Raw genomic sequence first — 68633 nt, 5'->3', positions numbered from 1 at the left:
TATTATTTGGGGCAGAACCATCTGTTTAAGTATTTTGTGTCTAACAGTTCCCTTTTTGTCTTTTAGTACATTTCCCCAACTCGCTTTTGATTTGCACCCCCCTGATTCGCGAGCTAGTCCGGAGAAAACTGAAAGCGCTGCGTGCCACTGTCCCTTGCAACGAGCCCATGGAAAGGAGCGACCCCTCTCCTTCAACCTCTCTTCGGAGGCAAGCCGCAGAGGAGATGGGGGCTACCGCTCCAACATCCAGCTATTCATGGGCCGATGGACTATGTTCAGAAGACAAAGGCACTTGTCATGACCAGCCGCAAGTCACGGCCTTTTAAGTTATTTCACTTGGACTCATCAGTTTTACATGGAGTTTTCCGTTCTTTTATTTTTATTTGATAAAAAACAGGGAGATGTTGTAGTGTGTTCATTTGGTTCATTTAATTCCTCCCCCATTTTATGTATCTGCTCCCCCCCATGTTGTGTAAAATGGTTCTGCCCTCCTCAGTTTTCCCGCCACAGCCCTGTCAATCTTCTAAGTTATATAATTCCTTCTCCCCTTTTTCCCTTATATGTATGCTTTTTCTCCTCCCTGGGCCAAGCCAATCACCCCCCACTCCACCTAGCATTCCAGAAGCTTCTCCCCTTTGGGGGTTGTGATTGGCTGTGGTCCCAGGACCCCTCCCATACCTGGTACTTATTGGGCTCTCCACTATGTCATTTGTGTTAAGCTCATCCCCTCTTCTCCCCCTATTGGTCTTCTGTAAACCCCTCCCGGGTCAACTCCTTCCCTTTATAACCCTGAAGCACCCTTTGTTATGGGTCATTCGCAGATACATCGTGGGCTTTCCAATAAACCAACTTTAGCCCTCCCGGCGAGTGTCTAGCTCCTTCCTTCTTGTTGTTTAGCAGCGATCCAGTCCGCAACCAGCACAGCCCGAGGCCATACGACGCCGAGGGGTGCTGGTAGACTATGGGTGTCGGCCATAACCTCAGCTAGCCGGACTCTGACCTTCTCTGCCTTTGCAGGCCAAATACACACAGCTGCAGCTGGTCTATAGTGCAGTATAATTTTTTTGGCGGCCATTTGTCTTTTCCCCATTTTGGGGTACTCTCTCCAGCCAGTGGTGCATCAGTCAATTCCTTTTCTTTAATTAAATCATCATAGATTTTGATTCCTAAGTGATTTCCCTGAACTTGTGGTAGGAAAAAGAGTAACGGTTTAATATATCCTGTATAACATATCCCTGAGCAGTTTGGAGGTAACCTTCGATATTTGTGTTGGCCACAAATCCGAAAATGTCCTTTCAAAGCCCATGTTCTGTTAGCAAAGGGACGTTCCTACACTCTGTCATCAATTGGTGGGTCACAGCTTGTTTCCTGTCCTTAACCATCCTCCAACAATAGTTGCCCCACCATGAGAGTCACAATATTTGCAGGGTTCCCACATGGAGTTCCCATCTACATGGGCAATCTGGTTGGATTTGGAGCAGAACTCAATAAAAAGGGCTCTAACGCGGCCTCCGCTGGGGTGTCCCCAGCGGGCTGCAATCGATCCAGATAGTGCAGTCCTATTTGACACAGTCTGTCCGAGTTCCTAGGCAGCTCTTAGCCACAGGCAACCTTAGCAAGCTTAAGTGATATCAGCTTTCAGTGATTATCAGCTTATTTTGTGATTTCAGCTCTTAGCTTGCTAGGTGCTGCAGGCAGGCAGATGCAGGGAGAGAGAGGAGAAGCGCTGTATGAAGTTCCACAGGTTTGTCTTTATTGGCAGCCTCTACGAAGGTTTCAGGGACAGTGTCTTCTGCCAAGCTGGGCAAAAGTAGGGGTTTTTATAGGATACAGGGGTTTTAGAAATTGTCCAGTAGCGGGGGTCAAACGGAAAGTGACCTATAGTCTTGCAGAGAGATGAGCAAGGGTCCGAAGCAGAAAAGAGGGGCTTCTAAGATCCGGTCATCATGACTTGGCATTTCCTATCTTAGGCTGCTGACTGCCATGCAGGCATTGCAGGCTCTGGGTCTGCTACAGGGCTCAAGTTCCATTCTGGTGTTGCCATTTCCACTGATATTCACAAACAACATGTGTTCTACTTGTGAATTTTCACAGTGGCAGCTTAAACACAGGTGGCCAAAAAACCCTTGTCTCTCCCTACTGCTTTACAGCCTTCAAAATCTTTTCCTTGGTTATGGTAGGAGCACCTTATCCCTCTAGCATTAGTGAGCTAAACAGGCATTTGATTGCATTTTCCTTGGTATTTGGAACAACTGTAAGGAGGGTAATTGGAAATCCAAAGCCAATTGTTTTAATCCAAAGATAAAGTCAACACACAAACATGTTTTCTACATAGGTCCTCCCATCCTATTTAGGCTATAAGTGCCTGTTTGAGAAGAATTAAGTCACTATGGACTTCCTTCATTGTCCCCAAATCCTGTCCCATTATGGACCTCACTTAGGGTACTGACCCACCATTTAGGTTCAACTGGGTTAGGCACCCATGGCCACTGTTCAGATCCTTCTGGCTCTCCCCAGACCAAACAATTGCTAAGGTTAAAAGCTCTTGCTACTTCTTCTCCTAAAGGTGCAAATTGATTCTACCACTCCTGGCTCAAACTTCGCCGACAATATAGAAGTAGAATCAGCAAGGAAATATTCTAAATTATTTATAGTATTCTAATGACCTAGTCAAATTTTCACCTTTTCTTCTGCACCACCTGTGGCCAGTGCATGCACAGAAAATACCGAAGATAAAGAAAACAATGACAGCAAGTAGTAGCTCCCCAGTGAATGGAGATTCTAAAGGAGGGATGCCCATAGAGACTATTTCAGCAGACAGTCTGTGGGTAGGTACACATGGCTTGCCCAGATGTTGATTCACTGGCTGCTGCTCCAGACCACTCCTGCAGAGTGTCAGTCCGAGCCTGCTGTCCTTCTTTTCCTGCTGAGATGTCCAAACCTCCAGGGCCTTAGAGACCTTGACCAGAGTGTGATGGGTCCACCTATGTTCAGCTGTCTTGATGGCTGTTTCTGTGGTCAGTTACACTTGGAAAGGTCCACTTCACCACTTCACCAGCAGTGGTGCTTCTTTCTAATCCTTAACCGGGACTAAATCCCCTGGTTGGATGTTATGAACAGCAAAGTCCAAAGGCAGGGGCTGTGCCAGCTGAGTTGCCTGTTGAAGGAGGTTTCACAAGAGACCGTATCCTGGAAACATATTGTTTTAAATATACATTACATATCTCCACCCCCCACTAGGCTTATAATTACCTGGGTAAGAACTCCAGAACACTATTCAAAAGATTACTGATTCTCTCTTCTGGGTCTGGCCTTCATTCTTGCCAGAGTCAATGGCAAAATTCCCACCTGTGGCATCTTGGTTTCTATTACCAGCTCCAAAAGTGGTTTTTCTTTTTTTCCTATTCATTTTTTATACCCAATACAAGCTCTGGCAGTGCCAGGAGTATGGAGGATCCATTGTTTTCCTAAAGTAGCCATAACCCCTTGAAGGATCTTTCCTGTAAAATGAGTTCCCCTCTTTGAGTCTATCGCTTGTACAGTCCTGTGTCCTGGAATAATTTGTTCCAAAACTACCTTACCCACTTGGGGCATCTCAGTAAAATCCACTTGGCATCTTTGCAAGGGACATACAGCCCAAGGCCTCCCTCCCCTGGAAGCTTTCTTTGTAACCCTGTTATTGGCTTAAGCACAAATGAGGCAAACTTCAACAGCTGGTTTTGCCAGACTAAAAAGACCCACAGCAACACACATCTTGAGGAAAGCTTCTGCCAGTCCTTGAGAATTCCAATTACTCCTTTCATGGAGATGTTCTACTACTTGTAGGGCTAAAGCTTCTGGTTATGTATTCTTTGCCATCCCTTGTTAACTAATTATTCCCTTTTTTTCTTTGCCCTACCATTTTTAACTATCTCCAGCTCCTTTGGTGGAAACAACAGTGAGACTTTCATAATAAAACAGTCTCCTGTTATCAGTTTTCAGGCTTCAGTTACCATGAAAGCACATGGTTACCATGGTTGCACAATTTTGCAGACAATGAGGCCAGCCAGCTGGCCTCTGGGTTTAACATCTTAGAAGAGTAAGCAAGAGGTTGCAGTGTTCCCCAGTTTTGCCATACTAAAATACTTTTAGTATGGTGCTGTTTAACAACAACAAAGATATTATTCAAATTCTTTTTCCCTTTCTGGAAGGGCTATTGCAGGAGCTTCACTTAATTTGCCTTTTGGTTTTTTCTAACACTTTAAAATTCTGGATTCCTTCTGGTGTCCATTCACGCACTTTCTTAATTGGCAGGACAGGAGTATTATATGTAGGCGTGCATGGCTCTAAAACACCTGCCTTTAACAGGGACTCAGTAACAGATTGTAAGCCCTTCTTTCCCTGCCTTGGAAAGAGGGTATTGCTTTTTAGACATCACTTATCATGGTCGCTTCAAACTAGCTTGGAGAGGCTCTAGAGTTCATTTTCCAGAATTCCCTGGGACTGCCCACACTTGTGGGTTTACTGCAGCATAGACCTTCTCAGACACTTGACACAAAGATCCAATACCATTAGTTTTTGCATCACTTTTTACAATGTAAGTTGGCATTCCTGGTGTAGCCCTTCTCAGTAACTTACAATTACAAATAAGAACAAACAGAAACTAATGCATTTCAAACTTAACCCCCACATGTACTAACCATGGTAGAATGAAACACATTCCCACCTCTTTTCCACTTACCCCCTGAAGAGTTAAAGAAATTTTTGACAAATTTTTCCTATTAAGGGATAAAATGCAAAGTGGATTGAGCAGCCTCTGTGTCTACCAGGAAAACATCTCCTCCTGTTCCGGACCCACCCTAAATGTTATCAAGGGCTGCAATGTGGCCAGTCCCTGGTATAACGGGAACCCCTGGCACCCCTAACAATCCATGTCATTAATCACTGGACTTGATCCTCCTGAGGATCCAGTTGCTTCTGCGAGCAGTCTTGCTTTCAGTGTCCTTGCAGATAGTACACTGATTCCTTCCAAGATGCTTTTTGGGTGGGCTCTCCTCTGCAGAGGAGGGAATGCCTCTGGCCCATCCCTTCTGTCCCGGAGGACCCCTTGGGCACTGCAGTTTATCCCTCCGCAGCAGAAGGAACACTGCCATCACTACTGCCTTCACCTTTTCCTCATCTCTTCTTACATACACCTGCTGTATCTTTCTAACCAATTCATCCAGGAGCTTTATTCTGTCCTTTCTTTAGCCCCCGCTCCTGCTACTGCCTGTGGGTGCTCATTCTTGCATAGCTCAAAATCATTTGTTTCACCAGTGACCCAAACAAAATCCTTAAAAGGAAGGATTTGGTTATTGGCTTAAGCACAAATGAGGCAAACTTCAACAGCTGGTTTTGCCAGACTAAAAAGACCCACAGCAACACACATCTTGAGGAAGGCTTCTGCCAGTCCTTGAGAAAATCTTGAGAAATCTTATTCTTTCCACATATAATCCTCATTTCCCAGATATTCCATCTCAGGTTTACTCCCTGAAAATCCTTTTGACTGGTGAGATTTTCAGTGCTCCTTCCCTATGGACTCTTCCCGCATCCCCTGGTCTGCCACTCCTCGACTGGTCACTATCAGGTACCTAATCAATTGCCCAGTGCCAGCCTCCACCAAAAGAAGCTGATCATCAAAACTGATGAGGGGTGCTTTCAGCTCCACTCGCAGCCCCTGGATGGTCAAAGGATCCTGGACAAGTTCCCATTTTGTTAGGAAAATTAATCTTCAATATCTCAGTTTTATGTCCAAATAGGAGACAGAGGACTCCTGCAACTTTATTGGGATAAAGGGAGATTTCCCATGGGGAATTTCCCATATGGTCTCTGAAATGGTTTGGTGATACAGCCTCCTTATTATTTTAAGTTCTCCACTGCATCACCCTTTTCCTTTCCCCATTGGCCGAGGTAATCAGAAGGTACTGAATTCCCAAATTGCCTACTGTATGTCCCGCTCTGTTGTCATCTTATTGTAAAAGTTCTATACCTTCTTGGTGATTTCTCATGGGTATCCCCTCATAGACTAACTCCTTCTTCACAGCACAGCTAACAAACTCTAGCTCTTTTCTCAAATAGCTAACCCACTCTTTTATAGCACTCATCCTTATTGGACACAGCTGTGGCCTACTAAGGGCAGGCTTGTTCCTAATCTTTGGTTATTAGTACAGCTGCAACTCTTCAGGGGTGCGATTGCCTTCTGCACTATCTCTGTTCTCTTATATTCTATCCCCCCCACACCGCTCTAATATGCACCCTCCTTTTGTTATACAAAAGAAAGAAAAATAAACTCTTCCTAATTCTATAACATCTGTCTTGTCTTGCTCTAGGTTCAGGAGATTAACATAGCTTTTGCTGAGCAACAGTCTGTGCTGCTTAGTAACCGTTTCTAGAACTAAGAGTTTCTTCTGTTGCTTCATTGTCTGTAAGTTCCTGGCCTTATCTAGAAGCAGATTCACATGGTCTGTTTGTAAAGACACATTCACCTGACTCCTTTCTCTCCCACACAATCTTGGTGGTGGAGTGGCTGCCACTGCCACCGCCACCACACCCCACACGAGTCCCACACCACCCCCCCACTCACATAAACTTACCCCACACAACTTGCACACAACCCTCCACACATTCTCCATTGCCTTGGATTGACTTGCTCACCCATCCCCCACTTGACTTCCTGACCCATTTGTCCAGGTCTGGTCTTTGCTTCTCCTTCAAGCACTTGCATCACCTTGCCTTAGAATGCCACTACTTGTCTTGCCATGCCCTTGAACCCCTCCCTTGCTTTGCATTCCCTTCCTCCGCCCTCCCCCACCTGGAATTCAAGACCCTTTTTTAGTGACATTTCCTGGCCTTGGCCTGCTCTGTCTGCTCCCGCTAAGACTCTCAAAGCTCTCATGTGCCCTCAGTGCTTCAGGAACACATGAGAGAAAGCCTAGGGGAGGGCACATGCTGCCAGACTCAGCTGGCTTTGTCTCAGCTTTTGTCTGGCACCAATCCAAGCACATCTTAAGTTTTGGACAGGCAATTTAAATTTTGCCCTTCAGCTCCAGGACCACAATGACAGTTCTTTTGCATATGAAGGAAAGCAGGTAGCCCAAGTGTCTTAGGTGTAGATTAGAGAAGGCCCATGTGAGATCAAGGCAGGACAGAGTGGTCTGTCCTGGCCACTTTCGAGTACTAGCAATCCTTGAATGTACCTCTCACCTGCCTTGCCTTGCCTTGCCTTGGCAACCCAACAGATTCCTTGCCTTGCCCTTCTAACCCTCCCTAGCCTTGCATTCCCTTGCATGCCCATGCCCCACCCTTGACCTGCTACTGTTTTCCTCCAGGGCCTTGCCTAGCCCTTCCTGTTTCTGCCTGGCCTACCCATCACTGGCCTTACCTTCCTATCCCCAATCTTGCCTAGAACTTCTGAGTCTTCTCTCACCTACCATTCCATTTGCTTTCCCCTCTCTGCTCTGGCCTTGCCAAGCGCTCCCTTGACTTGCCTGCAACTGCCTATATGTGGTTTGCATTGCCTTGCCTGCATGGAAGGCAAGGCAAAGCATGATAGGCAAGACAAAACAAAGAAAGGAAGTTGTAGGTAGGGCCAGGCAAGGCAGACATAGGCAAGGCAAGCAAAGCAAGGGTGGACTAGGAAAAATTAGGAATGCCACTGAAGGCAAGGCAAGGCCAAGGGACTTGGTGTGCCTTTCCTTGGGAAGTAAAAGATATAGTGCCAACTGTTTTTGGAGAAAATGTTAAAGGTACTGGGGCAAGGAATAATCCAGCAAGATATTCCTAGCCCCTTCTGTGTAAGCGTATTTCTTGGATATATTCAACACTGGAAGTGAATCAGTCCCCAGATGTTTTGTATTTTGGAGGAGGGAATGCCATTTCTTTTGAGATGGGCTTCTTGTTCATCTCTCTGGCCAAGAAAGCAAGTTTGGATCCACACTCGGTGGTCTTAGCGAATTTAAAGGCTTTTCCTAATAGGCAGTTCTCTGGATTAAACTTGTTGAATTTTCAGTGGGAATGCAGACACCAACCTTTTTGTCCTTTAGTGCGCAAGCAGTCACTAGTGCCGTTCCATTTGGATCCTGACTCTGTGAAACTGAGAGCTTAGGATGATACTTAGAGCTGAGAAGGAAAGTGCGCGTAACAGGGTGCATGCTTGTAGTTTGATGAGTACAGTTGAAATTGTACGTAGCACGATCTTTCTCAGCTGGTGTCTCTTTTTTGTACTCTGTTTTTTCCAGATGTTCTCAAGTTTGTTATCAGACTCTGAGAGAATGAAAAGCTTTTGTAAGGGAAAGGATTTTGTGATTCCTTTTGAGTGTGATGCAAAGAAGAGTGCAGTCAGAAGGGGAAGATCAAGGAAATCTTTTTGTGCTGGCAAGCTCAGGGAAATCTTGTTGTCCTGGAAGAGTTCTCTGCTCAAAACATAACTGAGAATTTTACCGTTAATATCTGACAAGAGAACTAAACTAAGGAGGCACCTCTTTTTAACTGTTAAGTACATCACCCAAGTGTCCTCCAGCAGAAGCAGTTCACTGGAATGCTTCCCTGCCAGCTGAGTGTTTTGTGTGTGAAGTAGAGGACGATTCATCTTCGTGAGGATGTAAGCACGACAGGTTACAAAAGGAGAAGAACAAAGAGCCAAGCACCGGGCTACGCTGAGCATAGCCTACCAAATTGGAAAAGTCCAGCAACAGTTCATTCACAGAGTCAGCTAAGAATGCTCTTGCTGCTTGAAAAATAGTGTTGTCAGTGGAATTCATCATACGACTTGGAGATTAGTTCTTTTTTAAACTCTTAGCATAGCCAAGTCTTTGATCACCCAGTCCATAGATTACTCAAAAAGATGTGCCAAAACAGAAAGTGTTTTTGAAGCAGCCCTTTTTAAAGCAGTCATGGAACTGAGCACAAAATAGTGAGGTTTTGTACCTTCCTTCTCAGATAGACATACCCTCATATTTTCCATTCTTGCAGCTCTGTTACCAGCTTTCAGGAGATCCTTTCACAGAAGAACGCTCTAGAAGTAAAAGCAAGTGCAGGGCTGCACCATCCACTTGCCACACATAAACTGCATCAAACTCACAGATGGAGCTTATTCCTACCCTTCTCCATTGAAGGGTAGGATGATTTTTTTGCCTTGGTCTTGCTGCATAAAGTAAGCACAATTGTTCCCACAGAGGTCTGGAAGAATGGGTAGCAGCACAAGTAGTTCTCGGTGAGTTGTCCCCTTACTTCTGCCAATGTGGATTCAGAAGCCATGCTTCTCTGGCAGCCAGCAGCTGTGCCCACCAGGCTCATGTTCTGCAGCTTCTTTCTACACCTTTTGAGAACTGTGGCTCTTTCATTCTCCTGGAGGCAAACTGTCATCTACTTTAAGCACAGAACACTGGGCTAACAGTGGAGAGCTCCTACATACTGCTTCTGCTGAAGCTTGCCTGTAGCTTTCCCCTAAAATTTGTGGAAACTTCTACTGGCACCACAGTCAATCAGCAGTACTATTTCCTTTTCCATCTGCAAATTGCCACCAGGTCACCGCTTCTATAATCGATGTACTACCACTCACAATTCAGCTTCACAGGACTAAAGATCCGGAGAGACATGGCTGTGCTTCTGTCCTGTCCGGATCACATAAGTTGAAGAATAAAGCCTTAATGTGTGAGTAGTCTCTGGTGCCATTTTGTTTGGATACTCACTTGGTGAAACTGAAGGCTTAGGACAGTACCTAGTGCTGAGAAGGAAAGTGCCCATAACAGGGTGCATGCTCATAGTTTGATGGTGCAGTTGAAATTGTAGGCAGCAAGATCTTTCTTAGGTGGAACTTAATTTGTACTCTTTTTGCCAGATGTTTTCAAGTTTGTTAGTAGACTCTGAGAGAGTAAAAAGTTTTGTTAAGGCATAGGAACTCGTGTTTCCCTTTGAGTGTGGTCTGAAGATCAGGGAAATCTTTTTGTGCAGCACAGTGGATTTGAGAGCAGGGACGTTTCCAACTTGGCTCTGCGCTCGCGGGTTTCGATCAGTTTCCTTCTTTTCCCAGCCGACAGCGCCATTGTGTGGTTGTTTTGGTGAGCTCTGACAGTGCCCAGGAAAAAGACAAGCGCTCTCCTTGCTCGAACCCATTCGTATTAGGAGCAGCTCGGAGAAGAGCTCCACCGTGCTTCCTGGCTCTTGGAGACTGACAGAATGGGTTTCTGCATGTACGAGGGAAGGAAGAGGAATCGTTTCATTGTTGGCTGAGCAGTTGGAAAGCTGCAAAAATAATGCAATTGCAACATTGTGTCTTCCTTTTAGAACGTTTTCTGTGTAATCAGCTGCTCAACATGTAACTCACATGCACTGAACTACGTGGACCTCCCTGAAGATATATGCTTTCTCTAAAGCTCTATCCTACCCTCTAAAGTACCATTCTATTCTGTCAGTTTCACAGATCTCAAACCCTTTCAAAGCATCCAGCAGCTGCTTTTCAAAGAAAAAGTCCTACAACAAAAAGCCAGTGCTGGCTTTCATAGTCCCTTTGCAGTCTGTAAACTACACAAAACACACTAGTGATTCATACTTTCCTTCCCAAGTATATATATAGCATCAACATGTTTTCTCAAAGTGGCAGAGTTCATCTTTACAACAAAGCATTTCCAGCTGCAGTTCAGATTGAGAGAAGTGCCAGGACAGAAAGTACTTGTTGCCCTACCCGCCTCCCCATGAAACACAATATCTGCAGCTCAATCACTTTCACACACTTTCAAGTGTGGCTGAGTCCAGGCAGCTAGAGATTCTACAGAAGTGCTAGGACAGAAGACGCTCTTAATGTATCCCCTTCTCTTAGCAGCATTTAAGTTTAGCACAATGCACTGCTGCTGTGTATCTTATTTTCCAGCTAGATCTGTTGTCACTTTTTTCATTCTCATCTCTTTGTTGCAAACATCCAAGCATCTGTGCCTACAGATTAAGGCTTGAAAAGTAAAAGCCAATGCAGAGCTGCACCTTCCCGTTGCCACACATAAGCCACATAAATGCACTCTCTGTATCTGTTTTCAGCTGAATCCACTAAGGTGCTCTCCCTGGTCCTCTCCTATTCATTCCTCGCCTTTAGAACCTGTCTCTCTTTTATTCTCCCAGAGGAGAATCATTGTCTCCTTCTTGCAAAGAACAATCCTCCTGAAGCCGAGGGCTCCAGCAAAGTGTTTCTGCCAAAAGATGCTCGGGCCATGCTTTTACCTACTCAACCCTATGTATTCCCTACTCCCACCATTGTTCATTGTTGTGTTACAGAGAGAGGACAGTGGGTGAGGGACAGTGCTGAGGTGTCACAAATAGGAGAAAGCTGGGGCTGCTCTCTCCTGCCGAGCCTCATTAGCTCTGCAAGCACCTCATGGGGACACAGGGCCTGAGTGAAAGGGTGAGAATTGCAGAAGGGCTGAGCTGGAAGGGTGACCCAGCAGAATTGTCGCGTCCATTACGTGGCCCTGCACATCAACAAACCCAAGCAGTACATCCCTGAGAGCAGTGTCGGAGACAGGGAGGGAGACAAGGAAGGAAGGAGAGACAGAAGGAAAGGAGAGGAAAGGAAAGGAGAGGAAAGGAAAGGAAAGGAAAGGAAAGGAAAGGAAAGGAAAGGAAAGGAAAGGAAAGGAAAGGAAAGGAAAGGAAAGGAAAGGAAAGGAAAGGAAAGGAAAGGAAAGGAAAGGAAGGAAAGGAAAAGGAAAGGAAAGGAAAGGAAAGGAAAGGAAAGGAAAGGAAAGGAAAGGAAAAGGAAAGGAAAGGAAAGGAAAGGAAAGGAAAGGAAAGGAAAGGAAAGGAGAAGGAAAGGAAAGGAAAGGAAAGGAAAGGAAAGGAAAGGAAAGGAAAGAAAGGAAAGGAAAGGAAGGAAAGGAAAGGAAAGGAAAAGGAAAGGAAAGGAAAGGAAAGGAAAGGAAAGGAAAGGAAAGGAAAGGAAAGGAAAGAAAGGAAAGGAAAGGAAAGGAGGTGCAGATCGCCTGGAATCTGGTGTTTGCTGGCACCACCAGTGCCCAGATCTGATAATTTGCTGGTGTCAGGCTCCAGAGCCCAAGTCTGGCACCGGTACCACCCAGACCTGGCAAGTTCCTGATGCTGGGGCACTCAAAGGGTCTGGCTGAGCAGGAAAGGTGGTCCTGAGCCAGGAGCTTTCCTTGACTGCAGCAAAGCCTCAGCATGGAAAGACTTTCCTGGAACTCTGCCCTTGGCCAGAAGAGATTGTCCCAGCAGAGCTGACCCTAAATTTCTTCTCCCAGGCAAGCTTTAGGACATGGAACACAGAAAAGCCAGAGCTGAGTCTCAGCTTTCTGCAGTCCTCCAGAAAAATCCTGTGTGTGAAGCAGCCTTTGAGCAGGGTTTATATGCCAGGTGTGGGCAATTCAGAGCCCTTTTCTTTCCCAGGAGGCTGAGGCTCTGACCCTTGCCCTTTCCAAAGGCCCTAGAGCTGCCTGCCAAGGGGTCTTTTTCTCTGGGATGAGAAGAGTCTTGCTGCAAGGCTGTCCTCAACCTGCTTTTGCTGCATATATGCCTGAGGAGTGCTCATTGCTTTTAGTCTCAGGTCCTGTGTGTGTGCAGGTGAAATTAGGGAAGGAGGGAGCAGCTCTGCAGGGTGGAGTTGGCTTTTTTGGTGTTTTTTTCTTTTTAATGAACCCTTCCCTGTCAGCATTGGGCAGAGCTATGTAACTGTATCTGACCACTTGCCGGTGGCACTGTGGAGGTGGCCAGGGGACCTTCCTGAGCCCAGGCCAGGGTGTTCATTGGCCGGTCAGTTCATTGACTGGCCGTGGCTGTGGGCGCGTCCTTGAAGCGTCTCCAGGGAGGGAACGCTGGGGCTGTCACCGCTGGAGTGTCACACACAGGGCAATGCTGGGGCTGTCACCGCTGGAGTGTCACAGACAGGGGAATCCTGGAGCTGTCATTGCTGGCGTGTCACACACAGGGCAACGCTGGGGCTGTCACTGCTGGGGTGTCACACATAGGGCAAAGCTAGGGCTGTCACCGCTGGGGTGTCACACACAGGAACGCTGGGGCTGTCACTGCTGGGGTGTCACACACAGGGCAACGCTGGGGCTGTCACCGCTGGGGTGTCACACATAGGGCAACGCTGGGGGCTGTCACCGCTGGGGTGTCACACACAGGAACGCTGGGGCTGTCACTGCTGGGGTGTCACACACAGGGCAACGCTGGGGCTGTCACTGCTGGGGTGTCACACACAGGGCAACGCTGGGGCTGTCACCGCTGGGGTGTCACACACAGGAACGCTGGGGCTGTCACTGCTGGGGTGTCACACACAGGGCAACGCTGGGGCTGTCACTGCTGGGGTGTCACACATAGGGCAACGCTGGGGCTGTCACCGCTGGGGTGTCACACAAAGGAACGCTGGGGCTGTCACTGCTGGGGTGTCACACACAGGGCAAACGCTGGGGCTGTCACTGCTGGGGTGTCACACATAGGGCAACGCTGGGGCTGTCACCGCTGGGGTGTCACACACAGGAACGCTGGGGCTGTCACTGCTGGGGTGTCACACACACACAGGGGAACGCTGGGGGCTGCCCTGCTCCTGCCCTGTCCCCAACAGCTCTGCCAGTGCCTCGAAGGGACACAAAGGCTGAGCCAAAGGGTGAGAATTGCGGAAGGGTCTAAGCTGGGAGGGAGCCAGCAGAATCATGGAGTGTAGCCCCTGGCCCTGTACAGACAGCCCAACAAGGGCAGCCTGTGCATCCCTGGGAGCGGTGTCCAAAGGCTCCTGGAGCTCCGGCAGCTTCGGATCAATCCAAACAGAGCAAGGAGGAGAGGCGGCGGCCGGCGGGGAGGTGCCGCCGGGCCCGGGCGCGGGGCGGATTTGGCGAGGCGCCAAGAGCAGGGTCAGGCGGCCAAGGGCGGCCGGACATGCAGAGTCCCTTTCGCCTGTCGGCAGGAGCGGCCTGCAGGCACAGCAGAGCGCAGTGGTCCCAGGGCCGTAGGCAGGCGCAGCGCCGGCAGCAGGCGCGGCACGGCCGCGGAGGCGGCGCGCGAAGGCGTCGGGCAAGGCCTCGAGGGCGGCACGGGGGCGGCCGGCCCGGGGCCTGAGCCTTGTGGCACGAGTTTGTCGTATTTTATGTACTCGGCTGAGATGAAGCACACGTTTCGATTTTCAGCAATTCATCAGCAGAGATGGCCTTAAGGAGAGTTTTTAAGATTCTGCCGTCTTTTAGGAGGAAGGCTTTTGCTGCGGAGTTTACTCCAGCACACATCCCCACCTTCCGATCCGAGGCTGTTGTGGTACGGACAACCCCCAGTGGAACATTTCTGAGTAAGCTTTAGACAGAAATCTGAATGGAGAATTAACCCTCACACTAAACCTAATCCCTAACCATAATCCCCAATCCTAATCCTAACCCAAGTTTTTTTTCCACGTTGATTCTAAAGAGGTTAGTATTTGGGGAAGGCCCAATGGATAATGTGGAGGAACCTGGATGTATGATAATCATGTCTCTCCTCAGGATTTCCTGGAGCAGCAGCCTCTGGAGATGCCTTGCTGGGCCCTCCCCCCTTATAGTGGGTTCGCCCAGACAGGCAACGACCTTCCCAAACAGTCAGGCACCCCTGCAAACTGACAAGGCCTCCTCACAAAAACAAGGTGAGCTCCCCCAAACAGTTAAGGATCTTCTCCCTGCTCTTCTGCAGGAGACATACATGCAGCCTCATCTGCCCCTCCTTCCCCTTTATTTGGAGTGGTTTATTTCCATGAGCAACCCCTAACATCCGCTGGGTGAAGATGACACCCGTCGTGTCAGCCCTGCTATGGGGGGTTTCAGGGACTTTCTCCCCTCCTGTTGCTCTCCACAACAATAGGAGGCCTCTCGCACTGCCTGGTCTGAGGAGGCTCCCCGTCTTTTGGTGTGCCAGTTAGGGTCTGTGCCCCCTGGGATCTGTGCTGGTTTCCCTTGGGCTGACCTTGGCCGAGGGAAATGCAGCAATAAAGAATGGAATCTCAAAGCAGTTTGGGGATCTGGAGGGCCCCACAGCCTGAAGGGGTGCAGGAAGGGGGGAGTGAGAGCAGCTACCCCAACATGGGGTTTCTCCCCCAGTACCTGCCGACCGGTATGGTCTCAGCACTGGTACAATCCCCTTCCTTACATTGGAAAGCCACTTCTTTTGGAGAGGGACATAGGGGCCTAAAACAACCCCCACCTCCCAGCCAGGGGAAGGAAGCCTTTTCATCTCCCCATTGGAGTGGAGGGGCTTTGTGACCCCCAAGCTGGGGGATAGGCACTTTGCAACCTCACCCAGCTGGGATGTCTCTGACTCCCTCAATTTGGGTGCAGGGGTTTTATAACCCTCTCCCAAGCTGGAGTGTAGGCACTTTGTGATCCCTCCTCCCCTTCAGGATGGAGGGCTTTATGAGACCCCACAGACACAGTTGGGGTGTGCTTTGTTACCCTAAAGTAGAGTGTGAGGACTTTGTGACCCCTATAACTGAGATGTGGATACTTTGTGAACCCCCCAGTGGGATATGGGGTCTCTGCGATCTCCCAGTTGGGTTTCCAGAAGCTTTATGACCCCCTGATTGGAGTATGGGGTCTCTTGTGAGCCCCCCTGACTTCCCAAGGCCCTCTTCAAACAGTTTTGGGGTGCAGGGGAGCAGAGTCCTGTAAATAACCCAACTCTCCCCTGCCCCAGGCGGTTTCTGTGTATTTTGCAATTTTGGGGGTCATGCACTGAGGGCAATGTCACACACACGTGGTGAGGAGTTAGACCTGGGGGGCATGCCAAAGCCTGAGGGGGTTACAGCGTGTGGGGGCATCACACACAGCCAGGGGATATCAGCATCACACTGCTGGGGCTGTCAGAGCTGGGGGGTTCATACATTTGAGGGGGTTCACACAGTGTGTGGGGGATCACACAGCTGGGGAGGGTTCAGGGCTGGGCTGTCACAGCTTGGAGGGGATCACAGGTGCGGAGGGGACAGAGCTGAGGGGGTCATAGCTGGAGTGGGGGAGTCACACAGCTGAGCAGGGGGAGTTATCACAGTCCTGGGAGGTGTCCCACAGCTGGGGAGGGTCACACATTGGAGGGTTACACATACAGCCAGGGCAGGGCCACCTTTTAGGGGAGATGCTTGAGCATCCCAGGGGAGGGGGCTGTAATTAAAGCCACAATAATTTATTGCGATTTAAGGCAACTCATACAACCCACATGGACACAGGCGACACAGCAAGTGAGAACATCAAAACACTGGGGGACCCCACTGGGATCAGCCCAGGTAATGTAGGAGAACCATGGATTTAGGGAGGCTAGTGAGGTGACGAGGGGTCATGCATCATGCTACGGGGGCACTCCACATTTGGTGGAGGCTCCTGCGCACCCCAGCTTTCTGGTCAGGCTGCTGAAGACCCCCTGCTACTCTTCTGGGGGCAGGAAGGTCCTGGATGGGTAAAGGGTCAGCCCCATGGGCCAAGAATGCTCAGGCAACACCATCCCAATTCCCCCGAGAAACCCAAAAGCTGGTTTATGGGTGTGGTGGTGGGAACCTGGATTGGGGAGGGGACCCCAAGGTTGTGGAAAGGAGGAGAGGGACCTCCAGTCCCAGGTCCCTGACAGAGTATGCCTTTGATCCCTGATACAGGGTCATGGGGTAGATGAAGGGACATGGTGTGTTGGGAGTGAACAGTCAGGGTGGGAGGGTTTCAGGGGACATGGGAGGGGATGGGGGTGTGGTTTTATGCCCCGTGCCTTCATGTAAGAGAGGAGCTGGGTCGGGAATCTCAGCGAGGACTTCTCGTGCCAGCCCTGCCATGCTCAGCCCCGCACCAGGACCCCCCGTCATGTAGTCACGAAATGGAACAAACTGGGGGGGCACAGGGGGGGCAGAGCGATTGAGGGGGTCCAGGACCGGGAAGGCCCCAGTCTCAGTGTCCCTCACATCCAGGTACATACTAAGACACAGTGCCACGCCCCCCATCCTGGTAACCCCCCTCCATGTCCTAATGTACTCCCATATCCCAATGTTCCCCATTTTCCAATACAGCCCTCTTTATGTCCCAGGGCACCCCCACATCCATGTGCATCCCAAGCCCCAATGCCCCTCCATATCCTAGTGCCTCCAATTTCCCACAGCCCCTACATCCCAGTGTCTCTTCCTGTTTCCCAATACACCCCATGTCCCAGTGCTCCCCCCATCCGGGTCCATCCTGGTGCCCCAGTGCCCCCTTCCTTTGCCAGCACACCCTCCTCATGTCCCAGTGCCCCCCACATCCAGGTGCATCCCACATCCCATTACCTCCCTCCAATGTCCCAATGTTCCTGCCTGCTAATGATCTGGGCTTCCCCCCACATCCAGGAACATCCTAAGTCTCACTGCACCCTTTTTTCACAGCACAGCCCCCCCAGAATGTCTTGGTACACGCCCTTTTCATGTCCCAGTGCAACTACATATTCCAGTATATGCCCCTCCATGTCCCAGTGCTCCCCACATCCCAGTGTCCCCCCTTTTCCCAGTACCAACCCCCTTCATGCCAAAGTGCCCCCCATATCCTGATAGACCTCCATGTCCCACTGCACCCCCATTCCAAATCTCAGTGTATCCACTTTTCCCAGTGAAGGCCTCCAACATGTACCCAGTGCACCCAATGTCCCAGTGTTTCCCTCCACTGAGGTACATTCCAAACCCCAGTGCACTCCTTTTTCCCAGTGCATCCCTCCCATGTCACAGTGCACTGCTTCTGTGTCCCGGAACATGTCTGACATCCCAATTCCAACCCCCCCACTATTTCCCAGTAAACTTCCTTTCACATGCTATTGTCTCCTTCATGGCTCAGTGCTTCCCATATCCTAATACACTCCCATGTCCCAGTGCACCCTCATTCCAAGGTACATCCCAAGTCCCAGGGCACCCTCTTTTCCCAGTGAAGTGCCCCTACCATGTGCCAGTGCACCCCCAAATCCCCGTGCATCCCCCCATCTACGTACATCCCAAACCCATTGCATCCCCGTGTCCCAGTGCCCCTCCTATATCCCAGTTCACCTTATCATCCCTCCATACCAGTCCCACCAAGTGCACTCCAGGAGTGATGGGGCTGATTTGAGCTCCCCAGGGCACCTTCCCACCACCACCCTGCTGGGTGGGCTGGGAGGGGGTCCCCAAATTCCTCATTGGTGAGGTTGGTTACCTGGACAATATCACGCTCAGCCACTTTGCCACGGGAAGAGATGCGGATGTCATCCCCATCTAGCTCCACCATGGCTGGGGGCAATGTAGGGGGGAGGTCAGGAGCACCCTAGTGCCCCCCATCCCAGGATGAGATCCCATTATGTCCCTCTCAACCCCACACCCAGAACCCCCAAGCTGGGGTATGCTGAGCCCATTCATATGCTGACACATTCAACTCATAGTTCAGTGGCCAAGGGACCCCACCCCCATCCCCTCAGCCTTCCCCTAGTTCCCTCCAGCCCCCAGATCTTACCATCAAACTCGGCCTGGCCAACCCCCACGATGATAATGGACATGGGCAATTTGGCAGCCTGAGGGAGCCAGGGAGTAAAGGGAGTCCCATGAAATTTAATGATGCTGCCACCAAATGAGCCATCCCCCCGCTCCCTGCAGCACCCGGGGGTGCCAACACCCCCTCCCCCAAGGATTCCAGTCCCCTACCCACCCCTCCCCCATCACCCAAAGGTCTCAGACCTCCCCAATGGCACCGGGGGGTTCCAGGAACTTCCCAGTCCCTTTGCAGCACCCAGGGGTTCCAGACACCCCTGCACATCAAACCCTGGGGGTCCAAGCCCTTTCCCACCTCTCAATGGTCCCAGTCCCTCCTCACTACCTCCAGCACCCAGGGGTCCACATCCCCCCCAGCACCCAGGGCTCCCAGCCCCTTCCCCACCCCTCCAGTATGCAAGGGTCGCAACCCACCCCTTTCCTCTCAGCTTCAGGGTCCCAGCTCCTCTTCACCCATCCCATCACCCAAAGGGTCCCAATCACCCCAACCCCTCAGAATCCAGGAGTCCAAGCCCCCTCCTATCCCCCTTCTAGCTCCTCCTCAACCCCCCAGCACCCAGGGGTCTCCATCCTTTCCTGCCCCCTCAAGGGTCCCAGTCCCTCTCCACTGCCCCCATCACCCAAGGGTCCCTAGTTCCCAGCACCCAGGGGTGCCACCACCCACCCCAATGCCACTATGAGGGTCTCACATTGACAATGGCCTCCTTGGTCTGGGCCATGTCAGAGATGACACCATCAGTGATGATGAGGAGGACAAAGTACTGGGATCCGTCCAGCACCGTGGCTGCCGAGCTAGGGGGACCCTGCGTGACGCCGAGGACACAGGGACCCCACCCCAGGGCATGGGGCCCCTCTTACCGGGCAACATGGTTGACGACAGGGGCAAAGTTGGTGGGGCCGTAGAGCTGGACATGGCGCAGGCTGCGCTGATACGCCTCCAGCACCCCCGCAATGCCATGACATGCCGGGTTTGATGCATCCCCATTCTGCCACAGGGTGACCAGGAGCACAGTGACACCACAGCCCCCACCCATGGACAGGGTGACACCATGCACCCAACCCACAGACAAAGATGGCATTGCTGTGGCCCCCAAATGCTGACAAGGATGATGCCACTATGTCCACAATGTGGTGACAAGGGAGACACCAACATGTTCCCAACTCAGTGTCAAGGATGATACTGCCATGGCCCCAACCCAGTGACAAAATGATGATGCCACTATGTTCCCAACCCAAGACAAGGATGACACCACCACATCCCCAACCCAGTGAGAAGAATGATACCACTATGGCCCCAACACAGTGAGAATAGGTGACAAGGACAACATCATTGTATGCCCAGCACAGTGACAAAGACCACACCACCACATCCTGAACCTGGTGACAAGGATGATACTACTATGTCTCCAACCTGGTGACACTGCCATGACCCCAAACCAGTCACAAAATGATGATGCCACTATGTTCCCAGCCCAATGATAAGGATGATACCACCACATCCCCAGTCCAGATCCAACCCAAACACACCATATACCTAACTTGGTGATCAAGGATGAGACCACTATGACCCCAAACTGGTGACAACACCAAGCCCCTTCCTAACCTGATGATAAGGATGACACTGCCATGGCCCCAGACCAGTGACGAGGATCACACCACCACAGCCCCAACCCAAGGACAATGTCCCTCCATGTCCCAAACAACATGACAGGATGACTCCACCATGGCCCCAACTGCATGACAAGGACACCACCCTTCATCCGCAGTCCTGTCCTGCCTTGGCCCCTCACCAGTGGGAACTCGTGGGACACGTGCCCATCCGGGGGGACCTTGGCACCAAAGCCAAGGGCTGGGAAGATTTTGTCACTGTCGTAGTCTTGGATGATGTCCCCCACAGCCCTCAGTGCCAGGCTGTAGGCATTCAGCTGGAAGGGGCTCAGGTAGTGCAGGGACGTGGGCTGTGAGGGGTTCCCTGCACAGGCATGGGCCTCAGCACCCCCACAGCCCCCCAGCACCCCCATAACACCCCCAGCATTCCCACAACCATGGCACCACTATGGCCCCAACCCAGTGGCACGGATGATGTCATCCCCAACATTGTTACAAGGACAAGGATGATCCCACCATGTCTCCAAATGCCACCACATCCCCAACCCAGTGACAAGGGTGACACCACCATATTCCCAACTTGGTGACAAAGGTGATGCCACCATGTCCCCAACCTGGTGACAGCTGGTGACAAGGATGACACCACCATGGAACCAACAGTGACAAGGAAGACATTGCCATGACCTCAGCCAGTGACAAGAATGATACCACTGTCCCAAACTCAGTGGTGATGATGGCGCCAAATCCCCAACCCAGAGACAGCTGGTGACAAGTATGACACCACTGTAGTGCCAATACAGTGACAAAAATAACACCACCATGGCCCCAAACCCACGATAAGGACAACGCCATCATGACCCCAACCCAAGGGAGCGACAAGGGAGACGCCACTGGGTCCCCAACCCAGTGACAAGGGAGACGTGACCATGTCCCCAACACAAGGACAACAACACCATGTTCCCAAGTTGGTGACAAGGATGACACCACCATGACACCAAACTGGTTACAACTGTCCCAAATAAATCCCTCAGGGGGGACACAGTTGCCACTCACCATTGGATGCCGTGAAGTCTATGGCCACTGTGAAGTTGAGTTGGGTCCTGGGGGGTTAAAGTGGCCTTGGGGTGACATAGGGGGTGACTTGTGGGTTTGGAGTGGGGCACCCCTCTGGCCACAGGCTGGACTGGATGCACCCATATCACAATTCAGAGCACCCCCAAGTGTCCCTGCACTGAGGTGTCAGTGCTGCACCTAAAGGAGTGGCTGCGGGTTCTGAGGAGCCCCAAATGACCAATTTGGGGGTGCTGGGGAGCCCCTGCCCATGAGGGAGCATCTGGGTGGGGTGCTGAGGATTCACAATGAAGAAGATGGGAGTGGTGGGGATCCTCTTTCCCCAAAGGAGCAACTGTGGGTGCTGGGGATCCCAAAGCTGTTGGAAGTGCTGGAGACTTCTAAAGGGAGCAATTGTGGGTTCTGGGGACTACCAGTGAAGCAGCTGTGGGTGATGGGGACAGCCTACCCCTCAAGGAGGCATCTTGGTGGGAGTGCTGAGACCCCCAATGGAGGAGCTAGGTGTGCTGAGGATCCCCCAGTGGAGCAACTGGGGGTGCTGGGGATCCCCCAGGGAGGAGCTGAGGAGAGCAGGAACATCATCCACCCCTCCCCTCCATCCCCGAGGGAGCAGCAGTGGGAACTGGGGACCTCCAAGGGAGGAGATGGCAGTCCTGGGGACTGCCCTGCCAGTGAAGTAGAGGCTGGGTATGTTGGGGATTCTCTGCCCTTGAGGGAGCAGGTCAGAGTGCTGGGTACTCCCAAGGAAGGAGCTGGGGGTGTTCAGGATCCTCAAAAGTGCAGCTGGAGGTGCTGCGGACCCCCTGCTCACCCGCCCCTGATGTAGTCCAGGAAGGTGTGCTCAGCCTCCACAGTGAAGGACAGCAGTGTCACCTGTGGGGACATGGGACTCAGGGGAGGAAGCGCCCACTCCCCCTGTGTCCTCCCCCTCCGCACATCCCCATCCTCACTGTCCCAGAGTTCAGGTACTTCTTCTTCTTCATCTTCTTCCGGGGGTTCACCACCTGCAAGGATGAGAGGAGAGGGAAGGGGGCTGCTTCTCACAGGGACAGGAGGCCCCAGGGAGCAGTGTAACGGACTGTCACATCCAGGGAGACAGGGGGGCACAGAATACTCTGGGAGGCAGCAGTGGGAGCACTGTGCTGAGTTGCAGAGAGGGACCTTGAGAAGCACATGGTGGGCTGTGACACCCAGGGGTGCATGTGGGAACCCTGGTGATTGTAGATCCATGGTGGGGGCTGGGGACCCTCAAGGGAGCAGCTGTGGGTGCTGCACCCCAGGGTGCAGCAGGGGAACCATAACACCCCAGGGATGCAGTGTGGGGATCCCAACACCCTAGGCTGTAGCACAGGGAATCATGGGGACTGTAAACCTCTATGGCTGAAGCATGAGGACCCTGGGCATCACTGCAACTCAGAGTGCAGGAGAGGGACCCTTGGGTATATGGCACAGCAGGGTGCAGGGTTGGGAGGGACCCTGGCGACCATAACATCCCAGGATTGCATCACGGGAATCCTGGGGTATGTAGCACCTACACATAGACCCCGGCACACAGAGGTACAGCAGAGGGACAGACCCTGGGGACCATAACACCCAAGGGGTGCAGTGTTAAGACCCCAAGACACAGAGGTGCAGCACAGGGTCCCTGGGGACTGTGACATCTGGGGGTGCAGCAGTGGGACCTTGACCTCCATGGGGAGTGGTGCAGGACCCCCATGCCCATGTACCCATCCCCCCTCACCTCATACACGTTGAAGCGGCTCTGGCCTCGTGACAGCTCCCGATAACTGGTGGTGAACTCCCCGATGAAGTCGTGGCTGCACAGCCAGTGAATCTCCATCAGTCCGGTTAGGGAGGTTCCCATTACTCAGGGGGATCCCCACCAGTCAGTGGTGTGGGGACGGGGGGCTTCCCATTGCCCAGGAGGTTTCCCATCAGCCAGAGTCCCGAATAGCCGGGGGGGATTCCCATCAACCGAGGTGGGGGCAGGCTCCATCTCCCCAGGGATACAGCGGGGGGAGGGGATCCCTGTCACCTGAGGGGTGCAGGTCCAGGGTGTGGAGGGTCTCCAGGACCACACACAGCTCACCTGCCATCACGGTCCCAGTCATATACCTCCACCTTGATGGCTCTGCAAGGCAGAGGGGGGGGTCACTGACACCCCCAAATCCCAACCTCTCCCCCCCCCTCCCCTGGGGACCCGTCACACACAACCCCCCGCTCCCTGTGGGATTTGTTTTGACGCCTCTGTGGGCTTTTTCCTGCTTCCTTCTCCTCCTCAGGATATTTTTATCCATCGTTGCCACAGCAACGTTCAACGTGGGGCCAAAGCAGTGTGAAGAGATTTTTGCCAGGACAGTAGCTGATGACACTGGTTTGGGATTGGGGCGGGGGCGCAGGGGGGGAGGAATAGCTCGGTGACAGCTGTGATGCCCATTGCCCAGATGGGTAAACTGAGGCAAAAGGGCAAAAGTGGGTAACACGAAGGGGGCGGGGGTGTGCTACTGGTACCACAGAGAAAGGGGAAGGGGTTCTGGGAGTTGAGGTGGCCACAGAGGGTGTCTCATGGGGCCACAGAGAAGGTGGAAGCACTGCAGGGGGTCCTGAGGTACCACAGAGATGAGGAGAAGGGGGTAAAGAGGGTCCTGAGGTACCACAGACACAGGGGAAGGGATTCTGGGGGACTGCAGAGAGAGGGGAAGGGGATCCTGGGATACCATGGACATGGAGTGAGGGAGGCTCTGAGAGTCCAGAGGTACCACAGAGATAGGGACATGGGGTGCAGGGGTTCCTGGAGGACCTGGGAGATGGGGGAAAGAAGGAAAAGGGGGTCCTGAGGGCCCATAGAGATGGGAGGAAGGTGGTTCAGGGGGTCTCAGAGGACCACAAAGATGGGAGTGCAGGTGGTTCCCGGGTATGACAGAGATGGGAGAAGGGGGTTCAGGGTTAGGGTTAGTGGATCCTAGAGATGGGGGGAAGAGGGAAAAGGAGGTCTTTGGGGCCGAAGAGGGGGTGCAGGGGGTAGCAGTCCCCTGACACTCACCGGTCATGGTCCCCATTGCAGAGGGCACGCACAGGAATGGCAAAGGCTGCCCAGACGGGGTTCAGTGTGTTCCGCACCACTTCTGTCTTGTGGCAGATGGTGAAACTGGGGGAAAGACAAGGAGTAAAAGGGAGTCACTCCCCCAGCCCAACAGCCCCCAAGTCTGTCACCCCCACAGTGCAGTGAGGATTTTTAGACACCCCCGCCAATGCCAGCCCATGGGGACGTAGAGGTGTCCTGTGCTGGGGCTGAGCCCTCCCATGAGGTGTGGGAGGGTCACTGCAGTTTTGAAGGGGGGTCACTCACGTTCCGTCTTCGTTGCTGCGGTAGAAGACCATGAAGGGGTCAGATTTTCCGAAGAAATCCTTCTTATCCAGTTTGTTGGCACAGAATTGGAGTGTGGCCACGTCCTGGGGGGTGGAATCGGGGGGAGATCATCCACCCTGCACTCCCCTCAGGGGTGGGATCCTTTGGGGCAGCTGCTCCATGAGGGGAGGGATCCAGGACAGGCAGGATGGATAAACAGCCCACACTCTCATCTGCGGACTAGTGTGTCTCAGCCAACCCCGATATTGCGGGGTTCCCAAGCTACACCCCATCCCCTGCCCTGCCGCGGCTCACCCGGCAGTTTCCCAACTCTTCAGCGAGGAGTATGATGGTGCCACACTTCTTTCCCGGAATGCCACTGCCGGGATGAGATGTGAGCAGAGTGGGGGCACACATGGTGCCCTGGGGGTTCCCCCGCGCACTGAGCACCCCAAAACTTACCCATGGGAGGCAGCTGGGGCAGGTCTTCTGCCCCGGGGATGCATGGTGGCTGTTCCCATCCTGCAGGGACACATGCTGAAGGGTGATCGAGGGGATCCCCACCCAATAAAAAGCCCCCCCTCCCAAAAAAAGGAAGTCTACAAAAAAAAAAAAACACCCAGCTCCGCCCCAGATTCCAGCACCCTAAAAAGAAGCTGTTTCTCCCCTCAAAAAAGCCAGTCCCCAAAAGACATTCAGCCCCCACAAATAGTCAATTCCCGCAAAACAAACTGCCCCTGAAAAAGCCAGCCCCAAAAAGTCAGACCCTTCCAAAAGCCAGAGCCCCCCTAAAAGCCAGATCCTTCAAAAGCCAGATCCCCCAAACCCATATTCCCTCCAAAAGCCACCATCCCAAGAAAAAGCCAGACCCATCAAACCCCACCAAAAAGTCAGACCCCCAAAAATGCCTTTCCTGCCAAAATCCATCCCCAAAAGAAAAAAAAAAAAAAAAAAAAAAAAAAAGGAAGCCAGACACCCCTCCCCCCGCTTCCAATCCAAAATGCCACTGTTGGCTCTGAGGTCTGGGTCCATCCTGGACACACCAAAAGGGACCTAGGGAGACATGAGGACACTGGGACCATGGGGGTTCATGGCAAGGGCTTCTCCAGGGGGGGACATGGGGACACTGAGTTTCCCACTTTTCTCCAAAACACTGGTTTTGGAGAAACCCAAGATTTTCTTCAAAGAGGACATGGTGACCTCAGGGACCCTGGGGCACAGGCAGGACTCATGTCAGGGGCTTCTCCATGGGAGAGGTCATGGGGACATTGGGATCAGTGGGGGAGGCTGCTCACATTGGGAGCTTCCCTGGGGCAGAGACATAGGGACCATGGGACACTGGGGACAAGAGCGGCTACCATCAGGAGTTTCTCCAGTGCAGGGCATGGGGACCCTGAGGACTCTGGGGGATACTGGACCACAGTGGAGGCTCAAACAAGGGGCTTCTTGGGGAAGGGGAGGGAGGTGGGTGGGGGCAGAGACATGGGGACACTGGGGCTGGGGGGGTTCATGTCAGGGGCTTCTCTACGAAGAACATGGGCATACTGGGGCACAAGAGGGCTCACATCAGGGGCTTCACTGGGTGGGACATGGGGACACTGGGGCAAAGGGGGGGCTCACGTCAGGGGCTTCTCCAGGCGGCTGCCGGCTGAGCCCACGATCTCCCCCAGAGTGCAGAATGCCTGGCCCAGGAAATCCTGCAGGATCAGGAATACTGGGTGTCACCAAGTAGATGCCCATCCCAGGGAGGCCAGGAGAGCAGGGCTGACTGATCCTGCACTTACATGCTTGGAGAGGTCAGGGCTCTTGGAGTCCACATCATACCTGGGGGCAGAGGGAACATGTGGGCATGGAACAGGAAGGAGGGCCTTGGATGGGACAGGGATGGAGACAGGGATGGGATGGGAGGGAGACAGGGAGTAGGAGGGATGGGATGAGAGAGGGGTGGTACACAAATAGGGATGGATTAGGTGTGGGGATGGGATGGGGAAAAGAATAGGGGTAGGATGGGACAAGGATGGGTAAAGGGATGGGATGGGATGGGATGGGATGGGATGGGATGGGATGGGATGGGATGGGATGGGATGGGATGGGATGGGGACTGTAGAATGGACAGGGATGAGATGTGGATAGGGACAGAATGGGACAGGAACAGAATGGGGACTATCCAGTCCAGGATAAGCATGACAATGGGACAGGACAATGATAGGGAAAATGATGTGAACAAGGGTGGTAATGGTCCAGGAATGGGGACAGAACAAGGATGGGGACAAGGACACCCTGGGGGGCTGTGCCAGGGTGGCCAGGGGGTGACCCTGGGGGACAGAGTGTTGACACTGGGGGTGACACTGGGACCACAAGGGCCACTCACAGGTCAAAGCGCAGATTCTGCCGCTCCTCAAAGCAATAATCGAGGACAAACTTGTGCAGGAAGTCAGGATTCAGGGAATTGTCGATGACCTCGGTCCGGCCAAACTGGGGGATATGGGGACAGTGGAGATAGGGTGACAGGAAAACATGGGATGAGGACAGGGACATGGAAACACAGGGACATGGGGATGTGGTGATTTGGACACGGGGACATGGGGACATAGAGATGATGAGACATGGGGGCATAGGGATGGGAACAGGAGAACATGGGCAGGGGGGATGGGAGATACAGGGATGTGGGGACATGGAGATGCAAAGTCATGGGGGCATAGGGATGAAGACACAGGGACATGAAGACATGGGAACACAGGGATGTGTGAACAGCACCAGAAAACAGGGGTATGGGAATGAGGGTGGGGCATAGGGATGGGGGCAGTGGGACATGAGAATGTGGACATGGGGACATACAGATATGGGGACACAGTGACATAGAGACACAGGGACATGACAACACGTGGGCATGGAGCTGCGGACATGGGAACATGAGGATATGGGGACATAGAAACATGGGGACACAGGGACATGAGGACATGAGGACACATGTGGGCGGAGAAGGTGGGACAACGGTGGGCAGCAGGCCCGGGCTGGAGCACGTGTGGGAAAGGGGTGGGCAGGGGCGGGGAGGGCCTCGGGGTCGTCCCACGCCCTGCTCATTACCCCGCAATTAACACATTGTTAATTACAGGGGCCCTGGCTGCGTGCCGACAGCTGATTGGCTGGCTGCCTGGCATCTCGACCTGCTCCCCAGATCCCCAGGATGCTGGTTGGCTGATCGCTCTGCCCCCAGGCATTGATTGGATGGCTGCCGCATCCCAGAATGCTCATTGTCCAGGTGCTGCATCCGAAGATGCTGATTGCTCACTGGTGACTGGCCAACTGGTTGGCACCCCAACACACTGATTGGCCATCTGGCCATCACCCCAACATGCTGATAGGCCAGAATCTTACATGCTACTTGGCTGGCTGGCTGCCATCATGACTGATTTGCCATCTGGTTGGCACACAGACATGCTAACTATTCATTGCCCCAGCATGCTGATGATTGGTTGGCCAGCTACCACCCCAATGTCTTGATTGGCTGGCTGACATGCCAACTGGCCAGCTGAGCACAGCCCAACATGTTGATTGGCTGCCCCCCACCAATCGGGTCACTCACCTCCCGCCATTGGTGGCTGCCAGGGCGCTGCGTGTACAGCACACAGACTGCAGGGGGAGGGGTCAGGGGAGGCAGGCACCCCCAGAGACCCCCAAAACTGTTAGAGACACCACCATTCCCAGAGACTCCCAAAATCCCCCAGAGAGCCCCCAAAACACCTCAGAGACACCCCCGAACCCCCCCATAACCCCCTAAACTCCCTCAGACACCCCCAAAATACCTCAGAGGGTCCCCAAATCCCCCAGAGATCTCCAAAACCCAAAATACCACCCAAAACCCCCAGAGACCCCAACACTCCCCAGTGTTCCCAAAACCCCCAGAACCCTTCAAAATGTCCTTGAGACCTCCAAACCCTCATAGAACCACAACAATCCCAGAGACCTCCCAAAACATGTCAGAGACCCCAAAAACCCCCAGAGACCACAAGACTCCCCAGAGACACTCATGCTCCCAGAGACCCCCAGAACCCCCAGATACTCCCAAAATACCTCAGAGATCCCCCCAATCCCCTAGACACCCACAACCCCCCCACAGATATAAAAATCCCCTAAGTGCTCAACACCTTCCGGAGACCCCAAGCCCCCCAGAAACTCCCCAAAACACCTAAGAGCCAAAACACACCCCATCCCCCCTGCCTCACTCACTTGGGTCCGACTTGGAGAAGGTATCCCTGTCCAGGAGCTGCCTGGGGGGCAGGGAGGAGTGAGTGTGAGAGTGTGTGTGTGAATGTGAATGTGAATGTGAATGTGAATGTGAATGTGAATGTGAGCACCTGGCTGTGTCTGTGACTGTGTGTACCCATTGTGCAGTAAGATGTGCCCCAGAACCCATGTTGAGGTGCACAGCCACAGGTCGTGTAGGTGCACAGCCACATGTTGTGCCCTGTTGTGACAGGGTGGGTGGCAGGGTGTGCGCAGCCAGGTATGCCCCAGGACAGGGATTGGCGTGCAAAGCATGTCTGACACATGTTGGGGGGCCATGTGCTTTGGCGCTCAACCATGTGTCAGGGTGCTCCACAGAGTGTTGGTGAGGATGACCAGGTGTTGGTGAGCATGGTTGGATGTTGGGGTGCACTGCCAGATGTGCCCCACAACATACGTTGGGGTGCACAGACACATCTGCACAGGGTGCACAGCATGACACATGTTAAGAGTGCCATATGTCAGGGGTACAGTTATGTGTCAGGACACCAAAAAAAGACCTCAGGTTGCAGGGGGAGGGTACAGGGACTGCAGGGTGGGCAGGGGGTACAAGGGATGCAATGGTGCAGTGCAGCCTGGCCGGAGGATTCAGGAGTTTCAGGGTGGGCGAGGGATACAGGGGGTGCAGGGGATACAGGGTCCAACCTGACTCCCCTGCATCCCCAGAATCCCCCAAACCCGACCTTCTTGCACTCCCAGTCCGAGATCCCAAATGCCCCCTCCATGCCCCCCACTCCCCTCAGTGCCCCGCACCCTCAGCACCTTTGGCTTACCCAGTGCCTTTCTGTCCCCATACCCAACACTCCCTGTACTCCCCATGCTCCCCAACGCCCACTAGCACATTCCAATGTCTTCCAGTGAATCCCAGTGCCTCCTAATGCATTTCAGTGCCTCCAGCGCCAGCTGCCCTGCTTCCCAGTGCCTCCCAGTGCTCTTCATTGCCGACTGCACCCCGTTCCCTAGTGTCTCCCGGTGACTTCCAGAGCATCTCAGTGCATTCCAGTACATCTCAGCAATTCACACCAACTGCTCCCACTCTCCGGTGCATTCCAGTGCCTCCCAGAGCATCCCAGGGGATCTCAGTACATCACAGTGCACCCCGGCATCCTTCGACGCCAGCTGCTGTGGCACTCCAGTACCTCCCAATGTGTCTCGTTGCGTTCCAGTGCAACCCAGTGCCCTACAACGCCATCTGCTCCCAGCTCTCCAATGCTTCCCAGTGCATCCCACGAGATCTCAATCCCTCACAGTGTACCTCAGCACCCTCCAACGCCGCTCCCCAGTGCTTCCCAGTGCCTCTCTGTGCATCCCAGCACCCTCCAACGGCAGCTACCGCTACACCCCAGTGCAACCCAGTGCAACCCAGTGCCTCCCGGCACCTTCCAACGCCAGCACCAGCGCCTCCCCGCGCCCCCGCCGCCCGCTGCCGGCTCCCGCCGCGGCCCCGCTACCTGCAGGACACCGTGAGTTCCACGCGAGTGGCCGGGACGGGACTGGATCCGGTGCCCGGTTCCGAGGCGCCCAGGCCCGCCATGCCCCGGGTTCCGTCGCTGCCCCGACACTGGCACCAGCACCGCGATCGCGATCGGCTCCGCCCCGGGACCGCCCTTGGCACCGCCCGGGGCTCCCAGCACCAGCCCCGGCCCCTCACCGAGGGAGTGCCCCGGAGTCTTCTTCGGGACCACCCGCCGGGAGACCGGGACCGCCTTTGGCACCGCCCGGGGCTCCCAGCACCAGCCCCGGCCCCTCACCGAGGGGTGCCCGGAGTCTTCTTCGCGACCGCCAGTGGGGAGACCGGGACCGGCTCGGGACCGCCCCCGGGATCGTCCCCAGATCCGCGGCACCGCCTCCGGGATCGCCCCCGAGGCCGCCTCCCCTTCCCCGGTACCACCACGGACCGTCGATACTGCCCCCGGGATCGCCCCGAAATTTTCGGAATCACCCCCAGATTCCTGCGATCTACCCTCGCACCGCCTGCAGGCCTCCTTCCAAATCCCCGGTATCTCCCGGGCCCGGGAGACCCCTCCGGCTCCGCCTCGGAAACGCCCCCAGATCTCCGGGATGCCCCCCCCATCAATTCCACAGCCCGGTTCCACCCTAGAAGCCCGGTACTGCCCCCGGCATCCCCCCCAGATTCCCGGGATCGCTCCGGGATCAACGCCAAATCCCTTGTACCTCCCCTGACCACTGCCGCCTCCCCCGCATCGCCCGCCGGGCTGCCTCACCATTCCCGGGACCGCCTCGGACCACCGGTACTATCCCACAGGATAGCTCTCAGATCCTCGGCATCACCCCCAGATCTCCGGCATCAGTCCGAGGAAGTCCGGTGCCTTTCCCTGCACCGTCCCCAGTGCCACCTCCCCATCCTCAGTGCCCCCCGGACGCGGGTACCAATGATCAGCCCCGGGATCACCCCGAGACCACTGCTACTGCCCTGGGATTGCCCCGAGGCTGCCTCCAGACCCCGGTACACCACGGATCATTGGTACCATCCCCGGGATCACCCCCAGACCGGACCCCCGATGCTCCCTCCCCAGTAGCCCCAGCACCCCTCTGACACTCCCAGTGCGCCCCCCTGTGACACTCTCGATACCACCCACTCCACAGAATGAGGTCCCAATCCCCCTAGTTCCCCCTTATTCAGAACCTTCCCAGTATCCCCACAGCCCCCACAACTGCAGATGCAGAGTCCTCCAGTCCTCTGCTATCCTTCAGTAGCTCCCAGTACCTCCCCTGCACCATTCTGGTAACATCCAGCAGCTCCAAGTACTGTCCCGGGTCCTGCACTGGGAGCAAGGGGGGTGACATCGAGAGCCAGAGGGGGCACCCATTGCTGGGCGGGGGTTACCCAGTGCTGGGGGAGAACCCAGTGTGTGCTGGCTTGAGGACTCCGCTGCCAGTTTGAAGGTCCCCAGTGCTGTGTGGAGAGTCCACTCTGGGGGGACAGCACCAACCCCCCCTTTCCACCCAAAGCTCAGTGATCCAACGGGTCCATAGTAGAGGGACATTCTGGGGTGTCCCAGGAAACTTTGAGGACACACAGACACAACACAATAGGGGTAAATTTGGGTCTCTGGCATCCACTCTGCATGCCCAGGAAGTGGGGCCACTGGGAGCTCCGTGTCCCCAAAGAGAGACACCCACCCCTCCAAGGGCACCCACAAACCCTTTTCGGGGGGGCTCACAACCTCCCAGACCCCACTACACCAAAGACATTTCCCCCACCTCCCCCTAAAACCACCACTCTGTGAGTGAGCCCACCACATCCAACTTCCTTTATTACAAATAAATGAGCAGTACAATTTGGAGGGAGGGCACCCCACAACCCCTATCCCGAGGGATACGCCTTGATGACCTTTACATCATCGAGGGGTCGGTCCTGGGAGTTAGTCTCCACCATGGCTAGGCGCCCCAGCACCCCCATTCCTTGGCACACCCTCCCGAAAATGCTGTGCTTCCCATCCAGCCACTGTGCTGGGCCCAGTGTCAGGAAAAATTGGCTTCCATTGGTGTCCGGCCCTGCATTGGCCATTGCCAGGATCCCGGCGCCTGTGAGACATGGGGACATGTCACATTATGGATGGGGATACAGGGGACATGCCACCCCACAGCCAAGGTTCCAGCATGATAGGGGACATGTTATCCCATGGGAGGATGTCATCTCATGGCCAAGACCCCGGTATCATGGGAAACACGTCACTCCAAGACTGGCATCCTGGAGGGCGTCATCCTATGGCTACAATCCCTGGGACATGTCACTCCATGGACAGGCTGCAGACGAACCTGTCACCTGACAGAGGGGTCTTAATGGACATCAGTAACAACTTGCTCCCATTGGTGTCCAGCCCTATACTGGCCATCACCAGGATCCTAGTGCCTGTGGGACATGCCATGCTATGGCCAGGGTCTTGGAGGGCATGCCATTTCAGGGACAGGTTCCGGGGGATATGGAGGACATGCCACCCCATGGATGGGGTCTCAGGGACATGTCGTCCCCTGGCTGAGGTTCTGGTGTTATGGGGAAAATGCCATCCAATGGAGAGGTCTTAGGGAAACATGAGGAAGAATTGGCTCCTGTTAGTGTCCAGCCTCATGTTGGCCATTGACAGGATCCTGGTGTCTGTGGGACACAGGGACATGTCACATCAGAAATGCGGAAATAGAGGACAGGGCATCCCATGGCAAAGCTCCTTGGAGTTATGCCACTCCATGGATGGGGTTTCGGGGACACAGAGAAGTTGTCACTCTATAGACAGGATCTTGGGGGACAGGGGAGACATGCCACCTCATGGCCAGGGTCCTGGAGGACATACTCCATGACCAGCCTCCTTGAGACATGCCCACCCCATGACTGGAGTCCTGGGAGTCATGTCACTCCTGGGATGAAGACACAGGGGACATCCCATCCCATTCCACAAGTGTGTTCTCAGGGGTCCTGCCCCTCTATAGGTGGGTCCTGGGGTCCCAGGGATGTCCCTCCAGTGTTCTCCCAGTGCTGGCCCCACTCACCAGTGAACTTCAGGTCCGGGTGCAGCTCATCCTCGAACTGTTTCCCGTAGATGGAGGCACCACCACGGCCTGCAGGGGAATTTGCGGGTCAGCAGGAACCCCTGGCACCAGGGCGGGTCCCAGGAAGATTTCAGAGGCCAGTGCTCACCAGTACCCGTGGGGTCCCCTCCCTGCACCATGAAGTCCTTGATGATGCGATGGAACTTGGTGCCGTTGTAGTACCCGCGGCGGCTCAGCTCAGCAAAGTTCTTGCAGGTGCGGGGGGCGTGTTGCCAGTACAGTTCCAGCACAAGTGGGCCCATCCTGGGATGGGAACACAGAGAATGGGAACGGGAAAGGTATCAGAAATGGGGAAGTAATCCCCACATCCCAAATTGGTACCCACATCCCCAGCTTCAGACCAAAGCCGGGGCTTGTGTTGCCAGTGCAGCTCCAGCACCAGCAGGCTCATTCTGTGAATGGGAACAGCAGGAATGGGAATGGGAACTGGAGACAGGGTCATCACACTGTGATTCCCACAACCAGTTTCAGACCAAAGCTATGGGCTTTTTCTGCCAGTACAGCTCCAGCACTGGAGAGCCCATCCTGAGAATGGGAAAACCAGGAACAGGAATGACACTGAGAATGGGGAACAGCACCAGGAATGGGAACAGAAGATGGGGTGGGTCCCCCTGCTGTGAACTCTTCCACCTATAGGGTCAATTCTTGCAGCTGCAGGGCAAGAATTGTGACCCCCCCCCAACCCCAGTTTGAGACGAAAGTCAGGGGGGCTGTGCTGTTAGTACAGCTCCAGCACCAAGCAGGCCCATCCAGGGAATGGGAAATAGGAATACTGGTAATGGGAATGGAACAAGAACAAGGACGGGTAACAGGAAACACCTCAACGTGATCCCTCACTCCCCCCCCATATCCCCCAGGGCCAGTCAGGGACAGGGACCACAGGGGTGAGAGGGGATGGGGGGCAATGGGACACCAGGAGGCCATGGATGGCTCTTGGTACCAAGGGAAACAAGCTGGACTGGCTGGTTCTGTGCGGTATCGGGAGACACTGGGGCTAACGGGATACCATGGGATCACTGGGATCTGCCTGATACCGAGGGGCTTAGAGGTTACGAACACCAGGGGGGAGACCGAGGGAACCAGGGGCCCTCTAGTATCGGGGCGAAAACCAGGACTGGCTCATGCTGGGGGATAACGGAGCTGTCCCGTTCTGGAGACACTGAGAGTTTCTTAGCACCTGTGGAGTTCAGGGTCTGCCTGATACCGGGGGCTCACGGACACCGCGGACTGCCCCGTACCGGCAGGATCAGGGACTCAAGAACACCGGGGCTGCACGGAAGCCGGGGAGAGAAGGAGCGGACACCGATTTACCGCCAGTGCCGCGGAAGGGGGCGGGACAAGGGGTGGGCAGGGCCTCCCGTGCCGGTACCGGTGCCGGTACCGGGGCGATGCCCCGCCCCTTACGTGGTCTCCATGGAAACGGTGGGCGGCTGCCAGGAGTCGGGCGGGACGGCGGCCATGCTGCGGAGGCACCGATGGCAGAACGACCCTCAGGCACCGCGCTTCCGGGCCACACCCCCAGCTGTTGAAGGCGGGGCGTGGGGGAGGGGAAGAGCCAATCAGCGAGACGAAAGGCGAGGAGACTGGCCAATCAGAATGAACACCTTAAGGGAGCAGGCCAATCGGAACCCGGGGCGGGCGCGCCGCGATTGAGCCGCAAGGGGAGGGGGAATTCGAACGAGGCCGCGCCCCTTTCGTTAGGCCACGCCTCCTCGGCGCGCGCGACGAGCGGGAGCCGGGGGCGGTGAGGTGGCGGGGGAGAGGGGGACGAGGGCAGACCGGGACCCCCGGGGACAGGGGAAACCGGCGGGGAGATCGGGTGGGCCGCGGAGCGCCGGGTAAACCACGCCATGCGGAGATGGGGAGACGTGGGGTCGGGGTGAGGGGCTGGGACCGCCTGGTAGGGGCTGAGGACCCCCAGGGCTGGGGCTGCGGGGCCCGTACCCCCGGTGGGGGCTGGGACCTTCTCAGTGTGGGGCTGGGGTCACCAAGGGATTGGGGTGCGCGGCTAGGACTCGTCGGTGGGGCTGGAATCCTCTTACTCTGGAGTTGGGACCCCCCAATGTGGGACTGGGGTCTCCTGGGCTGGGGGTGAGTGGCTGGGGGATTCACCAGGTGTGGGGGAGGGATCGCCCCATTATGGGGCTGAGACCCCACAGTGTGCGGCTGGGAGGCCCAGGAATGGGAATGGGACCCCCTGGGTCGGAGTTTGGGTTTGAGACCCTCCCGGTATGGGGGCTGGGAGCTGGGAGGCCTAGGAATGTGGATGGGACTCCCTCGGGATCGAGATGCAGAGCTGGGACCCCTCAGTGTGGGGCTGGGGTCCCGAAGGAACTGGGGGTGAAGGCTGGGATCTCTAGTTACGGGAATGGGGTCCTCTTGCATGGGGATGGGACCCCCTGAGGATCAAGATGTGGGGCTGGGGATCCTCTGGAATCGGGGTGTGGGCCTGGGGGTCCCCCGGGATCGGAGTGTGGGTGTGGGGCTGGGACCCTCTGGGTGTGGAACAGGGGCTCCCCTGGGTGTGGGGCTGCGACCTCCCAGCGGGGTTGGTTCCCCTCAGTGTTGGGCTGGGGTCCCCGATAGGGGCTGGGAACCACCATTGTGGCGCTGGGGACTCGCACGGTGCGGGTCTGGGACTTTCCATCGTGGCACTGAGGACACCCGGGCTGGGGGTGCTGGCTGTGGGTTCCCCGCACGGGGGTCGCCGGTGTCACCCCCGCCTACTGGCGCTGGCGGAGCCATCCCTGTCCCCATCCCGGTGGCACCGAGCCCAGCGGCGCCTGGCACTGGCCGTGTCACCCGCGCGCTGGCTGGTGCCACCGGGCCCCTGCGGGGGGTTGGGGACACGGCGAGGGGCGGGTAGGGGCACGGGTGGGGAACACCGATAGGGTCGGTGGTGACCCCCGCCAGCTCCCACAGGTGGCCCCGGTGTCCCGAGGCGATGGCCGAGGACCGAGGTACGGCAGCACCAGTGCTGCATGTCCCCCGTGTTTCCCCCCTGGCGCGGGGGGCCGGGCCTCACCCCCAGTGTCCCCCTAGATGTTCGATTTGTCACCGAGGAGAGCTTCGACTTCGGTGTGCTGTCGCCGTCTGACAGGTACGGGAGGGTGGTGGGGAAAAGGGCACCCCATGGATGGGAACAGGGTGGACAAGACACCTTGTAGTTGGGAACGTGGGGAATAGGATGGGACGTGGAGGACAGGGTACCTCATTGTCAATGTCCTAGGGGACATGTCACCCCATGGATGGCGTTGTGGGGGATGTGCAATTCATAGCTGGGGTCCTGGGAGCCATGAGGGACATCACTCCCCAAAGATGGTGTCCTAAGGAACATGTCACCCCATGAACACAGTTCTGAGGGTCCTGTGGATATGTCCCCCTCATAGATGTAGTTCTGGGGGTCCTGGGGGATGTGTCACACAATGAATCGGGGTCCTGGGTGGCATGGGGGGGGGGGGGGGGGTTCCTGCCACTTCTTGCACTTCTTGGCAGCGGTGTTTGGGGGGCTGACACAGCCATTCCCCCTCCCCCCTTCCCATCCGCAGCCAGGAGGAAGAGGAGGATGAGGATAGCCCCGGCAGGGGGTGCCAGCACGGGGGCAGCAACGGGCGCTGGAGTCCCCTGAGTGGGGCCCGTCTGGAAGAGATGGTGCGGGAGGCCACGCGCCTGGCAGCACAGTTGGAGGGGTGTCACCTGCCCCCTCCCGCTCCCAGAGACCCCCCCGGACCCGCCTCCACGCCCCCCAGCACACCCCGCAGCCCCCGCCGCCAGACCTTCGTGGTGAAGGACAGCCCGGTGCGGGCACTCCTGCCCACCGTGGAGTCTCAGGGCCCTGCCCCCAACCCCCGCCCCCCTGCCAAGCCCCGGGGGGCCTCTGCTGCCACCAGTGTCCCCAAGGTAGGTGAGACCCAGGGGTAGGGGTCCCAGTGTGGCTGTGTCCCACCTGTGCTGAACACCCAGATCCCCCCCAAACCCATCCTAGATGGGGGCAGTGAGTGCCCTCCTGTCTCCAAGGGGCATCGTGAACCCCCCAGCCCTGTGGGTGAGGGGGCACTCACTGAATGTCTCCATGTCCCCCGCTCTATTTTCAGGCACCTCCCAGCCGTAATTCCACAGCAGCGGCAAAGGGACCCTTGGGTGGCAGGGGGCTCCCCCCCAGCCGTGCGGGCCCACCCCGGCCATGCCCTCCCCAGGGGCAGAGGGCTGGTGCCCGGGGCAGGTCAGAGCCCCCCCAGGGGGGAACAGCAGGTAGTTATGGCAAGGGAATGAGGACACCATGGCCACGGGGGCTCCTGGGCCACACCCCAACCCCCCCTCTCTCCCCAGGCCAGGCTAAGGTGAGGGGGGGCACAGTTTCCTGCCCCCCCCCAACCCGCCAGCCCCACACCAGGACCACCACCACCCCTGTGCCCTCCGGCTGTTCCCCGGCACCCACTGCCCTCCCCAAGTTGTCCCCTCGGGCTCCAGCAGCGGGTGGGAGGACCCCCACCCCCAGAGGTAAGGATGTAATGGGGTTTGGGGGGACGCAGGGGATGCCCCATCCCCCGTGCCTCAGTTTCCATGTGGCTTCTTTCTCCTTTGCAGGTGCAGGGGCAGCACGGGCAGCCCCCACAACTGGTGCCTCGGGGTGCAAACCAGGACCCCCTCCCACCCGCCTGCAGTCCTCCCGCAAGACGGCGGTGAGCAGCACCCCGAGGTGACACCCCCAAACCACCCCACACCCACCCAGAGGCCCTGGGGGCACCCAGACCCCCCCCTAGGTACCAGCTAAGGTACCTAGGCTGGGGGGGGGCAGAGCCAAGGCCACCCCAGGGATGAGTTGAGACATCCACTGGGTTTTGGAAGGAGACAGGCAGCACCAGGGGCCCCCAGGGAGCAGCCAAGGCACCCGTTGGGTTAACAGGTTGCAGGGCAGAGCTGGAACCCCCAGGGACCAGCTGAGGTTGGGGTGGCAGAGCCAGGGGTGTCCCCAGGGATGAGCCGAGACACTCATTGAGTTTTGCTTTAATTACAAAAGGTCTCATCAGCAGTAGGAAACCCTCCACATTCCCCAGCACCCAGGGGCCCCTCATCCCCCCAACACCCATCCCGGCGTTCCCCCACTTGAGCCTCACCCCTGGGCAGGGGGCGTCCCAAATTTCCCTGTAACCCCTAGCTGATACTCCCTCCACATGCTCCCCACCTGGGGGAGTTGGCACCATGGGATGGGTTGCACCTTCATGGGAGTTGGTACGTTGGGGGGCAAGGGGGGTTGGCACAACGGGGGAAGTTGGTTATAAATTCCTTTTTTTGTATTTTCATGTATTTTTTAAATAAAACACTCTGCTGGGCAAAGGGGCTGGGGGTGATCGTGGGGGGACAACAGGGGCACCCTGTGCCATCATCCCAAGGTGCCAATCCCTGCAAGGATGCAAAGTGCACTGAGGAGAGGGTTGTGGCTCCCTGCTCCTTCCTGATGTCCTCCCAGTCCTTGTGCATCCCCAGTCCTGGTGTGTTCTACCCCCCGCCCCCACCATGCTGGTGCCCTCCCTGTCCTGGTGTCCCTGGCACAGTGGGTGGGCTGCCTGCTGGGTGGGTTCCCATTAGATCGAGGTCTCGTCGCTCCTGGTGGGGGGACGGACAGATGGGGGAGGGGGGGGATGGATACAAAGTGCAGGATGGGGGGAGAATAAAAAACAAGACAGACAGATGCGTGATGGAGGAGGTGGATGCCAGGGTGCCCTCTGTGCCTCCCAGCACCCAGCGCCAACCCCTGGGGGGAGATGGTGGGGTGGGGTTTGGGGGGGAGCCCCCAGCCCCCTTGGGTTAATGGAGAAAATTAAAAAACAGAAATCTGGGGGGTAGAGGGGGAGAAAAGAGTAGAGTTAGTGCTGCTGTGCCACCTCTGCCCTAGGCATCCCTGGGTGGTCAGGGGTACCCAGTGGGCACCCCAGCACCCAGTGAACACTCCAATGGGCACCCTGACACCTAGTGAGCACCCAGTGGTCAGCGGGCACCTTTGGACAGTCAGTGGGCACCCAACATGCACTCCAACACCCAATGGGCACTGTTGGACCCGAGGGGCACCCAGTGGTCAGTGGACGCTCATGAACAGTTAATGCACACCCAACAGGTGCTATTAGACCCAAGGGGCACCCAGTGTGCACACAGAAGTCATTAGGCACCTAATGGGCAGTCAGTGGACACCAAATGGACACATAATGGTCAATGGATGCACAATGGGCATCCAATGGGCACCCACGGACAGTCAACTGGCATCCAGTGGGTGCACTTAGACCTGATGAACACCCAGTGAGTATTCAGTGGGTATCCAATGGGTATTCTGTGGGTTCCCCAACCCTCAATGGGCACCCAGTAGGAATCTAATGGAAAACCAACAGCCACCTTTGCACCCCATGGGCACCCAAGAGGAATACTGGCACTCAATGGTCACCTGTTGGTTACCCTGGCACCCTATAGACAGCCAACAAACACCCTACATGTGATGGGCACCAATGTGCACCCTGGCACCCAATATTCATTGGATCTGGCACCCGATATTCATTGGATCCAAAGGGATTGCTGGGACCTGATGAACACCCAAGAAGGAACCCTGGCACCTGATGGGCATCCAAAGGGCGCCCATCGCGCACCCTGACACCCAGTGGACACCCAAAGGGAACCCTGGAACCTGATGGATACCCGACAGGTAATGTTGTACCCAATGGGTGTTCAGTCATTACTGTGGCACCTGATGAGCAGCCAAGAAGTGTTGGATCCAATGTGTGCCCAATGGGCACCTGAGAGAAACCCTGGCACCAAATGAGAGTGCAACAGGAACCTTGGCACCCTGGTACCCAGCTATCCTTGCATCTGATAGGCACCCAAAGGGTACCCAACAAGTGGTGTTTGACTGCTTGTCCACCCAACAGGAACCCTGGCACCCCAAGGGCACCCTCAAACCCAAGAGGTGCCCAGAGGGCATCCTGGCACCCAAAGAACTCCCAGTGAGCACCCCTCAGATGTGGTGGGCACTCACTCAGAGCCAGAGGAGTCCTCGTCAGCGGTGCCTGTGCGGATGCTCATGGCAATGGGGGTGAGGCCGCTGAGCTGCTCCTGGAGGCTCTGCCGAGGCCGGGGCACGGGGAGGGGGCCCACATCACTGCCTGAGGAGGCAGCCGTGCAAGCAGGAGGCGGTGGGGGTGGCCCAGGGTGCTGGGCACTGCCCCGCTCACTGATGGGGGGCAGGCACTTCTTCTTCAGTATCCCTGCAGGAGCAGCATCACCCATGGGTGGGGAGGCCAGATTTGGAGTACCCACCCATGCCATGGCAGCCCATACCTTTGTGGGGGTGGGGCAGGGGCAGCAGCAGGGGGTTCCTGGGGAGTGCCTCGCCATTGGGCTGGGGGGGGTCATCCCAGGGGTGTCCCTGCCCCCCTGCTGGCTGCACTCGCAGCCCCTCGCTACCTCCTGGTCCCTCACTCTCGCTCGCTGTCGTCACAAACTCCCCTGGCCAGTATGGGCATCCCGGGGGCACCAGGGGGTCGCCTGTGGGGAAGGAAGGAAGCTGGGACAGGCAGGACCAGGGACCTCCTCCCATCCTCACTGGGTGCCCCCATCAGCACATAGTGTGAGAAATGCACCCAAACCCATTGCATCAGTCCCATCCACACCTCAGAGTGGACAAGGGGCCCATCTTTCCCCCCTGGGTGCCCCAATCAGCACCTCTGACTGCATGAGGAACCCCCAAACCTTTTAAGTGTCTCCCATCACCAGACTGGACAAGGGACCCTCTCTCTCATACCCACTATGTGTTTATCAGAACTACAGGCTGGACCAGGGATCCTTTGTCCACTGTGTGCCTCCTGCATCAGGACCCAGCCAAGATGCAAGACCTCCTCCCACGCCCCCAAATCTATTCAATGGCCCTATCACCACTCCAGACTGGACAAGGGAGCCCTACCCCCACCAGGTGCCCCCCATCACTGTCCTGGATAAGGCAAGGGACCTCCGCCAACCCATTGGGTGCCCCCATCAGCACCCAGCCAGGCTGAAGGTCCCCCATCTCCACGGGGTGCCCCCTGGGGGTGTTACCAGGGCCGGGGGGACCCGGCGGAGCCCCGGGCAGGGGGTCCCAGCCACGGGGGGCCTCATCCTCGCTGTCGGAGGAATGTGTGGAGCCATAGGATCCGCTCGGGTCGTCCAGGGACAGGTCACTGTCTGACTCTGTGTCATGCTCTGGGGGGGTCACAGGTCAGTAGGTGCCCAGAGACACCTCCTGCCCCCTGGGCCAAGGCTAGAGGCACTTGCCCTATGGGTGAGGCCGTACCCTCGGGCTGGTCCCGAGTGCCAAGGAAGAGCCCCCCAGGCTCGGGCAGCGGAACTGGCCCCGGGCTGCCTGCCAGACCTGAGTCCTCCCTGTGGAGACACAATACTCATCAACACCTGATCCCCACTCCCAAACACCTACCATCCATTGTCACCCACTGACTGACACCAACCCACTGACACAATATTCATCCACGGACATCCACCACCCTGATATCCATCACCCTGACACCTACCTCTGCCACCACTTCACCCCAACAGCCCCTCAACCCCCCACTCTGTGACCACCCTGCCACCTCACCACTGCATGTGCATGTCACCCTGCCACTGTAGTGCTGTGCATCCATGCCACTGCCCCACCACACAGCCATCCCAACACCCCTACAAGCACGCCACCCCACCATCCACCAATCCCAACACCCCCACAACCATGTCACCCCACCACCCACCATCCTGCTATCCCAGTATTCCCATGCCATGCAATGCCATATTGCCACCCCACCAACCCACCACTCAACCACCCCAGCACCCCGCTACCCCACCATCCCATCACCATTCCATCTTGTCATCCCAGTGCCACACCAGCCCAGGACCCCACGAAAACCCATGCCCTGGTCCCAGCTGTGCCCAGTACCGCCGCACAAAGGGGATGTAGCTGTGGTGGCTCTTGCCCGAGCGTGCAGTGCTGTGCAGGGATCCCGAGGACCCACCACCTAGGGGCGGGTACAGTCGCCCTGCCACGTATGTGCTGTCCCTGCCACCAGCCTGCCAAGGGCACAAGGATGTCATGGCCATGGCACAGGCTGCCCTTCTCTTCCTGGCACCCCCCCATGTGGCCCAGCACTCACGGGAGTGAGGGTGGCCTTGGTGGCCAGCGGTGGGTGGTGCCAGCGGGCACAGCTCAGGCAGAGGCTCCTTCGCACCTCCTTGCTCAGCACCACACAGGACAGGAAGATGAGGGGGCCCTGGGCAGAAAGGGGGCGGGGGGACAAGGAAGGGTGGGTACAGCCTGGAAGGATACCAGCAGCACCCTGGACCAGTCAAGGGATCACCATCCAGACTGGGTGCATCCCATTTGTACCTCAAAGAGAATGAGTGTGCCCGCCACTGATATCTCAAACGGAATGAGGGACCCCCATATGCACTGGGTGCCCTCCATGGGCACCATGGAGTGGTTGAGGTGCTCCCATATACACTGGATACCTCCCATTAGTGCCTTGGATATGGCAAAGGACCTCTCTGTGCCCACTGGGTGCCCTACAAATAGCTGTGGGACTCTGGAGGTGCCAAGGGTATGAGGTTCAGGGGGCTCTGGGATCTCTGGGAGTCCCAGGGGTCATGGTCACTGGGGATCCCAGGGGCAGAGGCTTTGGGGTTCTGGAGTCTTTGGGGGTCCCAGGGGTGGTGGCTCTGGAGGTTCCATGAGTGGAGTCTCAGGTGGTTCCCACTGACCTGGAGGCAGTTGGAGGCGGCGAACAGGTAGTGACAGAGCAACGTGTCACTGTTGACTGAGAGCAGGGCCAGAAGCCAGGCCAGGCTGGGCATGGCCAGTAGGACTGCAGCTGTGCACACCCCAGACCTGAGCACCCCAATGGCACCCAGTGTTACCACAATGACATCGCATGTCACAACCCTCTGCACTTCTGGCCCCCAAGGTTGCCCCAGCCTCTCATAGCCCCTTCCCCCTCCAGATGCCCCAAATTCCCCCTGACCCACTCTGCCATCCATGGGTCCTCCAGCCTCCTGAGCTCCCCTGTTCCCTGTGGGCCCAGCCTAACCCCAGCCCCCTGTGCCCCTTGCCCCAGTGCCCTTCTGCCTCCCTATGGGTGCTCTGACCCCCTAGATGCCCCAATCTCCCCTGACCCCCTCAGTCCCCCACAGGGGCCTCTGCCCTTAATGCCTCCCTGCCCTCCACAGGTGTCCCAACCTCCTGTGCCCCCCTGCCCTCAACAGATGCCCCAGACCTCTCTATCCCCCAACCCACCATGGGTGTCCTAGTCCTTCCTGTGCCCCCCTGCCCTCCACAGTTGCACCAACCTCCCGTGCTCCCATGCCCCCCATTGGCTCTAGCCCCCCGTACCCCCCTGCCCCTTGCCTCCCCACGGCTGCCCTGCGCCCATGGATGACCCAGATGCCACTGTCCCCTCCTACCCCTGCCCCATAGGCAGCCCAGTGCCCTCCTGCCCCCCATGGACGCCGCAGTCCATCCTGTGCCTCCCTGCCCTCTGCAGGTTCCCCAAAAGGCCAGCTCCCTATGCGTGCCCCCTAGCCCCCAGTGCACTGCAGCCTCTGTGGGTGCCCCAACCTCCCATGCCCCCCTTAGGCAACCCCATCCCAGCTGTGTCCCCTGTCCCCTGCGGGTGACCCCGCCTGGGTGACTCACGCTGAGCCCTTTTTCTGGAAGCCCTGAGGGGTGGCACAGGTGGCCCTGGCTGCCAGCACCAGGAAGAAGATGCCGACCTGGGGGTGCAGGGAGTGAGCAGGGTGATAGGGGGTCCCATGCCCTCCCCAGCCCCCAGCCCTGTACGCACAGCAAGAGCGGCAGCACAGGGCCCAGCCAGGCTCCACACCAGGCTGTCGTGCAGGGCCAGCCAGCAGAAGTCGGGGTTCCCGTAGCCCTCAGGGTCCAGCCCCACCGCCAGTCCTGCAAAGGAGAGATCAGGAGTGGGGCCAATTCAGTGGATGGGGCTATAAGAGGAAACTGGGCTAAGGTGGGAGGAGCAGGGCTAAACAGTGTGAAGCTATGGCAGGATGGGGCTCGTGGAGTGGCAGGGAATGGCTCATGGGTGGCACAGGGCTGGTGCTGCTCTTGGGGCTGTGGCTACACTGGGTAGAGACAGCGCTATGCAAATGAGGTTTGCCTAAGCTCTTGGACATGCGGCAGTGCTGGTGAGAGCAGGGATATGGCACAGGGGGCTTGTCTAAGAGGTTAGTACAGATCTAGTCTCTGGAGGTGGGGTTATGCTGATGAGGGCAGGGCTAAGATCCTGGGGGAGTATCTGACTACGATTAATGGAGAAAGGCCGTGGCCGTGGGAGCATATTGAAGACGTTGGGAAAGATGCTCTTGGGGTGGAGAAATGATGGATGAGGGTGGGGCTAAACTCTTGTGGTGAGAATAAAATGTCTGCCAGGGTTATACTCTTTGGGAGGGGGCTATGACCCCAGGGGTGTGTCTGAAATTTGGAGGCAGAGCTATGATGAATGAGGGTAGGATTATGGACCCTGGGGCCTGTCTAAGATCTTGGGGACTGGGTCTGATAGACAAGGGCATAGCTATGACTCTGCCTATGTATCAGGGTGGGGCTATGGTGGTTAAGGGTGGAGCTAAACTTTTGGAGTGGGGCTGTTTTGGACTGGGCATGACTATCCTGCTGGAGGCAGGGTTATATCCAGGAGTGTGGCTATGCTGGTAAAGATGGATTTGGGGGTGGGCCTATATTCTGGGTGTAGGGTTACACATGGAAATAGGACCCCACCATGCATCAAACTGATTGCGGGAGTGAGATTCAGGCGGCAGGCCATAGCCTAGAAGGGGGTGTGTAGCCACCAAAAGCTGTTGACTCAGGTGGAGGTGGGCAGCTGGTGGTCCAGGGCATGGCATGAGAATGAGAGCAGGGTTTCACAGGAGGGCTCACCGGTGATGAAGGCAGGCAGTCCCCAGCCCAGTACATGGTAGAAGCGCATGGGACCACGGTCGACATGACGGGGTTCGCTACGGCGCCGGTAGAGGTGCAGCGCCTCCAGCAGCGCCCAGCCTACCGCACTCAGGTACAGGAACTGCAGCAGGATGGCCACCACCGTGCACGCCAGCTGCACCTGCCCCATCAGTGCCAGCCCACAGCCCCACCCATCCAACCATATGCACAACCCCCCGAGCTCCCCCTTTGAGACTCATTCCTCTGTTGAGGTCACACTCCTCTAGAAGGTCCCATTCCTTTTATGGGCCTCCCCCTTGAGTGCCCCACCTCTTTGATGGGCCCCACCCCCTTGACAGCCATGCCCTTTGAGATAAGATGTATCCCTTAGGGAGCCTCACCCCGTTTATCAGACCCTCTGCTTTGCAAGCCCCACCCCTTTATACAGACTCCACCCCTTGAGATCACTACCCCTTTGACAGACCCCACCCATTATAGTCCTCATGTCTTTTAGCTGCCACCCCTTAGGCCCAGCCCACCATGGCCGTGCCCACCCCTTAGCCCCACCCATTTCAGCTCCACCAACCCAAACAATTCAAAGGCAGCAGATTCCCTGACCCAACCAGCCCTTCCCAGTGATCCTTCCCTCCTTTCCCAGCCCCCTTTTCCCACACACCGGGACATCGGCCTGGTTGATGCCAAGCAGGAAGACAAGCTGTGCAAGGAACAGTGCAGCTGTGCCATGCCGGCGGATGCTGTGGCGGTTGGAGCGCAGCCGCCTCAGGGTCCCCAGGGCCAGGACCACCAGCGCCAGCCCCGCCAGCCCCACGCCCAGGGAGCCGTAGGTGAGTGCTGCCAGCGGCAGCACCTCCCCGTTCTGCAGCACCAGGATCGGCATATGTCAGGCATGTGCTCAGTGGCACGCACCCCCAGACATCCCCGTCATACAAAGCAATCAGCCCCTGAGCCTGGGAAGTCCTGCCCACAATGCATAGCCCAATAGGAAGCCCTGCCCACATAATTCAGCCCCGCCCCTGGTAACCCCACCCTTTGAAACCCCAATCACAGCGCTTCAACCATGCCCCTCAAAACCCCACCCACATCTTGTAGCTCCACCCTTTTAAACCTTTCCCGTACCACTAAGCCCCAGCCCTCAAAACTCCACCCACATCTCTCAGCTCTGCCCCTTTCAACCCCACCTGCACCGGACCCTGCCCCCTGAAGCTGCGCCCACAACACTGACCGCACCTCCTTATGTCCCACCCACAGTTTTCAACCCCGCCCCAGGAAACCCTGCCCACATTACTCAGCCACAGTCCCTGAAAACATGCCTGCATCACTCAACCACACCTCTTGTAACCCCACCCACATCAGCTCTGCCCCTTGGAGACCGACCGGCCCACCCTGCTCAGCTGCACCCACTGGAATCCCACTCACGCTGACTGGACCCGCACCTGGGGCACCTCTGACAGATCTGACATAGCCCGGCCCATCCCACTTAGTTCTGCCTCAAAGGAGCCCCACCCACTGGATTTAGCCGTACCCCTTGGATTTAGCGCCATCCCACTTAAGCCCCACACTTCCCTCAGTTCCACCTCCATGAGCACTCCCACCTCCACCCTGACCCTGCCCCTCCTAGCCCTGTCCCTCCCCTTTTATCAAAATCCCCGCCCTTGTCCATAAAGTCCCGGCCCTGTGCGTGGCACCACCTGACACGCTGTGCCCATTTCTGCATGTGTCTCCATCCACCCCCCTGTGCCCACCAGGGCCCTCACCCTGAGTCATTCCTTGCCCCCAGGGTCACTGTGTCCCTCCACATCCCATGTGTCACATCTGTCACCCTGTTCCCCCATGCACCCCTTCGTGTCCCCCTATGTCCCCACCTCTCGGCGGGAGATGTCCATGAGGACGGCAAAGCTGGTCAGATGGTGGCACTGGCAGCTGACGTGGCTCTGGTTGCGGAAGGCGACTTCGCAGCCTCGTGCGGACCAGCCGCCTACACTGCCCGCCCTGCGCAGCACCAGAAAGTGACGTGAGCCACGAAACCCGCCAGGACACCCACCGGGGACAAACACATACACACACACCGCGACACCCACCAGGGACACCCACTCACCCACTGGGGACACCCACGAGGGACGCCCAGCGGGAACATCCACCCCCACCGAGGGACACGCACCTGACCCAGGACATCCATCCAAGGCGTCACACACTTGGACACCCACCAGCATTCACAGCACTTCAACCGTGTCCCTCAAAACCCCACCCACACTGTGTAGCTCCACCCCTTTAAATCCACCAGGGACACACGTGCTGGGGACACCTGCTGGCGTCACCCTCCCACAGGGACTCACACCCACCAGGTACATCCACAGACAACATACTCCCACCCACTGGGATATCCATCCACCCAGCAGAGACAACCGCTACCACCTGGGGACACTCACTCACCAGGGACACTCACCCGGGAACACCCCTCCATTTGGGAACACACCCCCATCCTATCTGACACTCACCAGGGTTACAGCTGCCCCCTCACGTCCTGTTCCCATGTTACTCACCCATTACCCACAGGGTTATTGGGGCATCCATCCTGCCCTGTCACCATACTCCCTGTCCCCTATTCACATGTCCCCTGTCACCTCAAGGTGTCCTTATCCCTGTTATTACGTCCCCTGTCTCCATGGGATGTCCCCTTCCCCATGCTCCCTGTACCCGCAGAGTGTCCGCATCTCCTTAGGGTGTCCCCATTACACATCTGCTGTCCCCTCTGAGGTGTCCCCATCTCCCTGGGGTGTCCCCATTTCCATGGCCCCTCTCCCCCACAGTGTTTCCTGTTCCCCTGGTGTGTGCCATGTCCCCTGTTACCTCAGCACGTCTGTGTCCCCCCAAGATGTCCCCATCCCTCCAGGGTGTTCCTTGGGATATTCCCTGTTCCCCTGGGTGTTGTTACACCCAGATCTCCTGTCTCCCTGGGGAGATCCCTTGTCCCTCTGGAGTGTACCCATCTTCCCCAGGGTGTTCCCATCCCCAGTCCCATGTCCCTCTCTGCTGGGATGTCTCAGTGGCCCCAGGGTGTTCCTGTCACCCCTGGAGTGTCCCCTGTCCTGCTCTCACCACAGAGAGTGGTTCCAGAAGACGCAGATGGGCTTGGAGCGCTCCTGGGTCTCCAACAGCCGGAACTGGAGGGTGATGGGCTTGGCCAGCACCTGGGGGGTCCCCATGTCCCCCACGCCATCTGTGCCCCCTGTGTGCACGCTGATGCTCACCACTGGTGTGTTGATGACGGGGCGCTTGGGCACCCTGGGGGACACTGGTGTCAGGGAGCCCACTCAGGGTGCCCCAAAACCCACCTTGGTGCCACAGAGTGTACTGGCACCACACAGACACTGTGAGGGCACCTCTTTCTACCCTGTCCTCTTTTTTGGGCACTCCTTTCTCCCCTGTGCCCTCTTTTTTGGGCACCCTATGTGCACCATCCTTGGGCATCCCTTGAGCCACCTTCGAAAACCCTCTGCCCCCCATCCTCAGGCATTCTCTGTGCTTCCCAGCCTTGGGTACTCCATGTGTCCTCTTTACCATTCCTCCCTTGGGAACCCTCTGGACACCCCTGGCTCCATCTCCCTTGCCCCCTACATGCTTGGTTTTGCCCTGACAGCCCATGTGCCACCACCAGCCCCCCAGGCCCCCATCCCCAGTGGCACCGGAGGCTGCGCTTGTCGGCGTCGAAGTGCTGGGGCAGGAGACCGGCCAGGGTACGGTAGATGATGACGCTGACGATGGCCTGGCCCTCACCCAGGGATGGGTGGCGCTTGTGCCGGGTCACCACAGTCATCCCTGCCTCCTCCTCTTCGACTTTCTCCTCTTCGCCTGCTTCATCTTCCTCCTCCTCCTCCTGCCCACCTGTGCCCTGTGGTGCCTGCCCATGCCCGGTTGAGGAGCCTGGGGGGCCATGGACAGGGGGCAGCATGATGCTCTGAGACCTCATTGGGGTCCCTATGGCCACCCTGGAGTCCCCAGCTCTGCCAATGCCATGACCACAACAAGGTTCCCCCAACACTTCCAGCTCCAGGGGTCCCCATGTCCACACCAGGGTCCCCAACCCTGTCAGCTCTATGACCACAATGAGGTCCCATGGTCACATCTGTGTCCCTAACCCTGCCCCCCGCCATGGTCACACCAGGATCTCTGATGCCATCCTGGGGTCCCTGGTCTTTGCATCCTTACCAGGGTCCTCAGCCATGCCAGTACCATCCTGGGGTCCCAAACCTGCCAGCCCTGTGGCCACACTGGACTCCCCATGGTGGCACTGGGATTCCTAACCCTGCCAGCCCATGGGTATCTGGGGTTCCCCGATCCCTGCCAGCCCCCAGCCAGGGTCCCCAGCTGTGCCATGTCCCCATGGCCAAATGGGGGGAGCCTCCAAGCTCTTCCAGCCCCATGGATGCAAATGGGTCCCCAACCCTGCCCCCTGTCCCCCCTATGCCCCAGACTCACGCCTGTCCTTGGGGGGCTGGAAGATGTTGTCAGGCAGGATGACGGTCGTCTCCAGATCTGGGAGTTTCTCCCCCCGCAGCGCCTCATACCGCGGCAGGCGGGCACCCGCAAAGCTGCTCTTGTCCAGCCGCACCACTGACACCACTGTGGCACCACGTCACCCATGGCCCAGCATGGCCCCACCAACCCTGAGGCACACAGACCCCGACACCCACCGACCCCAGCGCACACCAGGGCGCACCAGGCCCAGTACACACCAATACCAGCACCCACCAATCCTGATACCCACCAAACATGGGAAACACAGACCTTGGCACCCACCATAGATCTCACCACCCACCAATCCTGTGGCAACACAGACTCCAGAACCCACTGAGCCCAGCATCCACTGACCCTGGCATCCAACGGCCCTGGAGCAATGAATCCATACACCCACAGACACTAGCAGCCACCAACCCTCCCATGTCCCTGGGCACATGGACCCCAGCACCCACTGACCCCAGTACCCACCAACCCTGGAACAGACAGAACACAGCACCCTCTGTACTCAGCACCCACTGACCCCAGGGCACACAGACCACAGCCCATGTCCCCAGGGACACACACATGCCTCTAGGCATACCCATGTTCCCCAGGACACGTTCCCCAGCCACACAAATGTCTGTGTCCTCAGCACATGTTCCCAGGTACCCATCAGACATGCATGCATGCTCCCAGCTCACATGTCCTTGTGCACATATACTCCAGGTATATACATGTTTGTGTTCCCAGACACACATCCATGCCCCCAAAACACACACATTCCCTGAGCACACACACGTCCCCAAGCACACACGTCTATTGTCCCCAGCACATACATCCCCCAGGCATATCCATGCCCATGTGCCCAGCACCACACCAAGGGCACATGTGTGTCCCCAGGCAAACATATGTTCCCAGCATGCCTATGTTTCCAGGCAGATACCCCCCCACCCCATCCCTCTGGCCACACATGTCCCCACTGACCGATGTTAGGGGTGACAATGGTGAAGGGGCTGAGGTAAGTCTGGGGCATATTCCGTGCCAGGGCTCGTGCATACTCCTCAAAATGCTGCAGCAGCTGGGCTGTGCCACCCTCCGTCTGCTGGATGAGCTCCCAGTGACGCTTGTTCCCCATGTCCAGCAGCGCACTGCCCACCCGCAGCAGGTTCTGGGGGCAAGGCAGAGGCAGTGGCACTGGGAGCTGGCACTTTATGGTCTGGGCAGGGGGTCCCTAACCTGCCCTGCAGGACTCTATGGTGGGGGCACCCCGGCACTGGCAGTGGGGAATGGGGGTGCTGAACCCCCACAAAGCTGAGGCTGCACACTGAGCCACACCAACACGCACTGCTCAGGACTGCCCACCACCCTGGTATCAAACCTCCTACACCAACATTCCTCTCTAGGTGGATGCCTATCACCCTGGTGCATAGGATCCCTCATCAATATCCTTCCGAAATGGGTGCCATTCACCCTGGCACCCAGATTCCTGCACCAAGACTTCCCCCCTCCCCCTGCAGATGCTCATCACCCCAGTGTTTGACCTTCTGCCCAAATACGGCCCTCCCCAAAGGGGTCCCCGTAACTCCAACTTCTCTTCCTTCTCCCTCAACCTCCCTCCGCAATGCCTGTCACCCGGGTCTCTGCTCTCCTGCCCCAATACCCCTCCCCAACAGGCTGCCCATCACCCTGGTGTCTGGGCTCATGCACCCACATCCCCCACCATGGGAGCGCTCATCATCCCAACCTCTTTTCCGCTTTGCCCGTTCTCCCTCCGGGCACGTCCCCCTCCCTGTGATCTCAGGCCCACCTCAGTGAAGTGCACGTCCTGGGTGGCAGCGAGGCGGAAACCGCGCTGGTGGCTCTCGTGGCGCAGCAGGGCCCCTGCCAGGCGGTATGCCAGGTGCACGTCACTGCCGAAGTACCCGCGGGCCTCGCGCGTTGCTTCGCGCAGTGCCAGCGCCACGCGCCGGGACTGCCCTGCATCCCACTGGGACTCGTTGCCGACCAGCTGCTCGGCCTTGGGGGGACACACACAGAGTCAGGGGAGCCCCAGCGGCACTGTCGCATGGCTGCGGCTGGTGTTCCCCGGCTCACCCAGGGGCGAAGGGCAGCAAAGGCCAGTGCGCTGCAGTTGAAGAGGTTGGGGGGCAGCCAGCCCTTGTGCTCGTCACAGTGGCGCAGTGCTGTGCCTGTGGGATGGGGACACTGAGTGCACCATGGGGACAATGGGGCAGCCTCACCTCACAGCACGCTAGCAGTGCTGCCAGTGTCACACTCCTACTCCACCGTGCAGTGATGCCAGAGTGGTGCCCCCAGCCTTGTCCCAGTGGTGCCATGCCCTGTTCCAGCTGTGCCACCAGTGTCACACTCCTGTGCCACCCCCCAGTGACACCACCATGACAATCACCAGTCCTGATGCCACCAGTGTCACACTCTTTGCAGTGACACCACAGCCTCATCTCAGCAAGTCTACACTTAGGTCACCCCTACTCCAACTTGGTAGTACCACCAAGGTGTCACCACCCCTAACCCATCCTAGCCGTGCCACCCCAGTGTCGCCTCCTGGTACCAACCCAGTAACACCACTGTTAACACACAGTATCACCCCCCTGCCCTGTCCCAGTGATGCCTCATGGCACCTCCCCACCCCAGCTCCATCCAACTGGTGCTGCCACACCCCAGCCTTGTCTCCCACTGGTGTCAACATCCCATAGCAGTGCCACCACCATATCACCACCCTGAAGTGACACCATGGTGTCCTCTCTCCCCACCATGTCTCAGCAGTGCAATCACAGTGTCACCTCCCTGTACCACCCAAGCAATGCCACCCCTCTAAGCCCTATCCCAGTGATGTCACTACCATGTCACCCCCAGCCCCTTTCTATCAGTGTGCCCAGTGCCACCCTCGTCCTGTCCCCATGTCCCCACATACCAACAGAGCCCTTGGGGCACGGGGCTGCAGCTGGCAGCCCAAACCGAGTGCGGGGCCACCAGATGCTGGCCTCGATGGCCCGGGGACAGCTGTCATAGTTCACTGCAAAGACACAACAGGGCATCAAAATGGGGGACTCAGGGTGACAGCAGGGCAGCAGTGGCACCTGGTCACTGGAACCCAGCCTAACACAGCGTGACACAGGCTAACAGCATGGTGACAGCAGTGGCAGAGCAGGATGACAAAAGGATAACACAGGGTAAAAGTAGGATGACATAGTGGCACAGGGTGATAGCAATGTGACAGCAGTGTGACACAGGGTGACAGTGGGATGACACAAGGTGTCAACGGGATTACACCAACAACCAAGGTGTTGGTGGAACTCAGTTGCCAGCAGCCAGGGTGACAGCAGGTGACACAAAGCAACGAGGCAGTGATGCAGGGTAGCACAGGGTGACAGAAGGGTGACAGTAGCACCCAGTCACTGGCACTTGGAGTAACACAGGGTGACACAGGGTTGCAACAGGGCAGAGTAGGGTGACACAGGGCGATAAAGGGTGACAATGGAACTTGCTGGCACCCAGGATGACAGCTGCGGCAGAACAGGTGAACATCAGGATGGCATAGGGTGGTGTAGGGTGACACAGGATGACAGCAGGGTGACACCAGTGTGACAGAGAGTAACAGTGGGGTGACACAAGGTGACAATGGGGTCAGTAGGGTGACAGCAGAGAGACAGTAATACCTGGTCACTGGCACTCAGTGACACAGGATGACACAAGGTGACACAAGGTCACAGAGAGTAATGGAGGGTTACAGCAGGGTGACCGTGGGCACTCAGGGTGACACAGGGTGACACAAGCTGACAGTCTCCTACCTTCACAGCCGCTGGCTGTCACCTCAGCAAAGGGATTGTCACAGCGGTCACAGTGACGGCCGATGACACCAGCTTTGCAGGGGCACTGTCCAGTGTTGGCATCGCAGCGGCGCGACAGTGACCCAGTGGGGTAACACTCACAGGGGTGGCACGTGTCCCCTCCTGGTGGGCGGTAGTGGTTGTCCTGGGGAGACACAGGGTCACTGCAGGCATGGGCATGGGGTGACAGGGGGCTGACAGGGGGTGACAGGGAGGTGACCGGGAGGTTGTTGGGCGCATGGGAGGGTGTGACAGGGAGGTGACAGGGTGACAGTGGGGTAGCAGGGAGAAACACAGAGGTGACAGGAGGGTGGCAGGGGTTGGCAGGGGAGGTGACAAGGGCTGGCAGGTCCCACCTTGCAACGACACTCGCCCGTGGTCTTGTTGCAGTCTGGGTCAAAGCCATGGGTGACGTCACAGCTGCAGGGGCCGCACGTGGGGTGTCCCCACCACCCCCGTGGGCATGGCTGTGCCTCCCTGGGGACAATGGAGCTGGCACTCGAGCACCATGCCAGAGTAGTCCCATAATGCCACTTGTAAACTCACATGGCCACTTGTACCCTCACAGTGCCACCTGTACCCCCACAGTGCCCCTTGCACCCCTACTGTGCCACTTCTATACCCACAGTACCACTTTTCATCCACAGTGGCCCCTGCATACTCACCACAGCTCTCACACAGCCATTGTGCCCTTTCCATGCTCCCCCTGCCTTTTGCACACCCACCACAGCTCTCGCACATGCACTATGCCCTTTGCAGTAGGGGGTGTCACACGTACCCTGCCCCATATGCCCACCCTCCTCTCACCCCACACGCTGCCCCCAGTGTCCCTCGCTGTGCCCCCGCTCCCCCGGGCGCCCCACGCCCCCCCAGAACACGCGTGTGCCCCACAGTGTCACCAACCGGTGCTGGCAGAGGGCCCCAAAGGTGCCTGGGGGACAGTGACAGGCATAGCCGGGGGCCGTGCCTGGATGGCGAGTACAGGTGCCCGGAGGCTCGCAGGGGTCCAGGGCACAGGCACTGACACAGCTGTCACCAAAGTACCCTGGGCACAGGATAGGATTGGAGACAACGGGAGACACTGACAGGGGACAGGGATGGGGGTGAGGGGCAGTGCCCAGGGGTGACAGTGATAAGGAGTGGCAGCGACAAGGGAGGGTGGCAGTGCCTGGGGGACAGGGGTGGAGGGGGGGTGCCCAGAAAGGGTGGTGTTGTTGGGGCAATATGTCACAGAGTGGCAGTGCTAGGGATGGCAGTGTCTCAGGGCTGTCAGGAGATGCTGGGGGTTTTCCACTCATGCGGGTGGCAGTAGGGGGTGTCAGAGGGGTGACAGTGTCTCAGGGGGTGTTGGGACTTGTCGGAGGTCCCAGGGGGTCTCTGGTCACCACGGTAGCAGTAGGAGGTGTCACAGGGGTGTCTCAGTGGTGTCAGTGTCCCACGGGGTGTCAGGGGATGTCAGGATGTCTCCATTCAAAGGTGTAGAAATGAGGAGTGTCACAGGGGTGTCAGCATCTGGTGGCGTCAGTCTGTGCCAGGAGAGTGTCGGGGAGTGTTGGGAGGCTGCTGGGGGAGTCTCAGAGGTCTCAGGGTGTCCCCATTCACTGGGGTGGCAGAGGGGGTTGTTACATGGGTGTTAGTTCCAGGGCCACTGGGGGAAGTCTGGGGTGTGTTGAAGGGGTTTCAGGGGTCTGGGAGATCCCTGCTCACCGGGGTGGCAGCGGCATGAGAAACTGTCCCAATCGTCACTGCAGTAGCTGTGGGGGGGGCAGGGCCCCGAGTCGCAGGGATCGGGCAGGGCACAGCCCCCCTCCACATTCACCTGCGCCGCCTGTGCCAGGCTCAGGGCATCCGCAGTCACCACAGGGTCCCCAACACGCAGGCCCTGCAGGGTCACTCATCAATGTCTTCACTAAGACCCCTGAGCCACCCTGGACCCCCCAACACACTCCACTCCATGCCTCAGTTTCCCGCACCATTCCCCAGAGACACCATGAGAATTCCCTACACAGTGTCACCATCATTGTGATCTCACCACCACACAGAACCCACTGTGTCACCCTAAAATCCCCTGCCCCACTGCCATCCCTACCTCAGTGTCCCCTGCCACAACGCAGGACACCCCAGGACAACCTGGACCACCCTGCAGTGTCACCCTCTCCTCAGTTTCCCCCACCATGACACTGGATCCACTGTGCCACCCTGAAGCCCCTGCGTCACGTCGCCTGTCGCGTACCTCAGCACCACCTGGTGACACCCTGCAGTGACCTCTCAGTGACCTGGGACACCCCTTCACCCCGACCCAACTTCCTTGTGTGGGGTCACCTGACAGTGACCCCAGTGATGCCCCAGCCACCATGACCCCCCCGGACCCAGTGCCATGCCCACTCTCAATGTCCCTCGCTACCACCCAGGACCTTTTGTGTCACCCTGTTCAGTCTGTCTCCACAACACGTGACACCCTGAACCCCACACCAGGACCCACTATGTCATTCCAGCCCCCCTCTCCAGTCACGTCACCTCTGGGTGCTTCAGTGGCCCCAACACCAGCCGGTACCCCCTGTACAACCCACGACCTCCCCAGTCACACCCGAGTCCCCACAGCCATGTCCCCATCTGCCCAGGCCTATGTCACTATGCAGTGTATCCCCAATGTCCTGCCCACACAGTTGATGTCTCCTTGTCCTGTGTCATCTCCCTGTACCCACATCCCTGTGCCCTTCTCCATCCTGCCCATGTCCCCCTGTCCTTGTGCACATCCCTGTACCCCCCACTATCCTGCCATGCCCCCACTTCTCTGTGTCATGTTCCCAAATCCCATGTCCCCAAGCCGGTGCCAGGTCCCCAAGCACTGTACCCATGTCCCTGTGCCCCTCTTCATCATACCCTTGTCCCCATCCCCAAGGTAAGGCCCTGCTTCATTGTGCCCTGTGCCACATCACCAGTATCTGTGCCCACATCCCTGTGCCCATTCCCCCAAGCCCTATGCTGTGTCCCTGTGTTCATATCCCTGTGCCGCCCTCCCATTGTGACCATGTCCTTATCCCCTCTTCCACATTCCCAAGCCCACCCCCCTTCCCCTACACCCTCCACCCCATGCTCCCCACAGCCTCGGTGCCCGCACCTCCATACCTGCAGACACCCCTGGAACCCCTTCTCCACGGTGCCGCTGTCCCCCGGCAGCCCCCCGAGGCTCAGCGTGCGCAGCCGCAATCCCTGCAGCTCTCCAGGGACATCGCCCACCGCCTGGGGGGCACAGGGACCCCCGTGGGTGCCTTGGGGTGCCACAGGGGGTGCCACAGTGGCACACGGGGATCATCAGAGTGGATGTTCCCCTGTGCCTCAGTCTCCCCATACCTGGTGGCGGCCATAGTCAAGGGTGAGAAGGAGGAGGGTGGCAGAGGGGCTATGGCCAGGGGCCCCCCGCAGCTCCAGCTCCACGTGGTGCCAGGCACCGTCATTGACTTTGGCCTGGGGCAGACGCAGGGTGGCCAAACGGGACCCCCCTTGCCAGGCACCAGCCTCCACCTGTCCCTCGCTCAGCTGTGAGGGGTAGACATGTCAAGGACCCCAAAAACCTGATGGGCACCAGACATTGCCCACCGGGAAATACAATTTCCCCTGGGACAGTTAGAAAACCCCTCAGGTAATACCCCCTCAAGGAATGGCACCCCCTTGCACTGTTCCCCCCCACCCCCAGCAATACTGCCAATGCCAGCAGACCCTCCCAGGGCAATGCTCCCCCGGCACAGGGGAACTCCCCTATTCCAACTCCCCATGCCACTACCTCCCCGTGGCCATATATAACCCCCCCAGCAATACCTCCTATTCCAATGACCCCCCCGGGGCAATGACCCCCCCCAGGGTAATAAACCCTGTGCCAACAACTCCCCAATGCCAATAACACCCCCATCCTCAGAGCAATAACCCCTGGCACTGCCCCAGTGCCAACCCCCCTATACTCCTGCTCAAGTCAATACCCTGCCAGGGCAACAACCTCCCTCCAAAGCTATGACCTCCCGCATGCCAATGACACCAAAACCAATTCCTCCTGTGGCAATGATCCCCACTCAAATCAATAATACCCCCATGGCAACCACCTCTCCTCCCCGGCCCCTTCCTCAGGAAAACTCCCCTATTCGCCTCCCCGTGCCCACCTGCAGGATGAGGCTCAGGCGCGCTCCGGCCCCCGCCCGCAGCAGAACCCCGTGGGGGTGCCGGGTGCGGAACATGATGCGGACTGGCCAGGGCAGGGAGAGGGGCAGCGCCAGCCCGGTCCACGCCACGCGGCTGCTGCCCAGGAACCGCTGCGGGCCCACCATTTCTGCGGGGCATGCACGTGGGACAGGGGGCAGGCAACTCCATGACCCCCCACAAGCCCACCCCAGGGATGCCCGTGCCATGACACGGCCGTGCACCCCCCACACAGGCCACCCACACCCACCCATGGACCCCACGCACCCCACCCATGACCCCCCACAACCCCATGTGGCCTCTCACATACCCAATCTCAGATCCCCAGCACCCACCTGGGGATCCCACGCACATCCCCCAGATGCCAACACACTCTCCCACAGATCTCCTGCACCCACCCACAGATCCCCCATACCCCCTGATGAACCCAAAACAAGCAGGGATGCCCCTCACCCCCTTTCCACACCCCTCACACCCACCCAGAGACCCTCCCCATGCCCCCCATTGCTCCAAAACAAGCCTATGGATGCCACACAACCCCACCACAATGTCCCCCCAGGCCCCCCAGTACCCTCCTGGCAGGTTTTTCCCCCAAAGCCCAGTGGGCAGCGGCAGCTGAACCCCCCCCATTCATGCACGCAGGTGCCACCGTTGTGGCATGTGTTGGTGTCACACAGGGTCTTCTTGGGAGGACAACCTGTGAGGGGGCACTGGGGTCACATTCACACTTGACTTGGAACCCCCAGTCCCATGGGGCACAGACATCCCCACATCCTTGAACCCTCATCCAACCCCATGGTCCTAGTACCCCCTGAGCCCCCACCCCACATCCCCAACCCCTAAGGGGATACAGCCCCATCCAGCTCCCCAGTCCTGGCACCTCCTCACCCCACCCCCAGGGGACACAGCCTTGTCTGTGCCACGCACTCCAGCTCGATGGCCTTGGCAGCCACTCACCCCCCAGCCCAAAACCAGGAGACACAGAATGTTCTATCACTGTGTCCCTGGACTCCCATCCAGCCCCATGAGCCTGGCACCCCCTCCCCACACCCACAGGACACAGAGATGCCCAAGTCCTGCCCAGACCTGGGCCCTCAGCCAACCCTCAAGCCCCAACAACTCCTACTCTATACCCCCCACCCTGTGGCCCTGGCAACCCTGAACTCAAACCTGCACCCCTTGATTTCCCATCCCACCCCCTGGGGAGCCCCAGCCTGTTCCCTGGACCTCTCTTCAGCCCCGTGGGGCTGACATCCTCTCACCCCCTCCCCACAGCTCTGCCCTGTGTCCCTTGGACCCCCATCCAGCACCATTACTCCGGTACCTCCTCCCCACACCCAGGGGGGCACAGCACCAAGGTCCTGGTACCCCTCAACCCACACCTGCACTCCCTAAACTCCCATTCCAGACCCAGGGAGCACAGCATCCCCCACACCCCTGGACCCTCATCCATCCCTCCAGCCCTGGAACCCCCTCCCATCATTCAGGGGACACAGCCACACTTCTCAGCTACCCTTTAACCCCCCACCCCATCTGGCCCTGCTGGAAGCAGCACAGCCCCTCCCAGCCCCTCGCCAGTGTCCCGATCCCGGAGCCCACCGGGCAGGGTGCCGTTGTTGGCAATGAAGGCTGCCATGTCCACGGGGCGCTGGTCAATGTGGAGGTGCCGCATGCACCCCACAAAGTGCCGGCTGCGGATTGGGAAACTCTCGGGCAGTGTTGGGACTCCCCCCAGCAGCAGTGGCCCCGTCAGGTCCAGTGACCTGCAGAGCACACCATCACCTCAGGGACTCAAGAAACCCCCGAGGGACCCCACAACCCGTGGGGACCCTGATGGAACCTCAAGGGACACCCAGCCACCCCCTATCCCATGGGAGTCACAAGGGGACCCCAAAGAATACTCACTCACCCCAAAACCTATGGGGACCTGAGGGACCACCCAAAGGGTGTTCCCCCATGGGGAACTCAACAGACTCCCAAGGGAATCCCCACTTCCCCCCAGTGACATGGGGACCCCAAGAGAACCCCCCAAACCCATGGGGACCTCCAGTGACTCCCCCATCCATAGGAATCTGTAACCCCCAAGGGACCTTTCACCAGTGAAGACTTCAAAGGTACCACACCCTAAGGGACCATTCACCTACAAGGGACCCCTCTATGGGTACCCCAAGGGACCCCGCCCATGGGATCCCCATGCCCCTCTCACTTCTTGCTGCCAGTCTGGGTGCCCTGGGCAGCGCAGGAGTAGTTGCCGAGGCGGGGCCCGAAGCGCAGGGCCATGGCTGTGTCGCAGTCGTCCACAGTCACCACAGCCACCTTCTGCTCTGAGGGGCCCTGTGGGACCCCCGAGCGCCCCACAACCGGCTGGGGGGCCCCATATTAGGCAGGGGGGCCCAGGATCCCCATCCTGCAGCCTCTGTCCTGCTCCTCATCCTCCCACTGCCCTCTGACCCCTCAACCCTTACGGCGCTCCCATGTCCCTCCAGCCCACAAGCCCCCCATCCTTCAGATCCCCCAACACTCCCCTCCATCCCTTCAGCCCCCCTTAAACCCCTCAATGGTCCCCTTCATCCCCCCCAAGCCTCCATCCCTTTGACCTCCTCTTCCTCCATCTCCCCATTCCAATTCCTCAGGGGTCCCTACAGGTGAGGAAAGTACATGGGATTCCCAAGGGGACCAATGGGTGAGGAAGTGGGTGCGGGTCCTTGGGATCCTCATGGATGGGGGCATCTCTTGACAGTCCCTTGGAGTTCCCCAAATTTCCTCTCTATTCTCATCCCTCCAACACCCCCTTGCCCTCCACTCCTTTCTCTTCCTCCGTCTCCCATCTCCATCCCTTGGGACCCCCATGGGTGGGCACATCCCTTAGGGGCCCTTTAGGTGCCGCAAATCCCCTACCTGACCCACCCCATCTCTGCATTCCCCCACCCTTCCCCTTCATCTTCCTTTCCTCTGTCTGCCCCAAACACTCCCCCCACACTGCGCCCCCCAAGACCCCCATTCCCCCACCTTGTTGTAGTAGTGCAGCTGCACCCGGTGCCACTGCCCATCGCTGACTCCTCCTGGCACGAAGGGTGACACCATGGTGGTGGTCTCACCTGTGGGCACAGCATCAGGGCAATACAGCCAGAGGCAAGGAGGGGTGGTGGTGCCAGGAATGGGATGTCCAGGATGCAGTGCCAGGGATGCAGTGTTGGGGACATGATGCAGGGGTTGCAGCTAGCAAGGGAATGTCCAGGATGTAGTGCCAGGGAGGCAGTGTCAGGCATGGGATGTTGGGGATGCAGTGTTGGGCAGCACCAAGAATGGCAGGCCAGGGATGCAGTGAGGAATGCAGTGAGGAATGCAATGAGAGATGCAGTGCCAGGCAGTGCCAAGATGGGATCTCTGGGATGAAGTGAGGGATCCAGTGAAGGATACAGGGCCCACAAGGGTGTCAGGGTACAGGGCCAGGGCAGGGCAGGGGCAGCACGTACCTGCTGAGAAGGTGAGCTGCAGCTGCTCGTCCACAATCTCCAGTGCCACGAAGTCATGCCGCTCGTTGAAGCGCCCATTATACAGCAAGAGCCCATCCCGCTCCTGCGTGGCAAACCTGGGGGACACAAGGGCAGTGCCAGGCCCCAATACCCTGCAATCCCACATGCCTCCCTGGCACTCCCCAACACCCCCTGACCCTGCCGTGCCCCAAGGCACACCCCTCATGCCCTACTCCATGACCTTGTATCCACTGTGAGATGCTCATACACATCAGCCCCTGCCCTTACAAGGTGTCCCCCACCCCACTGCCCTCCATGCCAAGGGGTCACCCACACCCTTTGCTCCTACCCTGTGCCCTCAGGGTGCCCATCACCCCACACACAATCACCCCACAGCCCATATGATGCACATGGGGTACTGATCACCACCCATCGCACATGATGCCAATGAGGTATCCCCACCCCATCTGATGCCCTTGTGACACCCACCATCCCACATCCCAAATTATGCCAATGAGGGCACAAATGCAGTGTTCACAAGACACTCATCACCTCACACCCCATCACCTCATCTCATGCCAACAGGACAAACATCACCATCTACCCCACACTCCATGTGACACCCATAGGAGCACACATCACCCTCCACCTCCCCAGATTCCCCCAGGCTCACGTGAGGCTCAGGGTGAAGTGGAAGCGCTGGCGGAGGCCACGAAAGGTGAGGAAGGAGTGCGGGGGGAAGCTGCGGGTGCTCATGGTGCAGAAGGGCTTCTCATAGTGCCCAGGGGGGCACTGACACCGGAATCCCCCCACCAGCAGGTTCAGGCAGGTGCCCCCATTCCGGCAGACCCCTGGGGTGCAGCGGCCCCCTCGGGCACTCAGCTCACAGTGCTCCCCTGTGTGACATCCAGAACCCCAAAACTGGGGTAAGGAGTCCCATCTTCCCCCCACACCTCCCTATTAAACCCAAAGTGGCCCCCCTCAGGTGCTCAGCTTGCAGGGCTCCCCTGTGTGATACCCCAATGGCACCAGCATCCCAAAAATGGGGAGCGGGGATCCTCTCTCCTCACCACCCCCCAGTAACCCCCGAGTTCTCCCCCCAGGCACTCACAGGGCTCCCCAGTGTGACACCAAGAACCCTAAGTAGGAGGGTGGAGATCTCCTCTCCCTCCCTGCCCCCCAGTATCTTTATTCCCAGCTCTATTACCATGGTAACCAGCTCCCATTACCATGGAAACCCAAAGACACCCCCTCCTCTCACATGCCCTCCGCCACCTGGCTGGCATCCCCCGCCAGGGGTCCCGTGGGGGCTGGAGCCCCAGGGTGGGCGCAGGGGGTATGGCCCCAGTGCCACCAGTCTACCGGCAGAGGGAGGGAAGGAGTGAGGGAGGGCTGAAGAGGGGCCGGATGAGGAAATATGAGGATGGACACCACGAGGAAGGGCTGCCCAGTGACTCTAACCGGTGAAGTCTTCGTGACACTCGCAAGTGTATCCACCCTCACGGCTCCGGCACCGCCCGTTGTTGCCGCAGGGGCTGGAGTAGCAGAGGTCGATCTCGGTCTCGCAGTAGTCGCCGGTGAAGCCAGGCGGGCAGCGGCAGCGCAGGCCCGTGACGGGATGGATGGGGCGAAAAAGGATGGTGTCGGAGGCGAGGAAGGGCGCGGAGCTGTCGAACTGCAGAACAGACACGCAGCGCATATAGTTCTCGCAGGGCTCGCGCAGACACACGTTGTCATCAAAGGGCAGGACTCGCTGGGCCGTGGTAGCTGCCAGGAGCGATCGGTTCAGGTACAGCCGCTCCTGCAGCTCCTCCGACGAGAAGAACCGCGATGCGCCCGGCACCGCCGCCGGCAGCAGCGCCGAGAGGCTGACATTGAGGATCCGCGCCGGCCCCACGTCTGTGTCTGCCTGGATGTTGAAGAGGACGACGCGGTGGCGGGGGGTGCCCAGGACAGCGGCCACTCCCTCCAGGAAGAGGCTGAGTAGGGGGGACAAGAAGCGCTCCTGGGACATGTCGGCCAAACGCAGGGTGATGCTGTTGCTGAGCATCTCATCTGTGATCACCGTCACCCGCAGCGTGCACTGCGCCGTTGCACTGTAAACGCCATCTGGAGACAAAGGGGGGACACAGGAGGGAGTCAGTGACAGCAATGGACAACTCTGGGAAAGGATGGTGCGAGATATGTGCTGTGGACAATGGACAACACTGGGAATCGTGCTAGATATGGGGCAACCAACCAAATCAGCTGCTGTTGGACGGAGATGGTGCTGTGGGGGCTTGACCTGCTCGGCCACCATAGAATGGGCACAGCACTGGCCATGAAACACCTGGCCCATGTAGCCACTGTGGAATGGGGACAATAATGGCTATGAGGTGCCCATCCTGCTTGACCAGCATGGAATGGATAGAGTCAGGTGGGGACAGTGCAGGCTATGGGGGACCTTTCCTACTCAGCCACCAAGGCATGGAAAGTGATGGTTATAGGGTTGGTGCTGGTTATGGGGCTGGTACTGTTTTTGGAGTGCCCATGCCACCTACTTAGGGTAGGGACAGCAGGATGGGGATGGTGTTGGCAATGGGGCTGGAACTGGTTACAAGGCTTCTGTCCCACCTAGCCACTACTGAATGGGGACAGTGCTGGTTATAAGGCTGGTGCTGGTGGTGGATGCCCATTCCACTTGGCGACCATGGAATGGGGACAGTGTGGGTCATGGGGTGCCCATCCTGCCTGGACACTGTGGGGTGGGGCATCTAAATGGGGTTGGTGGTAGGTTATGGGGTTGGGACTGGTTATGGGGCTGGTTATGTCTATGAGGCTGAAGCTGGTTATGGAGTCAGCACTGGTTGTGGGGTTGGTGCTGGTTTCTGGGGTTAGAGCTGTTTCTGAGGCTGGGGCTGGTATGGGGATGGTGCTGGTCAAGGGGCTGGTGCTGATTGTGGAGTTGGTGTTAGTTGTGGGGCTGGGGCAGCAAAATCTCTGCTAAGCACTGGGGCACCCACCTTTCTCTTCTTCCTTGTCCTCCCCCTGGCTGAGGGCAGTGGGATGCAGGACAGATGGGGAGCAGGCAGACAGATGGATGAAGGGAACATGGGGACAGGTGGGGGGCCAAGCCGGCAGAAGGAAGTGCTGCAGGGGGTGACAGGGGCCAGGGCTGCCCAGTGGCCCGTGGCCTGTGACTGGTAGCCAGTGGCTGGCGGGGGGGGAAGGTTACCATGGCTGCGGCTGCGAGGGCCCAGCTATGGCTGGACCTTTTGTTTCCCTCCTGCCTGCCCCTGCGCTTGTGGGGGGACACGGGGGACTCCCTGCCCCCACCCTTTGTGCCCTGGGCCCCCTGCTTTGTGTGGCCAGAGCAGGGACCCCTGCCAGGGGAAGCTGTGGGGTGATGGGGACAATGGACATCAGGCATGGCCTGTGACCCAGTTTTCCCCTGACCTGGGGGTGACCAAGGAGGTGATCATCCACCTTGGGATGACTCCCATCCCCCAGAAACACCTCCTGGACACCCCACCACCCAAATGTTGATGACAATTGATGGCACAATCCCCCTTATCTTGTGATGATCCCCCCCCACACTGGGTTTGGGGACATCTCAGTGGAGGCCAGGTTGCCCACCCAAATACACACACCAGGCCTTGTGTCTCCTGCACTGAATTCATTCAAGTGGAGTCTCCTGGAAACACAAATATGGCAGTGCCAGGACTCCCCCAATATTGCACTGCACCCTGAGCCTTCCTAGATTCACCCATCACACCCTCATTCATAATAAGCCCCCAAGGGTACCAGGACCCTGCTGGCTTACACCAGCCTCTGCTCCCCCAGTATGTGCACTGGGTCCTGCCCTACCCTGCTCAGTGACAGACAGAGAAGTGCCAGGACCACCTCTGGACAGCACGACAGCCCAAGGGGGTGGGGAAAGCCTCCAGCTTGGATGTCTGGGGTGTGAGGGGGGCACAGCATCCCATTATTCCCCCTTCCCATATATTTGGAAGGTGGAGGCAACCAGGATGGGATGGCAGAACTCCAAAACACCTCAGTGGAGTCATGGGACCCCACAACACATCATCCCTTCTGATCTGGAAGGTGGGGACAGCCAAAACAGGGTAGTGAGACCCCATAACACCTCGCCTCCATGCAGAAATAGAGGTTGATATACCCACAAACTTCACTCCCCCTGCAAGGTGCCTCTATAGGTGGGGGTCTTACCAGAGACAGACACCCTCATGACGGCCTCAAGTGGGCGGTTGTTGTCCAGGGCCGGGCTGAGGCGCAGGTCCCCACTGTGTGGGTCCAGCAGCACAAGGTTGAGCTCATTGCCCTGCTCAAAAGCATAAGTGAGGTGGTCAGAGACGTCAGGGTCATAGGCAGGGATGCGGCCAATGATGCCCCCAGGGAAGCTGCCAGAGCGGTTGGTGATGTAGTTGTTGAAGAGGATCTCGAAGTTCTTGAGCTGGGGGCTGTTGTCGTTGGTGTCACGCAGGCGTACATGGATGGTGGCCCGACTCACTAGTGGTGCCGAGGTTGCCTGGACCACCATGATGTATTCAGCCTTGGTTTCATAGTCCAGGTCAGCCAGGGCGGTGAGCTCTCCAGAGAAGATATCCAGTTGGAAGACCTCGGGGATGTTGCCCTCCACGATCTGGTACATGATCTGGGCATTGGTGCCCTCGTCGGGGTCGGTGGCGGTGATCCGGGCTACCACCAGCCCAATGGGGCTGTTCTCCTCCACAAAGATGTCAAACTCGTCCTGCTCGAACACGGGCGGGTTGTCATTGACATCCAACACTGTCACCTGGATCTCTACTGGCGTCCGCCGGGCTGGGACCCCCTTATCCACGGCAAATGCCTGCAGGGAATACAGTGGCACATTCTCCCGGTCCAGACGGCGCAAGGTGCGGACAATGCCTGAGGTGGACTCAATGATGAAGTCACCATCACCATCATCACCCCCTTGGAAGGTGTAGAAGACCCTGCCATTGAGCCCAGAGTCACGGTCAGTTGCAGAGACCTGGAGGACGCTGGTGAAAGTGGGGACATCCTCGTAGATGGATCCCTGGTAGGAATGACGGAGGAACTGGGGTGCATTGTCATTGACATCACTCACCAGGATCTCCAGGTAAGTTGTGTCAGATTTCTGCGGAATACCATTGTCCCGTGCTGTGATGGCCAAGGTGTAGGACACCTGGTCCTCATAGTCCAGCTCCATCTGGGTGGTGACAGCACCAGTATCAGCAGCAATACTGAACTGGGGTATGCTGTCCTCCATCAGGTAGGTGATGCGGGCGTTCTCCCCTGTGTCCTCATCTGTGGCACTGATGACCACCACTGTTGTGCCCACTGGCCGATCCTCATTGATGTTGATGGTGTAGTGGGAGCTCTGGAAGACGGGGCGGTGGGTGTTGGCATCAGTGACGTTGACAACCACCTGGGCAGTGTCCTGGCGGGTGCCATCAGAGGCAGCAATGGTGAGCAGGTACTGCCGCTCCAGCTTGTAGTCCAGGGGCAGGGCAAGGGAGATGAGCCCACCACCGCTCTGGCTAGTGATGGAGAACCGGTTGCGGGTGTTGCCACTGGAGATCTGGTATGTGATGACGCTGTAAGCATCACGGTCAACAGCAGAGACAGTCAGGACACTGGTGCCCACTGCAGCATCCTCGTTCAGGCGGGCGCCATACTCCCGCTGGGTGAACTCAGGGCTGTTGTCATTGACATCCAGGATGGTGACACTGACACTGGCTGTGGAGGCCATTGGGGGGGTGCCATGGTCTTGCGCCTCCACCCCGAAACTGTAGAAGTCGACTACCTCCCGGTCCAGCTCAGAGGCCACCACAATCCACCCGGTGCTGTTGTTGATGGTAAAGGGGAAGCTGGTGCCAGTCTCCAGCAGGGTGTAAACTAACCGGCTGTTGTCACCTGAATCGGCATCAATGGCTTGTATATGGATGACCGAGTAGCCAATGGGGACATTCTCCAGCACGGTGGCCTGGAAGGGCGTGCTGACAAAGATGGGTGCATTGTCATTGACATCCAACACCTGGATGGTAACCAAACCACTGATGTTGGAGAGAGGTGGGCGGCCACCGTCCTGCGCCCGGATCCTCAGGGTGAACTCCTTGGTGACCTCGTAGTCCAGAGGGGTAACGACATCCAGCGTGCCTGTCTGCGCATCGATGTAGAAGTGCCCACGGGTGTTGCCGCTGACAATGCTGTAGTGCACCACTGCATTGCTGCCTTTGTCACGGTCGGTGGCCATCACCTGCAAAATCGCCACATTGGGCACCACATCCTCAGGGACCTGTGCCACATAACGTCGCTCACTGAACTGCGGCGCATTGTCATTGTCATCCTCCACAGCGATGCGGACAGTGGCTGTGGCACTCCGGGGACCTGGATCCTGGCCCTGGTCTGTGGCCTCCACCAACAGCTCAAAGGCATCCACTACTTCCCGGTCCACAGGGCCACGGGTGCGGATGACGCCTGAACGGGAATCGATCTCAAAGACCCCATTGGCATCACCGGCATTGAGGAGGCGGTAGAGGACGTTGGCATTGGGACCAGCGTCGCCATCGGTGGCCCGCACTGTCAGTACCTCATAGCCCACCTCCAGATTCTCTCGCACACTCTCCCGGTATTCTGGTTGTTCGAAGGCAGGGTCATGGTCGTTGGTGTCGCTCACTGTCACTGTCAGTGTGGCCATGGCACTGCGCTGGGGTATCCCATGGTCCACTGCTGTCACACGGAACACGTGAGTGCTCTTGCTCTCGCGGTCCAGCGGTGCAGCGGTGCTGATGGCACCAGTGACAGGGTCTACACTGAAGAGGTCATCGGAGCGGCTGTCGAAGAGCGCAGCCATAGAGTACTGCAGCCGGCCCGCCTCCCCCTCATCAGGGTCCTGTGCTGTCACCTGTGTCACTGGAGTGCCTGCTGGCTGGTTCTCCTCCACTGTGGCCTGGTAGCTGGAGGGCTGGAACTGCGGTGCTGTGTTGGGGCTGCGGCAGGGACGATGGTGAGGTATGGGGGGCCTGGGGACTGCTGTGGTCTGGAACTCCACAACATCCCTAGGGTCTATCGCATCCCCAGTGCCACTGGTCTCCCTGGGGATATTGGTGTTCCCAGCATGTCCAGTGTCCACAGTGTCCCTGATGTTGCTAGGGACCTTCCCAGTCTCCCCATTATGTTCAGTATCTCTGGTGTTCCCAGTATCCCTGGGGACTTTCCTAGTCTTGCCAGCACCTCTGGAGAACCTCCCAATCTCCCCAGTGAGTACAGAATTCCTGATGCCCCT

At 57.5% G+C, this 68633-nt stretch overlaps 5 protein-coding genes across 7 annotated transcripts; 2 read left to right on the top strand and 3 right to left on the bottom strand.

Annotated features, from left to right (window-relative positions):
- Nucleotides 1-16657: 16657 nt before the first annotated feature.
- CPNE5 (copine 5) lies at nucleotides 16658-30342 on the bottom strand. The gene is given in 23 exon segments (XM_059487853.1): nucleotides 16658-16699; nucleotides 16702-16740; nucleotides 16742-16834; nucleotides 18156-18229; nucleotides 18450-18507; nucleotides 19174-19276; nucleotides 19343-19470; nucleotides 20275-20456; nucleotides 21146-21192; nucleotides 21975-22036; nucleotides 22114-22167; nucleotides 22905-22980; nucleotides 23253-23294; nucleotides 24207-24311; nucleotides 24513-24616; nucleotides 24828-24891; nucleotides 24975-25034; nucleotides 26133-26209; nucleotides 26297-26336; nucleotides 26884-26987; nucleotides 28099-28145; nucleotides 28743-28783; nucleotides 30251-30342. Coding segments are annotated over 23 exon segments (1725 nt in total). The 5' UTR covers nucleotides 30334-30342.
- On the top strand, nucleotides 30332-31339 carry LOC132083181 (basic proline-rich protein-like). Its single transcript, XM_059487747.1, has one exon. It carries the CDS (start codon nucleotides 30332-30334, stop codon nucleotides 31337-31339), a length of 1008 nt encoding a protein of 335 aa, XP_059343730.1.
- A 712-nt stretch (nucleotides 31340-32051) lies between these two features.
- PPIL1 (peptidylprolyl isomerase like 1) lies at nucleotides 32052-34882 on the bottom strand. The gene is made up of 4 exons (XM_059487962.1): nucleotides 34773-34882; nucleotides 33457-33611; nucleotides 33309-33377; nucleotides 32052-32348 (listed from the first exon to the last, which is right to left on the bottom strand). The coding sequence occupies exons 1-4, from the start codon at nucleotides 34826-34828 to the stop codon at nucleotides 32128-32130; spliced, it is 501 nt and encodes a 166-aa protein (XP_059343945.1). The 5' UTR covers nucleotides 34829-34882; the 3' UTR covers nucleotides 32052-32127.
- A 289-nt stretch (nucleotides 34883-35171) lies between these two features.
- PSRC1 (proline and serine rich coiled-coil 1) lies at nucleotides 35172-38705 on the top strand. Of its 3 annotated transcripts, none has more exons than XM_059488091.1 (6): nucleotides 35172-35206; nucleotides 36291-36328; nucleotides 36411-36468; nucleotides 36917-37268; nucleotides 37463-37868; nucleotides 37956-38705. In XM_059488091.1, exons 2-6 carry the CDS (start codon nucleotides 36313-36315, stop codon nucleotides 38069-38071), a joined length of 948 nt encoding a protein of 315 aa, XP_059344074.1. In that variant the 5' UTR covers nucleotides 35172-35206; nucleotides 36291-36312; the 3' UTR covers nucleotides 38072-38705. The 3 variants fall into 3 exon arrangements, with proteins under 3 accessions (XP_059344074.1, XP_059344075.1, XP_059344076.1); XM_059488092.1 differs by lacking the exon at nucleotides 35172-35206 and having other exon boundaries at nucleotides 36264-36328; nucleotides 37463-37619; nucleotides 37698-37868; XM_059488093.1 differs by lacking the exons at nucleotides 35172-35206; nucleotides 37463-37868 and having other exon boundaries at nucleotides 36264-36328.
- CELSR2 (cadherin EGF LAG seven-pass G-type receptor 2) lies at nucleotides 38680-68264 on the bottom strand. The gene is made up of 35 exons (XM_059488094.1): nucleotides 65555-68264; nucleotides 62810-63457; nucleotides 62022-62244; nucleotides 61349-61464; nucleotides 60882-60970; nucleotides 60079-60236; nucleotides 59472-59635; nucleotides 58444-58569; nucleotides 57836-58002; nucleotides 57036-57221; nucleotides 56811-56924; nucleotides 55389-55563; nucleotides 54581-54726; nucleotides 54038-54154; nucleotides 53643-53826; nucleotides 52766-52867; nucleotides 51928-52022; nucleotides 51641-51850; nucleotides 50818-51001; nucleotides 49813-49956; nucleotides 49020-49188; nucleotides 48433-48618; nucleotides 47199-47325; nucleotides 45992-46192; nucleotides 45316-45490; nucleotides 44210-44322; nucleotides 44062-44138; nucleotides 43131-43257; nucleotides 42527-42643; nucleotides 42313-42443; nucleotides 41680-41768; nucleotides 41445-41588; nucleotides 40692-40898; nucleotides 40390-40618; nucleotides 38680-38975 (listed from the first exon to the last, which is right to left on the bottom strand). The coding sequence occupies exons 1-35, from the start codon at nucleotides 68199-68201 to the stop codon at nucleotides 38954-38956; spliced, it is 8109 nt and encodes a 2702-aa protein (XP_059344077.1). The 5' UTR covers nucleotides 68202-68264; the 3' UTR covers nucleotides 38680-38953.
- Between the last annotated feature and the right edge of the window lie 369 nt (nucleotides 68265-68633).

This window comes from Ammospiza nelsoni, chromosome 23, assembly GCF_027579445.1.
Source record: "Ammospiza nelsoni isolate bAmmNel1 chromosome 23, bAmmNel1.pri, whole genome shotgun sequence".
Classification (NCBI taxonomy): Eukaryota; Metazoa; Chordata; class Aves; order Passeriformes; family Passerellidae; genus Ammospiza; species Ammospiza nelsoni.
Note: the sequence above shows the minus strand (reverse complement) of the source record. Positions and strands in the feature narration are given on the sequence as shown.

Excerpts from the sequence above, each read along its gene's own strand:
- PPIL1 (XM_059487962.1), bottom strand. The coding sequence starts at position 34,828 with ATGGCCGCCGTCCCGCCCGACTCCTGGCAGCCGCCCACCGTTTCCATG. Across the intron at positions 33,612-34,772 it reads ACCGTTTCCATGGAGACCAC|GATGGGCCCACTTGTGCTGG; the intron begins GTAAGGGGCGGG and ends TTCCCATCCCAG. Across the intron at positions 33,378-33,456 it reads AGGGGACCCCACGGGTACTG|GCCGTGGTGGTGCCTCCATC; the intron begins GTGAGCACTGGC and ends ATTCCCCTGCAG.
- CELSR2 (XM_059488094.1), bottom strand. The coding sequence starts at position 68,201 with ATGGCTGCGCTCTTCGACAGCCGCTCCGATGACCTCTTCAGTGTAGAC. Across the intron at positions 62,245-62,809 it reads GTGTCACGAAGACTTCACCG|GGGAGCACTGTGAGCTGAGT; the intron begins GTTAGAGTCACT and ends GATGTCACACAG. Across the intron at positions 47,326-48,432 it reads TTCTGGAACCACTCTCTGTG|GGCGGGCAGTGTAGGCGGCT; the intron begins GTGAGAGCAGGA and ends GGTGCTGCGCAG.
- LOC132083181 (XM_059487747.1), top strand. The coding sequence starts at position 30,332 with ATGCCCCGGGTTCCGTCGCTGCCCCGACACTGGCACCAGCACCGCGAT.
- PSRC1 (XM_059488091.1), top strand. Across the intron at positions 37,269-37,462 it reads CTGCCACCAGTGTCCCCAAG|GCACCTCCCAGCCGTAATTC; the intron begins GTAGGTGAGACC and ends CTCTATTTTCAG. Across the intron at positions 37,869-37,955 it reads GAGGACCCCCACCCCCAGAG|GTGCAGGGGCAGCACGGGCA; the intron begins GTAAGGATGTAA and ends TCTCCTTTGCAG.